We start from the raw sequence: 60,250 nt of genomic DNA, 5'->3' as shown, positions 1-60,250 counted from the left end.
AATGCGTTGTCATGGCAACAGTATTTGATGATGGGTCATGAGTTGCAGAATGTAGCATCACCAAGGTCTTATGTCTCAGCTGAGTCAATTTCAGGTGGAAATACTTAAGATTATGGGAATAATTAATGAACAAATGACGCAAGTGACTTCCTGTTGCCAGTAGGTGGCGCTATGACTGTCACTAAATATGAGACTGTACATGTGTTCAGACCAGGACGCTGAACAAGCATCTGAAATTTGGAAAAGCTGAGACCATGTGGAGTCAAGTTATGAGGGTTTGAAATTTCATGGCGAAGCATCGAAATTCGCCGCGTCACCACGGCAACCAGGAATGACGGGGGAAAAAGCTTTTGATAAATTTTCATCTCCAATGTCTCAAGATTACTCTGTGTGAATTTGAAGTGGATGGGATGAAATCTCTAGGACTAGTTCGCTCAAATATGATGCCAGATTCAGCATTAAAATCAATATTTTGATTCAAAATGGCCGACTTCCTGTTGGTGTTAGGGTATGTGTCCAAGAGACTTTTTGGTGCGTCTTGACATGTTGAACATGTGTACCAAGTTTCGTTTCTCTATGTCAATCTGTCACGAGGGGCTCGCTTTTATTGATTTTGTAGGGGGCGCTAGAGAGCCATTTTGCCACGCCCATTTCTGCAAACCATAAAATATCAAAATTTTCGCCGGGTCTGGCTTGCGTGCAAACTTTGGTGACTTTTAAAGCACGTTCAGGGGGGGAAAAAGGCCGTCATCGGGAGAGAAAAAAAATAATAATAATAATCATGGCAAAAACAATAGGGCTTCGCGCTGGTCAGCGCTCGGGCCCTAATAATCTTGACAGATACAATAGGGCTTCGCGCTGGTCAGCGCTCGGGCCCTAATTAAAAAGTTAGAGGCACAGTATCAACAATCAAAAAAACACCAAGTTCTGGTATTATTAAAAGAGAAGAGACAGAAATTGGATGACCTATTGACCTACAAGGCAGAAGGAGCACTGCGATTTATTAACAGGAAGTACTACGAATTTGGTAACAGAGCAAGCCGCCTACTGGCCTTCCAGCTGCGTAAAGCTCAATCTAACAGAGTAGTGCATAAAATAAAATGCCCAAATAATAACCAGATGTTAACCCAACAAAAAGATATTTCAGAGGCGTTTGCTACTTATTACCAAAAGCTGTATACAGCTGAAGATCAGCCTCATAAAAAAGAAAAGATTGAATCCTTCCTTAATTCAATTAATTTAACCAGATAAACAGTAGAGGAGGCAGATACAATGACACATCCAATTACAGAAGAAGAAATCAAGGAAATTATTCTCAGACTTAAAAATAACAAATCTCCAGGGGTAGATGGCCTTCCTGGAGAATATTATTAAACCCTGATAAATGAGTTAACTCCAGTTTTGTGTAGTCTATAATTATGCTCTAACAGAAGGACATCCCCCTGGGTCATGGTCAGATGCAGTGATAAGTGTTATTCATAAAGACAATAAAGACCCGACTCTATGTACATCTTACCGCCCTATCAGTCTCCTATGTGTAGACCTTAAAATCTTGACTTCCATTATAGTAAATAGAATACAAAAATATATTAGAAAACTTATAAAGCCAGACCAGACAGGTTTTATTAACAATAGACAGGGAACTGATAATGTAAAAAGAGCCTTGAACTTGCAGTCACTTGCAGCCAGGAGGGACACCCCGTCGATGCTTCTCAGGTTAGACACTGAGAAGGCATTCGATAGGGTCGACTGGACCTTCTTAGAACAGACTCTCAGCAAAATGGGCTTCAATGGTATCTTTGTGAGGTGGATCAAAACTTTTTATAAAAACCCAAGATCCAGAGTTAGAGTGAACGGGCACTGCTCGGAATTCTTCCCGCTGGGACGTGGCACACGTCAAGGAGATGCTTTGTCACCCTCTTTGTTTGCTCTCAGCATTGAACCGCTAGCCGAACTGATAAGATCTGATCCTCTCATACAGGGAATACTTGATGAAGGAAATAACCAGCATAAACTGGCACTTTTCGCAGATGATATATTATTATGTTTAGAAAATCCTATTACCTCTATCCTCGCTCTCCTACATGACCTTAATGAATACAGTAAAGTGTCGGGCTATAAAGTCAATACGAACAAATCTGAGGCCATGATGATTGTTGGGGACTGGCCCTCCCAGTTAGATGACCTGGTCTCTTTCAGAAGATCCAATCAGGGATTCAGATATCTTGGTGTTTTTACTCACACCTAAAACCACACAACTATTTTCCTCTAATTACGATAAACTGATCAAAGAAATTAAAAAGGATTTAAATAGATGCAGGGATTAAAGTTTTCCGGCCCCGTGCCGGAATTCCGGCGTGCGGCGCTTGACTGCGGGCACGTCAAAACAAAATAAATAAAATAATATATTTTTTAAATGTGAAAGAGAGTGTAATCGTTCGTCTGCCAATGATATGAGAGAAGCACAACTCTCCCGCTCTGAAACTAACATTATTATCCAATCAGAGGTGAAATAAGGCGGGTCTTGAGGAAACGTGCCTCCACCAAGTTACGTATGAAGCCTAATCGCCAGAGTAGAGAGAGAGACGTTGCATGGAGTGGAAAGATGGCTCAGTTCATGACTCCAGGGGAAAATGCCCTGATAATCGACCAAGGGTTGAAAAATAAATGGCGTTGGGCATGGCTAGATGAGCTAGGGAAGCACGGCAAGCCGTTTAGTAGTTGGTGCAAAAAGATGAGAGAGCCAGGTGCCTGTTTCTGCACGCTGTGCTCCAGAAAGATTAAATGCATCCAGCGGCAATTTTTTTTTTATTATTACTATTTATTTTAAAGAAAGTTCAAAGTTGTTGAAATGGTGAAACCGTTTTAAATCTAACTATCTGATTTAACTACCGTAAATTCCGGACTATAAACTGTACAATGACAGAACGAGGTAGATTACTCCAGTAAAAGTAAGACTTAGTTTAATGACTTAGAAGTCGTCAAATGACTTACTTTAACGAATTTCGTTAGTTTATATAATGCAGATTCATAAAATATTACTTTTATGAGGATCACAGTCACAGACAATAAACTTAGCGTTTGATAATTGTGGTAGCAGCGGTGCAGCAGATGTAATGAAGCAGCACGCTGGATGCAAACTAATATTAACCCTATAGCCTATTCATTATAATGTCCATGGACATACATTGAGTTCTTTTGTCTTAATAATGATAAAATAATACACAATAAATGGTCGGATTGGGAACCCATATGCATAATGTCATATGTGCATAATTGCATTTAGTATTGCTTGAAATGACCAGGGCTCAGCTAGTGTTGCCTTTTAAAACATCGTAGATTTCCCGGGATTCCCGGGAAAATTGCCTCCCTCAAGCAGGGTACACTAGTGCACTCACACTAGCCAAATAATCCGGACTGTAGGGGGCTTGTAGGGGACTGTAGGGTGCTTGGGCATGGTATGATTGCCTTGTGCGCCCCAAATGTCTGTAGTCAGAGGGGGGGGGTTGCGTGATGGCTGTCAGGCATCGCCGATCGGACCAACCCTCGCTAATATCTCATGTTACAACGTGGGACACCTGCGGCTTAAAAACCAGTGCGGCTTGTACAAGTACAAAATTGATTTTCTTTCTAAAATTAGAGCATGCAGCTTTTAATCAGGTGCGCTCTGTAGTCCGGAATTTACGGTAATTGTACCTGATTTGTTACTACTTCATGTAGAAGTTGATATTTTTTATGTTATTTATAGACTTGATTTTCGAACGTCTAGTAATTTCTTAGTATTTAATTTGCCACTATTTATTTTAAAGAAAGTTCAAATATGTTGAAACTGTTGAATTAAAACTCTTTAAAAAGAGAATCATTGTCCTTTTTTGAATACCTTAAATTAAATGGTTGCAAATAAATCTTATTCTTCAAATGCCTGCCTTCCAATTTCACATATCCTTATAACATGTCACCTTGTGATTGTAGGCCATTTTGTAACCTGCCAAAGACAAAGATTAGCAGCGAAACTTGATATCAAAAGAAATCCTAAATGCTACATGTAGCATATTGTAGTGTGTTGGACTACTATTGCCACCTATTGGCCTTTCTTGGTGTTGCAGTTTAGTCAAACCTTAGTCTGCAATCATTTTGACCTTGCGAATGTGTACACGCCACAGATTACCACCAACATCAAAAACAAGGCCTGTGTCGTGTGCAAACACTCCAAAAAGTAAACCGGTTTCCAATCGATCAACCAACGTAGTGGCGTGTAGAGTCAAGTGCACAAGTCTAAAAAAGTTCAGGCTCAGGATTTTTTTTTGCTTTAATCCCTGTAGATGGGATTTGCTCCCTTTGTCACTCTTTGGCAGAATAGAGTCTGTGAGAATGAATATCCTACCATCAATAATTTATGGATTGTACACACATTGAAGGTCTGGAATTTAATTCAAAAACAACTTAAGGGAGCTGTAACACTGTCACGGGCTATGCCTATAGCAGGGAATATAGAGTTTTTACCATCTATGTATGACAGGGCTTATAAAAGATGGGCGGAGACTGGTCTGATAATAATAAATCAACTTCTGGATGGACAGATATTTAAATCTTTTTTACAGCTTAGAGACAAATTTGACTTACCCCCAAGTGATCTATATAGATATTTACAAATCAGACACTATGTCACAAAAAATACAGATTGGGAAAATATACGAAAGGAACCTACAAATATAGAAAGCTATTTCATACATTTGTTTGAACACTGTTCTTAAAAAAAAAAAAAAACTAATATCCCACATGTACAAAAAATTAATGATGGATATGTCAGACAATACACTACACATCCAAGCAACAATGGGAACTGGAGCTGAATGTAGTAATAGATGATGACTCTTGGGAAAACATATGTTCCAGATGCCACAAGGGGATTGGAAGCCAACTATACAAAAAATTTGACTGGAAGGTCAAAACTAGGTTCTTCAGGACACCACTAATAACTTTTGTTTCCAAGAACAATCCCAGCAACAAATGCTGGAGGAACTGTGGTATGGTCGGCGACCATACTCATATATTTTGGGACTGCTCGAAATTACAAACATTTTGGAAAAATATCAAAGAAGAACTGGAAAAAATCTTGACAGTGGACCTTCCTATGGACTCCTTGTTATTTTTATTAGATGTGTTTCCTGGGGCCTGTTTCAGAAAGCAGGTTTAGTAAAAACTCTGAGTTAGTTATCCCTGAGATGAGGGAAACTCTGGTTTTTCGGGTTCACAAAGCCAGTTTAGCTTAACTCTGAGTCAGTTACTCTGGCAACATACTCCGTGAACCTAACCTGCTCGCTGGCAGGTTTTCTTCAACTAACCCTGAGTTTCTCCTCCTTTTTAGTTGAAGCCTGCAGACTGAAAGAGGTGTCAGACATGGTGTGTCCTTTTCTTAAAGAGTCAGTTAATATTGAAGCACAAATTCGAAGCACAAATCTCCGTCAGAGGGTGATCGGACCCTGCTGGGATGTTTTATCATTCTCTGATGATATTCTGTTTGAGTGTTTCCATTTTTATGTACAATCGATAATTTATCTGAACAATATTCTCAGCCCTTGTATCGTCTGTACGACACCACATGGACATACTCTCAGTTCAGAATAAGTTCTCTGTTCAAGTTCATGTTTCCAAGGCAACCGTCTGTCGGGCTGTCACAAATGCAGCATTTAAAGGTGATTGATAGCCAAGTGGTTACTGCTCATGCTTCATAGTGACAGTGTCACTGGTTCGATACCAGTGGGGAATTTTCTCTCTCTCTATACCAGCTACTGTTAAATTAAGGTGAAAGTTCCCAAACATAAAACTAAATTTGACTATTGCACTTAAACATTTACACTTTTGTAGTGTTTTATGTATAAAGGCATAGGTGTTGCTTTCAAATAGACAATATTAAATACTGGCAGTGTTGGGATGGCTGGAAAATTGACTCTTTTTTGCTTAGAAGATTTCATCAACTACTGAAATATATATCACATGTTGAATGTAGCATTTAAATGCTGTTCAATGAGGTAGGGCAGGCTAAACAACACCACAATTGCTTGTAATCAATACCTTACTGGTTTTAGCTATATTTTTATATTTCATATTCAGTTACTGCCAAGTAGGCCTACGTTTTGTATCTGTTGGGGTCTGCATGAATGTTAAATGTGCCACGCACACACATACACAGAATATAAATGTTGAATAAGTCGACCACTTGAGACAAAATGTTTCTCTTTTTTTTCATTAATATTCACTGTTGACTGTCTTTTCTTAAATATATACTCATCATCTGCATGTATTCATTAATATTTCTAACTCCTTTGGGGAGAAGTAGGAGGACTGAGCCCTTTGTTTCTTCTGTTGTCATGGTGAATCATGTTATCCGTGCTCCATTGATGAGGGTTTGGTATCTCCTCATGCAGAAGCTTCACACAGAGTTACTTTGACTCACAGTTGATTGAACTAACTGTTAACACTTGTTCTGAAACCGAAAACTCTGAGTTTGACAGCTCAGAGTTGGTCAACCTAGAGTTAAGGTTTTAACTCAGAGTTTGTTAAACCTGCTTCCTGAAACAGGCCCCTGATCACCTGTTTACCACAGAACAATGTTATTTATTACGTATTTTGTTGATGATTGCAAGAAAAAATGATTACTATCAACTGGATGAAGCCTGACCCTCCCACGATCACCCAGTGGTTACAGAAAGTAAAACATGTCTACATGATGGAATATATGACTGCCCAATTACAGCCAAAAGTACCTGTTTTTACGAGAAGGTGGACCCCAGTTACTGACTATCTGGCTTAGGACTCTTATACACATGTACTCTATTCACTTACTATTATTTATTTTTTATTTATTTTTTTATTATTATATAAAATATACATTTTTTGGAGTACGGAACTAAATATGTGCTATACCCTTTACAGTGCTATCTTTATGTGACAGATGAGACCCAACCTCAAGATGTTTTTTTTTTCTTTTTTCTTTTTGTATTCCTTTGTGATATTGATTGCCTGTTAATGTGCATTTAAGGCAATAAAGTTCAAAAAAAAGAAAAAAGTATGTGTTTCTATGATCTCACCTTTACTTTTAAGTCCTTAAGGCCTAAGGACTCCGCTGCTGCTTTCAGAACAGCAGTTCTGTTGGCACTGTTGTGGAAGTACAGGTGGAGCTGCTGCAGGTGCTCCCTGAAAGTAGCCATGTAAGGAACCTCAGATGAGGCATCTCTACATGCCAGGGCAAGGCGATGGGCAGCACAGGCAACTGGCAGCAACCAGGGAAAAGCATCCTGCAACTGCTTTGCAACACCATGCAACCTTCCTGTTACAAGAAAAGAAAAAATATATATCAAAACTAGTAACAAATTCATGTTCTCTCTAACCTCATGCTCACTAGTTATAATGTAAAACATGCAGTAAAAAAACCTCTGCTTGCAAGTAAGTTCATACCAGTCATCACAGCAGCCCCATCTGTTCCTAATCCATACATTTTTTCGGTTGGGGCTTGTTTTTTGTCCAGCACCTCCTTTATGGCTTCTACAATACTGTCCGCTTTCGCATCAGTAATATGCACAAGGTCAAGAAACTGGCTGTAGAGCTGGCCTTCTTCATTAATATATCTGAATTTTTTTTTTTAGAAAGACATCTTCAACATGTGTATTATTGATTATTAATCATATTGTCATCTCAATTTAATACCTGACATGCAGCTCTAGCTGCCTCCTCACAGAGACATCTGTGCTCTCATCCACTTCCAGTCCGATAGCCACAGAGGACTGGATGTCTCTGAGGATTGGCTCCTCCACCACTGCAGCCAAGATCTCCAACATTTCATCTATTATCATATGAGACCGGTAGTTGGTAGTTTTTCCAATCTAAAAATAAAATATATTAAATATAGTTTAGAGATTAAGGCAAGCTGACTTGCAGTAATGATATGCAAATATAGACAATACACAGTAACATGATAATTATTTACCTTCAGCTTTTTAAAATAGTCACATCCTAGCAATTCTGCTAGCTCAAGAAGAGCTGGATAATTTGTGTGATGGGCTTGTTCTCTTCTCTTCTTCTCTTCTTTTGATTAAATAGTAGAGGCATTTAAACCCCCCGATGATTGCCTCATGCTCCAATACAATGACTGGATCTAAGGCAGCCACAACAGAGGAACCTATGCAAAGCAGGTACAAATATGTTATTGCAAGACGAAGCAGGTCATACTCAAGTTAAGATGATCTCCTCCATCAATTTAAATGACTTGACAATTCACCTTGTGCCAGTAAGGCCTGTGACCTCAAACTCTATTTTTTCAACCCATTTAGGGTCCCAGCCTGATAGCCTGTGCTTCCCTTTTGTTTTTTCTCCTCTACTCTCATCTCTCTCTCCAGCACCATCACTTTGCTCTCCTGCTCCTTCACTTTGTTGCACTGCTCCTCCCTGTCTAATGTTACTTGTCTTATACGATACATAAAACATTAACGTTAGTCATTTATTTTTTTACCTAACTATCATCATTTGAGTCAGTAAACGGCTAATTATACCTGACTAGCGTCATCCTCATCAGGTGTCTTTCTCTTCTTGGAAAAATATTTCAACAAGCTCATCTGAAAAATGCAGTTAGCAGTTACATAATGGCGTGTAGATATTAACATTAGCTTATTAGTTAACTCACGTTAGCGACACTGAGTTGGCACCGGGCCAGATTAACTTAAATTACCTATATGTTACATTAGCTGGCCATCAATATTTTGTGAACGTCTGTTTAACTTATAAAATCTCTGTCGAGTTATCTCAAGCTAATAACTTAAGTCTACCTCTTCTCCGGACGGTAAGTTGCTGCTTTGCACTCCGCTGACTCTCTGAGGGAGCGTACCTATGTTCCCCGGGTCCTATGTTCCCCGATCGCGTCTAACTCGGTTGCTAGCTCGGCGGCTAACTCATATGCTAACTCGGCTGCTAACTCAGATGGGATCATCCCTATGATCCCCGGTCACATACAAAGCGGGGAACATAGGACCCGGGGAACATAGGGATGATCCCCTCTCTGACCTGTTGCCTTGACAACTGCATAACCTCAAAGTTCCTAGTTTACCTTAGTGCTCGCGAGTACCGGACAGGCCTCTGCTGTGAAGGTGGAGAGATGTGGCGGTGAACAGTTAAAACAAAAAAAGAGAGAGAGAAATTTGAAGGAGCGGCGCCTATAATTTGACCAGAAATTGAAGAGTGATTAAGTCACACATAAGGACAATTTATTTTATGTTTAAGGGCCATTTTGTTATTTTTCATATTGGTGTAAATTGTGTTGTTCTGCATTCTGAAGGAAAACTAAAGCAGCAGTTAACTAAACTCATGCCTCGTGTGTTTATGGTGATTGTGCTCTACTACTTAGCTCCTCCCGAATCTAGAGTATAGCGCATCCAAGAGTGGGTTACAGGGTCCAACTTGGTGAGCCAGCCAGGAGATACCAGGAACTCAGATCTAGGATTCCACTGAAACAGTGGAACTACCTTCTCCTTGTGGTAGGATTGTGTCAGTCACCGTGACTGATACAGCTCGAACTCACAGCAGACTTGGAGTGCTCTCTGACGAAACAGACTCTGATAAATCAGGCCTCAGTCTGACTTGGACTTAAACTTGACTTTGAGCGAACAACCTTGACTTTGATCATCAGACATTGACCAGAAATTGAAGAGTGATTAAGTCACACATAAGGACAATTTATTTTATGTTTAAGGGCCATTTTGTTATTTTTCATATTGGTGTAAATTGTGTTGTTCTGCATTCTGAAGGAAAACTAAAGCTGCAGTTAACTAAACTCATGCCTCGTGTGTTTATGGTGATTGTGCTCTACTACTTAGCTCCTCCCGAATCTAGAGTATAGCGCACCCAAGAGTGGGTTACAATTACTAAGGAAATAACTTCTTTTTACAGTAAATTATACTCGTCTGCCTCTTCTGTAACTGATTCAGACTCCTTTTTCAACCATATCAAAGTTTTTATCCCCTGTATAGACGAGGAGTTTACAAAGTTATGTGACGCTGATATTACTATTTTTGAGCTGGACAAAGCTGTAGACAGCTTGTCTTCAAATAAATCTCCTGGCTGTGATGGCCTTACATCAAACTTTTACCGACACTTTTGGGACCTATTAAAAAATCCTTTTTTTTCTCATGTTGAAGGAAGCAACTGATAATCTGTCATTTCCTCCCACTATGAAACAAGGCATAATTACTTTAATCCCCAAACCAGGTAAAGACTCTAAAATATTGGATAATCTTAGACCCATCACATTATTGAATACTGATTATAAGATTGTAACACTAGTTTATGCCAATAGAATAAAGAGTAACCTAGACAAAAACATAACTGATTCCCAATCTGGATTCATGAAAGATAGATCCATTCACAACAACATCCGCTTGGTGATTGATCTCCTAGATTATGAACATTTAATAGAAGATGACGGCTTTATTTTGTTTCTGAACTTTTATAAAGCCTTCGACTCAATTGAATGTGGCGGGGGTAGAGTAAATTTCTATCAGGTGTCAAATATCTTCCAGAAATTTAAAAGGTTGCACGACAACGCCACCCTGGGAATTTCACCCAGAGAGTAGACACAGGTTTGCTCTATTCAATGGGCTTTGAGACGTGGTTCAAGGTATAAAAGTTATTTTTTATTACAATCGTTTAAGACAATAAAATGGTCAAAATCACTCACAAGGAAACTAGTTCAGGTCAGAGGCTTACCGGGTGGATAAGTGTTAGACAGGGAGTAGTTCACCCAAAATAACTATATAGAAAAAAAGGTCACCCACACACACACACTGAAGTATCCATCACCAGGGAGCACAGCACACCAAACGAGGGGGAGACACCACCACCAGTCACCGCCACCACCAGCGGCCTCCGACACTGAAACAAAGATAATATAATTAATGGGGGGTTGCAACTCAAACAAAAAAACAAAATTATTAATGAACAGATTAAATTTAGGAACAGAAATGAACAAATATGACTAAACCCTTAATTAAAGCAATACACTTAATTCAAAGAAAATACACAATTTACAATATAATTGAACACAAAAACAAGAAAATAAGAGAAGAGAGAATAAGATCAAAAGAGTCCAAAGAAAAGAAAAGAAAAAAATAAACCAATACAAATAACCCAAATTAATTACATACAACCTACTCATACAACTAAACCATTAAAAAGGAAGTCACTTAGCCCAAGCATGCGTGGCTATGCCATGCAAAGCTGCTGTGGCAACCAGACTGCAGCAAGAGTCTTATGGTGGAGAGCCAGCAGTCTAATTGTCCGTTGACAGAAGGCCGCAGTCAAAACGCTGCCCTAGCAGGCAACACAGCAGAGCAGCAGCAAAGCAGCGGCCAAGCAGACAGAGCAACAGCAAGCAGGCAAAGCGAAAGGTGAGCTGGCAAAAAGAGCAGAGACAAAGCAGCAGCAGTCCGATCTGTGGTTCCACCTCTCGCAGAAATGGAGGCGCACACACACTCATACAGGCAGGAGGAGGAGCGCGACAGATCCGGACATCAGCATCTCCACGCCAAAGGAGAGCTCATGAGCAACACAGAGCAACAGACCACTGGGGTGCGTTCAAGATCGTGCAATGCATAGGCTCAGCTATGCTGCCACATTCAGATCCCTTTATTTTTCAATGCTTAAAACTTTTAGGTTTTTGGAACTAAATTTCGAACCACTATAGAGTCTCTTTATGATAATGCAAATAGTTCTATTTCGTTACCAGGAGGTACAACACCAAGATTCACTATCAAACGTGGGGTCAAACAAGGCTGCCCTATCTCTCCATTTCTCTTTATAATTGCAACAGAAATGCTGTCTATTTTTAATAAAAATTCAGATATTGTTCCTTAAAACGTTATTGGGATACCTGTTGTCATTAGCCAGCTTGCAGACGATACGACCATCTTTATGAAACAGCTAACTGAGGTCCCCAAGATTATACAAGCAATTGATACATTTTCTAATGCCTCGGGGCTCAAACTTAATTTGAACAAATGTGAGTTAATGCCAATTCATCAATGTGATTTAACAGAAGCATACAACATCCTATAAAATCAGTTGTTAAATACTTAGGAATACATATAACTCAAAACCCAACTGAAAGAAAAAATATGAATGTATGGAGAGTAATAACTGAATGTCAAACTAAACTTAACTCCTGGTTGTTGAGAGACATCAGTTTACTGGGTCGAGTTTTTCTTACTAAGATGGAAAGCATATTGAGATGTATCTATCCAGCATATTCTTTATCCATTCCTAACAGAGCCATTAAGAAGGTTAACCAAATTAATTTTGATTATGTCTGGAAGAAAAAGATGCACTATATCAAGAGAACAGAGATGACCAAAGAATACAAAGATGGAGGCCTGCAGGCTATTGCTTTTGATTTTATGAATGGTACACTGAAAATGAACTGATTAAAAACCTTCCTTAACAATAATAGTTTCTGGTATCATATCCCCAGGGAAATCTTCAATAAACTGGGAGGCATACAGTTTTTATTAAAATGCGATTTCAATATTCGGAGAATCACCGCCATCTAGTGGCGTATCGCGGAAGCAGGAAGTGAGTTTGTATCCGGAGCTAGAGTGCAAGCAAGTTCTCCAAAACCTGTCGTTCCTGTGTTGTGTCTGCTGATTTCCTCACCTGTTGCGCTTGAGAAAGGCATAATCTGTAAGTTCAGTGCAAAGATGCTTGATTATGGATGCTTATTGGTGCTTTCGTTTTGTGTTCTTATGGTGGGAATGTTATTTAATCAGTAAAAAACTATGTGTTATCATATAGCATTTTGATCGCTATTCGATATGTGATCTGTTGCTAATGTTAAGACCGGAGATCGGTTATTTTACACATGGCAATAGTTTTGAATGTGAAATGTATGTTTTTACACTGAAACTGAATGCTCTTTATTCTTTTTTTGTTGTCACAGTTTTACAAGTAAGAAATGGTGCATCAGTAAAGTTCAGAAGAATGCTACAAGTGACTCACGTGTGATTACTGAAGCCATTTATGTTTAGCTCGCTGCATAAGCTAAAGCACTCACTTTTGCTGAGGGCAGAAGACTCACACTTCGTTACATCCTTGCATAACATCTGAGAAGTAAGCCAATAATCTAATCTTGAATAAAATCTTGAATATCGAGTATTATCTGAAGCACTGTTCCACGTATATTTTAAGGAGGTGGGATTAGATATCCTCCAATAGTCAACTGTGTTCGTTATTGTACATAAATTGGTTAGAACATCATCATATTCAGGTTGCTGACCTCTATGAGGTATTCGATCCATCCATGAATTCAGAGCTATATTAAAATCTCCACCAATAATAACTTTTTCTGTCAGATATATAATTTTCCACTCGTTTATGAGTAATCCTAAACTTTCTATCATGGCTCTATTGTTCGTTCTATTATTATATCCATAAACACATGTTAAGATGAACCTTTGGTCATGTATCTCTGCTACCATCAAAATCCAGTGTCCATCCGTATCACTTTTATGTTCAATTATCTTTCCTGGTGTTATGTCTCGTCAAATCTGTTAATTATGGTGATGTCAGATCGTTTAGTTAATTTAGTTCATGTGTGGGTCCTGTATGTTTCTGTTTAGTCAAGTCACTCATGTCCAGTCCTGTCATGCACTTCCTGTTTTATTTTGTACTCCCCTTTTCCCCTCTCATTTCAGATCCTGACTTCCCCCCTTTGTGTGCTTTCCCTCCATTGTGATTGTTAACCCCGCCCCTAATTGGTTCCACCTGTGTTCCCCTACCTCATGTTTAAATAGTCCTTGTCTCCCTTTGCTTGCTGTCAGTTCGTTTTTGTCTGTCTCTAGTTCCAGTCATGCAGCATTAGAAATCCAAGTTTTGAGTTCTGGTTTTTGAGTGTAGCAAGTCAAGTTTTGAGTTTTGTTCTTTGAGTGTTTTTCTCTCCTCCTAGTGAGTGTTTTTTGTTGTTTTTTCATCCTCCTTGGGAGCGTTTTTTGTTCTAATTAAATTCTTTGAGAAGTGCATTTGAGTCCTCTCTGTCTGGGTCAAGTTCATTACAGAACGAACTGACCAACTATGGACTCAGCCGACTCAAAGAACCTCCAAACTGCCCTCTCTGCACAGGGCACAAAGATCCATCAGCACGAAACGCAGCTAAGCTCCGTCAGCCGTGGTGTGCTGGAACTCTCCAAGTGTCAGGAGGAGTTTCAAGCCTCTGTCACTTCCCAAGTGAACCACCTGGCTAGCCAACTCCACCAAGTCCTGTCTCACCTGGGGACGGCACCCCCAGTTACACCACCGACAGAGACTCCAGCTGCTGCACCAGTCCCGGGTCCGGTTGTTCCCATGTCCCTGTGTTTGGCCCCTCCTGAGAAGTTCTCTGGTGACTCAGGTGACTGTAGAACTTTTCTAGCCCAGTGTGACCTGCACTTTAAGCACAACCCGGCAGCTTTCGAGTCGGACCAGGCTAAAGTGGCCTTCATGGTGTCCCATTTAACGGGCAGGGCCGCCGCTTGGGCCACAGCGGAATGGTCCAGAGACTCTGAGATCTGTCAGTCACTCACAATTTTCAAAGACAATCTAAGCCGAATCTTTGATCATTCCTCACCTGCCAGAGAGGCTTCGCGGGTGCTCATGCAGATCAAACAGCGTCAGCACCAAGTAGTTGATTACGCCATTGAGTTCCGCACTGCAGCTGCAGATAGTGGGTGGAATTCGCCCGCTCTAATAGATGCTTTCATGAATGGACTTACTGAGCCCATAAAAGATCATCTAGCCCCCCTAGAGCTCCCCCAGGACCTGGAAGCCATCATCGCCATGGCTATTCGAGTGGACAACAGGCTCCGAGAACGGGAGAGAGAGCGGCGTCGGACTGCAGTTCGTCCTCCCGGTCATGGGGGTTACACGACAGGAGTCCAACCTTCAAGAGCCACTTTTTCTCCCATGCCGGCGGGTTCAGGGAGAATGCAGCCTCCCCAAGAATCGCAGGAGCCGATGCAGTTGGGGAGGACCAAGATTACTACAGAAGAGAGACAGCGTCGTCTGCAAGAGGGGTGCTGCTTCTACTGTGGACAGCTAGGCCATCAACTCGCCACCTGTCCAGGGAAAAGGTCGAGCTCACCAGCCATGAGGAGGGCGTTGGTGAGCAAGCTTACCTCAGCGTTTCCTCCTCGTCAACTGACTCAGGTAAAACTCTCCATACATAATCGGACAGTAACTCATGGGGTTTTAATTGACTCTGGAGCAGATGAAAGCCTCATGGACTGGAGTCTAGCTCGACAGAACCAGGTTAAGACTGTTCCTTTGACCCATCCAGTAACTGCCAGTGCCTTGGATGGTCGCCTACTCTTCAGAGTGACTCATTGCACTGAACCTATTCAGGTGACGTTAAAAGACGACCACACCGAGATTATGCAGTTTCATTTGTTTGACTCAGTGCAGCATCCACTGATTTTGGGGTTTCCATGGCTTAAAAAACACAACCCTCACATTGATTGGCGCTCAGGAGAAATTAAGGGGTGGGGAGGAGACTGTGCACATGCATGCAAAAAGAGTCGGGTGATGCAGACTGACATTCCAGGGAATGAACTCAGCAGGGGCATCGACTCCGACTATCCAGACATATCGAATGTACCTTCATGTTATCATGACTTAAAAGAAGTCTTTAACATGACAAAGGCCATGTCACTCCCTCCTCACCCTTCGACTGTGCCATTGACTTGTTACCTGGCACGCCCATTCCCAAGGGGCGTCTCTACTCCATCTCTGGACCGGAAAGAGCAGCCATGGATGAGTACCTTACCTCATCACTGAAGGCTGGAATAATCCGTCCGTCCTCCTCTCCCGCTGGTGCAGGCTTCTCTTTTGTGGGTAAGAAAGATGGCTCACTCAGGCCATGCATTGACTATAGCCCCCTAAATGACATTACTGTAAAGAACCGTTACCCACTCCCACTGATAACATCTGCTTTTGAACTGCTCCAAAGGGCCACTGTCTTCACCAAGCTAGACCTCAGGAATGCTTATCACCTCATCAGGATAAGGGAAGGAGATGAGTGGAAGACAGGCTTTAACACTCCTAATGGTCATTACGAGTACCTGGTCATGCCTTTTGGACTATGCAATGCGCCAGCTGTTTTCCAAACGTTTGTGAATGATGTTCTGAGAGTTTTTGAACATTTTTGTGTTTGTGTACCTCGACGATATTCTGATTTTCTCACCAGATAAGGAGTCGCATGTGGTTCATGTTCGTCAAGTCCTCCAGAAGCTGTTGGAGAACCACCTCTACGTCAAAGGAGAAAAATGTGACTTTCATGCAGCTACTGTTAGTTTCCTGGGCTACATTGTCACAGCCAATAGGTTGCAGATGGATCCAGCTAAGGTCAGTGCTGTGACCAGTTGGCCAATTCTAGACAGCAGGAAAAAGGTACAGCAGTTCCTGGGATTTGCCAATTTTTACAGAAAGTTTATCCGTAATTTCAGCTCTGTTGCCGCACCTCTGCATGCACTCACCTCTACCAAGATACCTTTTCAGTGGAACCCCTCTGCCGAGAGAGCATTTCAGTGCCTCAAAGAAAGATTCACCACAGCGCCTGTGCTCACAGTTCCGGACTCCCAACGGCAGTTTGTGGTGGAGGTTGATGCGTCCAATGAGGGCATTGGGGCTGTGTTGTCCCAGAGATCCGCCAAGGACAACAGGATGCACCCCTGCGCCTATCTGTCACGTAAGTTGACACCTGCAGAAAGAAATTATGATGTGGGAAACAAGGAACTGTTGGCTGTCAAGGCAGCTCTCGAGGAATGGAGGCACTGGTTGGAAGGGGCCGAACAACCATTTTTAGTATGGACAGACCATAAGAACCTAGAATACATCAGGAAAGCTAAAAGACTCAATTCACGTCAGGCTAGATGGACCTTGTTCTTCAACAGGTTCAATTTCAAGTTATCCTTTCGCCCCGGCTCACAAAATGCTAAACCAGATGCTCTGTCCCGTCTTTATGACCCTGAGCCTGTTGCCAAAGAACCTGAACCTATCCTTCCACTGAACCGTGTGGTTGAAGCGGTGACATGGCAGATAGAATCAGATGTGAAGCAGGCAAATGATGCGAGTCCAGCACCGAGTGAGTGTCCGCAAAACCGGTTGTTTGTCCCTTTGTCATTACGCTCCAAGGTAATCCACTGGGCTCACACATCCCTGCTCACATGCCACCCAGGCGTCAAGCGGACCATATATGTGATCAAGCAGCGGTTCTGGTGGCCCGCCATGGAAAAGGAAGTCTCAGAGTATGTGGCGGCCTGTCCAGTGTGTGCACGGAATAAAACATCACCTCGGGCCCAAATGGGCCTGCTGCACCCGCTGCCAGCCTCCCCTGTTCCCCGCCAGTGAGAAGGAGATTGTGGTCCCCTCGGCTCACGCCAGGGTCAGGCGCTGTCGGCGGATTTGGGCCGGTGCTCGGCGAGTCCTCCTCCGGAGCTCAGCCAAGATGAAAGCGGCAGCTGACAAACGCAGGCAGCCGGCTCCTCTCTACAGGCCCAGCCATAGGGTGTGGTTGGCCACTAAAGACTTGCCCCTCCATGTCCACTCCAGAAAGTTGGCTCCCAGGTTTGTGGGCCCATTTCCCATATCAAAAGTCATTAACCCTGTATCTGTACATCTACGCCTTCCCAGGTCTTTAAGGATCCACTCCACGTTTCATGTCAGCAAGGTCAAGCCAGTCAAAGAAAGTGCTCTGGTGCCGGCTGCCACTCCTCCTCCGCGGTTCGCAACCGTGGCTGTGGGAAACAGTTTTTGGTGGACTGGGAAGGTTATGGTCCGGAGGAGCGTTCCTGGATCCCTTCACGCTTCATTGTGGACAAGGGTCTGATCAGGGACTTTTATGCCCATCACTCAGGGGTTCCTGGGTCGTCAGGGGTCGGCCATAGAGGGGGCGGTACTGTTATGTCTCGTCAAATCTGTTAATTATGGTGATGTCAGATCGTGTCTAGTTTAGTTCATGTGTGGGTCCTGTATGTTTCTGTTTAGTCAAGTCACTCATGTCCAGTCCTGTCATGCACTTCCTGTTTTATTTTGTACTCCCCTTTTCCCCTCTCATTTCAGATCCTGACTTCCCCCCTTTGTGTGCTTTCCCTCCATTGTGATTGTTAACCCCGCCCCTAATTGGTTCCACCTGTGTTCCCCTACCTCATGTTTAAATAGTCCTTGTCTCCCTTTGCTTGCTGTCAGTTTGTTTTTGTCTGTCTCTAGTTCCAGTCATGCAGCATTAGCAATCCAAGTTTTGAGTTCTGGTTTTTGAGTGTAGCAAGTCAAGTTTTGAGTTTTGTTCTTTGAGTGTTTTTCTCTCCTCCTAGTGAGTGTTTTTTGTTGTTTTTTCATCCTCCTTGGGAGTGTTTTTTGTTCTAATTAAATTCTTTGAGAAGTGCATTTGAGTCCTCTCTGTCTGGGTCAAGTTCATTACACCTGGTAATCTATTAAATAACACCATAACACCTGCTGAGTGCGTAGTTCCATGAGAAAACAAAATTTCGTCTCCCCACTGCTGTTTCCATAATTTTTCATCTGCTGATCCTGAGTGAGTCTAACAATATTTTTCAAATCTCTAACATTAATAGAAACAAACAAAATAGACATTTTTACTCTATAAAACTCTTGAATGCGCTGTATAAAATAACTATGCTCAGGAATGAGCATGTTGTCCAAAAATTCCAAGTTTCAAAGCAACCAACCTTAACCTTTTTTTTTTTTTTCCTTTTCTTTAGTTTTGTTTCTTATCTTTTGAATAGGTTTGTTTTATTTCTCTATTCAAGTGGTTATTTCTCTACTCTTTGAATTAACCCTTTACTATAACTGTTCTAACATGTAGAAAATTAGGTTAACCATTTTACCTCACGTATGCTACCATATAATGAAAACCATGTGACTCTTTTGATGTCCACATTTTAAGGCTCAATTCTCCGTCCATCTATCACAGCATATCCCTCCATGGGGAAAGCTTTCCTGCCGCTTTGTCGAGCTTCCTCCACTTTTGGCCATAGCTTTGCCCGAGCTTCTCTGTCCTCTTTAGAGAAGTCCTCCCTGAAGTAGATTTTCAGCTCCTTGCAAACTCTCGCATCTTTTGATTTTTTTCCATATTTCGTTCCGAATAGACCGCGTTACAAACTGTATGATGATGGGTCTCGGCATCTTGTTTTGTGCAGCATTGTTCTTCCTGCCAAGTCGATGGACCGTGTCTACCGTCTCCCTGAGTTTGTCCACTGCCACAGGAATCACCCTTGTGAGGATGCCGATGACGACCTCTTTTGTATCCTCGTTTTCGCCTTCTTTTAATCCCAGTAATCTGAGATCCCACCTTCTCTTGTACCTTGCATTTGCTTTGCTTCAATTTGTTTCTGCATTTTTACAATTTCCTTCTTGTTCTCTTTGACAGCTTTAGTGTTTGCCTCTATGCGGAATTCAAAAGTCTTTAGCTGCTCATCTTGCTCGTCAAACTTTTTGAGTAGCCTACTGTTTGAACGGCTTCAAATATGCTTTTGTTGCTGACCTCTTTTTCTTTTTCTTGCTCTCTGTCATCCCTTTTCTTGAGTTTCTTGGGGTTGGGGCTTGGCAGTGGTGTGTGATTGTTATTACAAGTTGTTTTACTTTCTTCCATCTCCTCCAACACGTCTTCATCACATGCCTCCTGTAGGGCTGTGAGGTCATAATCTTGATCCAACATGCTAGCGTTTTTAGCATTAGACATTTTGTCAAATCTTGATAAAAACAGTCAAACAACTCGAGGTAGCCGTAACTAGACTGTCCAAAAGTTATTTCTCTGTGTCGGATTTCGTTTTTCTATATTGTGATTGGGTGCTGGTCTTGAATGTAAGGTTTTATGGACTCAATTTGTTGTTTTCTTGCCGACCCCGCTGAAAGTGCAGCTGCTCACTCCGCCATCTTGGGTCCCTCTCGACGATCGTTTTTCTATCGCTTATTCGCTCATGTCTTCTTTTGTCACGTGTGGATCATTAACCTTGTTGCAGCTTCTACCTGCTGAGAAGATCTCAGTCAGAAGTATGCAATGAGGAGAGGAGCAGGTTAACCTCAGGTCTCTACACTCACTGAGAGCCTGAAGTAGGAGGAGCGGAGGAATCTAGCGCAGCTATGGAAGCTTAATGATGCCAAAAGTAAAATGAGTTACACTACCAAATTATAACACAATTTATATGTTGTTCTGCTTGTGTATTTATGTGATACAGGATTTGTGCAATTTACTTTTAGTTCTGTTTTTTTATTAGCAATATGTTATAATTTGTGATAATTGGATTCTTTATTTAATTTATATTTATATATTAGAATTGTTTCTACTCTTTATAATTTACTATTTAGCATTTGTGATTGTATCTAACCTTTGTATTTATGGTTGTTATTTCCATAAATACCAAAATTATCCATCTATAAAATATCTAGATGGAGAAGCCTTTTACAGTGCTGCATACTGCATGATAATTATATATTTAGAAAGAAGAACTAAAGTGATTCATTACAAGATGATTAGTTAAAACATTTCAATTCAATTTCCATTTTGTGAAATTCAAGTAAAGGAACAGTCATATATTTCCTCATTGAAGTTTTCTTAAAAATATAAAGTCTCGTCTCAATCTCAAAAATAATAATTCTCCAGTTATCAGATTTTTGTTTCAAAAACTTCGCACAGTATATAAAACGATTGATGTGCAACAGCAACACCTTCCTCTCCTTCTTCTTCGTTGTCTTCTAACAGGGATATTTCCTGCACGCACCTGCAGGCCTACTAAATTTGAGACACAAACAGTTTTTACTAGAGCCAGCATAAGTTTGTCTTTTCAGCACTACTGTAGGCCACCATGGCGGTGCAGCATGACAGCCTCCGTGAAACGGCGACCTGCTCCTATGTAGATTAAAATGCTATTTCTCAAATAATACAAACACAACGGCCTGTATCTTCATTTGATAAAATATGACTTAAAATATACTTATGAATATACTATTCAATTTTTACCAAGTCCTTTCTGCTAGATATCACTATATTTTACACACTGCACCTTTAATAAATGGGTGGCATCTCATCCAGACTTGAGGGCTCTGCAGTGCTACAGGCAAATGTTCAGCACTGTAAACAAAGGCCAGCTGCTCTACTGCTGCATCAGAATGCCTGGAAGATTTCAGTGATAGAAAGCTGCTTGTCTCCACAGTGACATGGTGGAGCTAATTTCATGACGCCTATTCACGCATCATATAAATGGTAAATGGACTGTACTTATAACACTTTTTTAGTCTTTTGAACACTCAAAGCGCTTTTATGCTACATGTCACATTCAGCTATTCACACACACATTCATACATTGATTGAAGGGGCTACCATGCAGGGTGCCAACCTGCTCATTAGGAGGAAACTAATATTCACTCACACATTCATATACCGTTGATCCAGCCATTGGGAGCATTTTAGGGTTAAGTATCTTGACCAAGGATACATCGACATGTGGACTGCAGGAGCCAGGAACTGAACCTCTGATTGCTGGACCCCCACTCTACCTCCTGTGCTACAGCCACCCCTTGCGGACATCAACCTTTGTAGAGCATCAATTGAATGTATGAACAACAGGAAATACCAGTTATTTAAAGAATATTGGCCCATTATGAAGCTTTTTACAGTCGCACTGAACATTCTGAAGGGTGAGAAGACATGTTTTTATAGAACCAAAACCCTGCCAATGAACCATGGCCTATTGCAAATGACCACTGGACAGCCTGAAGACATTGTGGGAGCAATCAAAAGTTTCAACTTTCGACTCCAAGGATGTGTTACTTGCCACTGTCTTGCTGCCCAAGTTAAAGCGAGTGTTTGTGTTTTTGGCTATGCTTAGCATGCATATTATTATTAAAGACTATGTGTGTGTTTAATATAGCCGACTTTAAAGTATTAGAGTATTTTTCTGCAATCAGGACCACGCCTGCAATCAGGTCAGTTCATGAGGGGTTTTTTGCCTTGTGTTGATTGGGATATTTTTTCTAAAACACGGCTGGTGTGGCCTTTTTTTTTTTTAAATGAAGGGGTCAAGCATGCATTTTCAGAAATATCTGTGTGGTTCTTTGTCTCCATATGCCATATTTTGTAATGATGATGCCTAATCCTCAGAGTACTTTTATTTTCATTCTTGAAAAATATTAATGATAATTAGGCAAATGCTTGTGTTACAACAGTAATTGTAATTGTATTGCACAGTGAGCCTGTACCGCACCTGTTACATTAAGCTTGTAGCAGAGTTTTTCCAATAGATGTAAAAGGCCCAAATGACTCGTGACCTGTGTTTAACCTGTGGAAGAGATGGCACCAGAATGCAATATGGAAAAAAGGCAAACTGGTGGAGGCAATGTGATACTAAGGAGTATACAAAAATAATTACTAGTGCTTTTATAAATGACAGTGACATTTGACACAATTGAGAGTATAGGAAATACAACAGCAGCTAATGAACAAAAGATATATAATATAACATTTCAATATGGTAGTTTGCCATTCAGTCATGAGTTCATGTGCTGTAAAAATGAAGTGAAAGGCCAAAGCCTGTGAAGGTGCTGGCTTAAGGGCATGTATGACTGTAAGAGTCACCCTGTTCCTTTGCAGGTCAGCCTGAATACGCTAACATGAATACGCCAACCATCTGCCCAACAACACCATTCCTTGTGTACATGGGAGGGTGTTTGAACATGCAGTAAAATCATATGGAGCACCAGTGTCCAGTCATCACTGCAACTTTGATAAAGTGTCTATTAACTAAGATCCCAAATAAAGGGTGCTAAATTGCGTATAGTGCGTTTTTAGTAGTGTGCGTTTTGCTGGTGATCTACTAAGAATAACAGGTGCAACAGGTGCAGACAACAGTATTTAAATGAGGGTTTTGTGTCTTAGTGGAGAGTTTGGATGAGCAGAAAGCTGCAAGAACATAATGAAATGTGATCAGGTTCTAGTGGAAGAGGTTAATATATTGAGTTATAACAAAAACTAATATTACCAGAAAAAACGAAAAACAGGAGAGTATTAGTGACAAAGTCAATGTTGTTAGTAAAACTAAACAAAATGGACAGCTCATACTATCTTGCACAATTGAATGACGCAAGTCTCAGTGCACTGCGTTAGTAGATCAGCTTGCACATTTTTTGCGGGTGGTGTCAAGTTTGCACACATTTTTACACACGCAGACCTTTAGTCAATCAGCCCCTCTGTGTGTTGCTGCTACTGCACCTATATAATAATACATTTTATTTGCATTGCACTTTTTATATATATACATATACTGAGAAAGACAGAGAGAGAGAGAAATATACACATATATATTTATGTGTGTGGATAGATGACATTCTTGAACTGCTAGCTCATATAAACCTCTCATATAGAGCACTCTAAGTGACCTTTTCATTGTTTCTTAACCTGGGGGGCTGTGTTACTGGGGATGTCTGCTGAGTAAACCTAATGTGTAAACAACCAAAATGTGTTGACCAGACAGGACATGACACATTGCTGTAATGACGTCCTAGGCTGATGATGTCATTGCTCTTGCAGACCACCTTAGGTTACTTCAGAATATCTCCTTTACTCGCCAAAAAAACAAACAAACCCCCACACACACCATGACAAATGCATGATTGAGTCATAAAAGATGAGGTAAGATTACAGTCAGAATAAGGGAAATCTGCCTCAGGCAGCTGGGGTTGAGAGGGAGACTGGGGAAGGAGGAGGGGGGGTCCAGGATAAGCCTGGCTGGCCCTAACGATAAGCTTTATCAAAAAGGAAAGTTTTAAACCTACTCTTAAACATAGAGAGTGTGTCTGCCCTCCGGACCAAATCTGGAAGATGGGAGCACAGTGTTTGAGTAGGTTCACAAGGTACCATGAGCTCTTAAGATATGATGAAGCCTGACCATTAAAAGGTTTGAAAGTGAGGTGAAGGATTTTGATTTCTATTCCGGGTTTTACAGGAAGCTAAAATGGGAGTAATATGATCTCTCTTTCTAGTTTATGTCAGAACGTGTGCAGCTGCATTCTGGACCAGCTGGAGAGTCTTTAACGACTTGTTATGGCATCCTGATAATAATGAATCACAATAATCCAGCCTAGAAGTCATTTTGAGACAGTATGTGCCTGATTTTTGCAATATTTCGTAGATGAACTGTTGCCAAGTGCTTGATCATGTGGGAATGTTGGGTCTCTTTAAAATTAAACCTGATGAGTAGCCTGATGTTAAGTGCCTTGAGATGACTTTTGTTGTGATTTGGCGTTATTTAAAAAAGATTGATTGATTTGTACATCATGTCTTATTTTTATAAAGTCACTGAGGTTAAAAGTAACAAGCCTGTTTTGACAATGTAAGAAGTAGAAAGTATAGATATTTGTGTTAAAATATAGGGATGAAAGGTAAAAAGTAATCAGAAAAATAAATACTCAAGTACAGATACTTGGAAAATCTTCTTAAGTAAAATAATGAATTACATACTTCGTTACTTCCCATCTCTGCTGATTTTTTGGCAAATATTACAGTTTGAAAACGAGGGGCAGCTGCAACTGATAATCTGATATTGTACTGGAGTCGCCGAAAACGCATTGCACATCACTTCAGGAAAAAATCTAAATGAAAAATAAACTATATGAAATGAAATATATAATTGTATTATTGTATAATTCCCTTGGTGGCATGTTATCAACATCCGGGGTCTGTAGGTTGACCTACTAACCTCTGATCTGGATGATGTCATTTCCAAACGTCTCTACCACAGCCCGGTTTATCATTGACTATTAACTATTAACTATCATTAACTATTAAATGTTCAATTTCAATATCATATGTCACAACAAGGTCGAGGGTGTGGTTATGATAGTGAGTGGGTTCATTCACATTTTGAGAGAAGTCAATTGAATCTAATAATGAAATAAATGTGGTACTAAAGCTATCATTATCAGCGTCCACATGAATTTTAAAGTCACCTACTATAATTACTTCATCTGTACTGAGGACTAATTTGATAAAACTCTGAGAAGTCAGACAAAAATTGGGCATGGGGCCAGGAGGACAGTACACTATAACAAATAAAACTGGCTGTAAAGTTTTCCAGGTTGGGTGAGAAAGACTGAGAACAAGACTTTCAAATGGTCTGGGGTTGATTATTAGGTTAAAAATATAGTTTTAAATACAATGTTTTATATCAATTGCTTTGAACAAAAACGTTTTTCTTGACTTATGAACTTTGGAACATTGAAGTAGGCATCAATATCCATTTTTGATAACCCCAAAGTTAATTCACATTGATGGTCTTACTCCTGACTCACAGGAAAGTAGTTAATAGTCATAGTAAATGCTTTTCTGCCCCCCTCCCCTCTCTGTTTGATATTTAAGTGTATGAGGGAAGTGGTCAGTGAGGGACTCTCACATAAAGCTGCAGGGGTCTTTGAATACAAAAGCCTCTGCACCCTCTCCTCTGAGACAGGAGCTCCTCCACACCCTGCAGGATGCCTGGAAACATCAGATCAGGTAGCTATTTCAGCAACAGAACTTTGCATGAATGGTCTGAAAGAAGCACTGTCTGTCCCCTTTCTGCGTGTCATACTGTTTTCTTCCTATTCACTAGTCCATTATGATTTTATCTCTTCAATTATTATTCAAAACAAACTTTTTTTGAGGGCATGACCTCAGTTTTATCAGTTTCTTTAGAACACAATGTGCTTCAGAGACTTGTGTTTTATATATGTTTTTGTCAATGCAGCAATGTAGTTTTGTTTGTTTCTCTGTTATTTCCTTTGTCTTTGGTCTCTCCTAGTGCCTGTCGTGTGGGTGCTGTTGGTCTGTCTGTTGTTCTGCAGCAGACTAACCAGTGTAGATGCAGCTCCAATCTGTACCAATGCCCAACCTGTGTGCCATGTCCTCTCCCTGGCCAACCTATTTGACCGGGTCATCCAACACTCAGCCAGGATGCATGGCATTTCAAATGACCTTCACTCCGAATTTGTAAGTCTATTTATGCAATTTGTATGGCAATGCTTTTCTAAATGATGTTTAGAGAAAATACATTGGATTTCATTTTGTTAAAACTTACCACTAAATGTGTTACATGGACTATTGCAGCTATTATATCCAACAGATCTATCTATCTATCTATCTATCTATGTGTGTGGGCCTGTAGTATATATATATACATATACATATGTATACACACACATATATATTCAGATTCAGCAATCTGTTGGTGTTGTTGGTGGTCACCGGATTAGCAGTAAATGCAGAGGCTAGCTGAGTAGTTTATTATAAAAATGCTTCTTTTCTAATAAATTCAATATAGAGCAGACCTATCCATTTGCTATTATTTCAAACAGCAGGCAATTCTATTTCATTCATCACCTTTGTACTCTATCCTCCATTGACATTTAGATGACACCTGACCTCTGATATTCTTTCTTCTTGTTTGTCATATCAGGAGCAGTACTTCCTGCCCAGTAAGAATCAAATCGGCCGGGTCAGTCGCAACTGTCACACCTCCAGCATCCTTACTCCAAATGGCAAGGAGAATGCTCAGAGAATGGCGGTGAATTAACCTTTATAAAGCTATTTCCTGTCATTGATGCACTGTCTACAGTAAGAATGTAGTGTTTTCTCATTCTTTTAAATTTCTCTAACATGTTTTTTATAATGGTTCAACTACTTCATATTGTTACATTCTGTATACATAGGTGTTTTTCTGATTATTTACGCACTATTTACATTATCTTTCTGTTGTGGCTTTTACATCCCACATTTACCAAACTATCAATGGCACATTTCAGCCATACCACACATTTTTGCATCAACCTGCCCTGTGTTCACTGTAGAGAGAGGAGCTGACTGAGGTGATTCTGAGGCTTCTGTTGGCTTGGAGGGATCCTCTTTGGCATTTCCACCAGAGCATGACTCACCACCATGATTTCAACAACTTCAGCTCCAATAAAGCTCTTGAGATGAGTGACATGGTGCATGAACTACGAAAAGGCGTAGAGAAAGTGGCTGAGAAGGTAGTGTGTGTCTCATATGAATGCCAAAATGAAATTAGGAGGGATGTATTTTACTTGAGCCCTGTAGCTCAACAAGACTATTGAGACCTAAGTTGCAACATAATTCTATAACACCGCACTTTTGTACACGCTGTGTAATTTAGCTTTCAGGGATGCAGTTTCTTGACAGGCTTCATATTCATAGTAAATGAGAATGAAACATTGTCCTTATATCACAGTACACATTTTTTAGAGCAGAACAGAAAACTACAAAAATACAAACATGAGACAACAACAATAGAACTTAACATAAAACAAATTTACCTGAAGTTACCAGAGAATTGTGTACTAATTACAATAAATGTTCATATCCATTTTCAACATGTCTTACAATAAATCTAATGAGTAGTGCACAGTCAACTAGCTATCATTGAGAGTGTGAGTGGCGCTATGCTAGAGGATAGTCATGGGACATGTGCCAATTACCCAAATTATAGTGTATAATTTGTGTTAACTGTGGCTTGGAATTGTACACTACTGACATGGATTAAATAATAATACAAAAGCAAAAATATCTCTTCAAAACATTTGTCTTTTAGAAATGGATAGGGTGAGCCATATGGGATTACAGGTTGTATGTACCCATTCAGGATCTGTGTATACTCAAAATACACAGTTATAAATGGGTTTGTTGTAATTGTGTAAAGCTGATATGTGTGTGTGACCTCTGATCCAGATGCAGATGCTGGGAATAAGTAACTCTGTCAGCAGCCTGGCTTCTCCTGAGGCTTTATTGCCATCTGACAGTGCTGAGTGGCGGCAGATGAAAGACTATGACCTCCTCTACTGCTTTCGCAGAGACTCCAACAAGGTCCAGAACTACCTGAAGATTCTTAAGTGTCGTATTGTTCCAGAGCATGGATGCTAAAGGGAGCCTGTCTTGAGCTTCCAGAAATAAATACATTGGAGTGGAGATGGTTTAGTTAGAAACAACATGGATAAAGCTGTAGTTTCTGTTGTGTTTTCTATCTGCAGGGTATGGGATGGTTAACTGATAAGCACGCATGTTCACTTCTATCACGAATGAAGTGCTACTGGAACCCAAAGACTCAGTCCGCCTTCATGCCTGATATTATATAGTGTGGACACTGTGTTGCCTTTAAAGACAAACAAAAAATGAGTTCAGTATAAACAGGATGGAATGAGTGTACTACATGCTATGACAGACTCATGTTTAATGTATTTCCTGTTTAATTATAGTAATACCATATAAAACATTTTAAGGACCATGGATGCAATGGTTTTTTTGTGTCATTTCTACAGATAAGAAATAACTAGTCAACTGGTCATTATGTGAGCATCATGATCAATGAAACAATCACCCATGATGCTCTGCTGATGCCCTGAGGACCAGTTGTTTCCAGGTAGATTTACATTTTTCCAGTCTGTCATAATACAGTACTCACTTGTCCATATGCACATTGAAATAGTTACAGAGATCAAAGTCTCATGTTTTTATTGTAGTCTTGTGATCAAAGATCACCTCATGGCCAATATGGACAAGAGGAACAATCAAAACCACTGATTACTCTTTCAATATAAATATGGACATGTGAATATTGTATTGGCTATACTATGCAGTTTAATGCAACATAAATGAATATGAGAAATCTCCTATTAATAATCACTCCCCTTCTGCAACTGCTATGCAGACTTGACATTGCAGTTATCTTGAATTCTAGACTTACAGACAAGATCCTTGAAGTACATAATGTGTAGAAATCTGCATTTATTTAAATGGTACATTTTACTTGAAATACTTGGGGCATGTGTCCATATGTGTATATTTCTTTTAAAGGTTTTTTTGGCATAGACGCCTTTATTTATCTGTAGATAGACAGGAAACATGGGAGAGAGAGGGGGGTGTGACATGCAGCAAAGGACCTCCGATCGGGATTCGAACCGGGGTCGACTGCGTATATGGTATGCGCTCTAACCACTCGACCACCTGCGCGCCCCATGTGTATATTTCTACTACCTAACACGCAGCTCCATTGACAGTCCAATAGAAAATTAGCAAAGCCTCAAAATTCTTCTTCTTTTTTCAACAGTCATACTCCTCCAGATCCAATTTACAAGATGACAAATCAATATCTATTCATTACAAGGTCAACATGAAAGCCTTTAATGTGTTTCTGCTAAACAACAATTTGACTGAACTTCTGTGTAAATGCTAAAATACAGACAATTTAATAATCCTGTGTGATTCGGAGCAGCATTAAAACTGCTGGCAAATTAGAGGACTCAGTTTTTAGAGGTTCATAAATTGGTTCTTAAAATAGTTATCAAAGTATTCTCCTTTAATCCAGTTTTTTACAGAATATATGCAGTGAGGCTGAGCACATATCTATTACATTTGATGATGTTTATTGAGTGAAAAGTATAAAAACCAACATAAAAACCGAATGTGTGCTGGTGTGTGATTTGAACTTCAGATCAGTGGTTTCATGATGTAGCTGCTATGGTGATGACCTGTGACGTTCCGGTGCTCTGATCTACACAGGAAACATGGACCGTGCCATCCCTGCAACATACAGAAATAATGGTAAAAAAGCTGTCACATCAGGTCACCCATGAAATGATCGCAGAAGGGCTGATACCTTTTCATGGTCACCACGGTGTCAATGTCATGATTCTCCTCTTTGGGCTGCAGGTCTCGCAAGATAATCTGTACATTGCACACATACACACAAACGAAGATAAATGTTTATTTAACTGCACCATTTCCCCAGTGACTGAATAGTTTAAAGGGCCATATCATGCAGATTTACAGCACAGATCATGCCAATAAAATTATCTGTTTTGGTCTAGGGGATTCACACCATGTTTTTTAACAGGCCATTGTGCATACAATACTTGCCTTAAGTCCACAAGAAGAAAAAGATTAAGAAAGCAAACTCCAGTGAACCTTTCACTGTTACATGGTGTAAAGTACAAAGAAAAGTCCAAGAAACAAAATACACAGTAAAGTAAAACATTGCATCATATGTGAAAATATGCTAAATCTGTCAAATGAAATCCTTGTTTGGAGGACAAATACTACTTAGGAAGAATGATATGCATGCTTAATCTGTTTTACACTGGAGAGTTTCTAACATGTAAACACAGTGAGCAGGCTGGTACCATGTACAGATCATGTTCAGCCTGGAATACCTGGTATCAGTTTTTTTCTTTACACTGTACAATTTGTCCAACAAGCTAAAATTCAATTTTAAACAACTTTTTATACATCTTTCTTTACAGTAAAAAATAATGTAAACATGTCTTTTAAATATACTGGTAATGCATAAATGGATTTGCTGAAATATCAAATATTCAGTTTTTTTTTGTCTCAGCCAGCTGGAGGGGAGTGTAATAAAATGTATGTTGATGGGTGTTTAACATCCGATGGAGTGTTCATGTTTTTCTGTACCTTTGCTAGCTTTTCTGGCTGCGCAGAAACAAATCTCTGGTAAATCTCCAGACAGAGGGAAGATAATTTCCCTAATCCATTTAAAATGTGATGTCTGCGAGCAGGGAGGGGCGTTCCAGATGGGAGGACAACAGTGAACACCTCAGCTCCAGATTCATCAACCTCCTGGAACATCCACACATCACACATTAGGAGATATTAATAACTCTTTAGATCTGTAAATAGAATCAAACTATTGATATTCAAGTACATGCTGAAAGTGTACCTTCACTAGTATGTCAGAGGCAGAAACATCCACTGTGACTGCCTCTTCCTCAGGTGCAATGCCATCTCTGCCAACCAATAAGCCAGCCTCAAGGGCTGCTCCCACAGCAATGACCTCATCAGGAGGTGCTGAGCTGAGAAGTTCCACATCAGGAAACATTTCACGGACCATCTGCTGCAGACGAGGGATCCTGGCTGAACCTCCACAAAGGACCACCTGAAAGGCATTAATCAAATGAAATGCTGCTATATGTTAAGGTTCATGCTGTGTTCACTGCTCATCCCCATTATTACAACAACTGTAATTGCAGTTGGATAATTTCAATTCAAAGTAAGGACATGTGGGTTTAAAAATATCTCATATGCCATACCTTGTTAATGTCACTGGTGGAGAGTCCTGCCTTGTCCAGCAACAGTCTGATTGGCTGAATGTTCTTGTTGAAGAGTGAGGAGCAGAGCAGCTCAAATCGAGCTCTAAGAAAATACCACAATGAAGCTGTCATGTTGGTTATAACCATTTACCCATCCTGACTTTGTCCACGAATTAGCCTCAAATATATGGATGAAAGAAGATTAATGCACATCAAGATGTATGCACACACAGCAATCTCCTAACACTATTCCTTGAGCACTTAATTTCTGCCTTTCCTATTATGCTAGTTTAGTTTTATTAGTTCTGTGTCACATATACATGAATGGAAAGTAAAATGGGGGGCAGTCTACAGTGTAGGAAGAGCAGTAAAGGAGACAAAGGGACAATGGGAAGGCAGTGGAACTACAATTCCAGAAGGGCAATCCCCAAAAATGGTAAACTATCAGTCCTGTTTGGAATTATTCTTTTTGAAAATACATTTTTTTTAAATATTTTCTAATCTGTTGAAAAGAACTGATTAGAGTGTTGATAAAGAACTGAGCCGATAAGGAGTATCAACACGAGTAGTAGTAAATAAAAAATGCTTTTAAAAATCCTAATGATAAGCCATCCCAAGAGATTTCATTTGAAAAATCCTAAAAGTACTGATGCTGTCAAAATAGACATAAAGCATTTGTGTAGCTAAGTACAAGAGCACAATGAGTAAATGTCTGAAAACACGGTCATGTAACATTCCGTGGAAATAAAAGAATTTCAGGGTGAGTATGGAGAATAGAAATTGTCACATGATAAGCCACATACATGTGGACCTTTTAAATTCATACCTTGAAAGCCAATCTCTTGGCTCTTCCTCCGCTCTCACCAGCATGTCATTTGCAACATCTACTTCATTTTGGAGACCCACTTCTGTGTTCCACAGCTAATACGTTTTTTTGTTTTGTTTTTTTAAGAAAAAAATTGTGATCTTCTTACTTTGATCCCTGTTATCTATGGTTTCTGAATTACAAGTTCTGATAAGTTTTAACACCAATTGTAACAAAACTCAGATGTATGCTTCAATTCCATGCAGCAGCCTGTTCTGAACACATTTAGTACTTTCAATATCTCATCATATTCTTACTTCTTGTGCCTTACATGTACTTGTCTTTTAGTTTTTTGTCTTCTTTTGTGAGCTTACCTTGAGACATTGCATTCGAAGTCAATGCCGTCATGCAGGGAATCAACAAAGCAGTTGGCTGATCCCAATGAGGACAGGGAGTGCTTGGCCATGTCTGCACCGTTCATCAGCTTCAGCATTGCCCGAGCATTACAGCTTACATCATGTTTAAAAGTGCTGCACCACAAACATAAAGAATAAACATGAGGATGCTAACACAGCAAACACTGGGTGTACACATTACTAGTAGATTACTGTGTAAAGCAAACAGCATGTTGTTAAAAAAAGCAAAACAAAAAAAAATTACTTACAATTAAATTCAAATTCATGGAAGTTCTGAAACCTATCTTCGTGAGTCATAGTTAATTTGTAGCAAAGTGTAATAAGTGCAAAAGCAGCCCAGAAGCAGTGACATCATATGCTCAGCAACAAACAGAGGCATGCAAAGAAAAGGATGTGCTCTGTAATGAAGGCGAATAAATGAGGTAGCCAGCTAAATTTCGACCTTAATGATTTAGTCATACAACATTTTGATGTTATCTAATTGGCTATGTTAATTTGTTACTTTTTAAACAAATTGACTTTTAGATCTACTGGATATAACTAATACGACATAAATGTATAGCTACTGTACTATGCAGAACACTGCACTCCCAGCATACAGGCCTACTTGTGGTTCCTAGTATCTCTAGTAGAATGGGAGGCAGAGCCTTCAGTTATCAGGCTCCTCTCCTGTGGAACCATCTTCCAGATTCGGTCCGGGGGGCAGAACCCTCTCTACATTTTTTTTTTTTTTTTTAAAGTATATTTTTTTGGGCTTTTTTGCCTTTAATGTACAGGACAGTGGAGATAGACAGGAAACAGGAGGCAGAGAGAGGGGGAATGACATGCAGGATAAGACCGCTCGGCTCAGGATTTGAACCGGGATCGCCTGCAACGAGGACTATAGCCTCAACACATGGGGCGGGCGCTCTACCAGTTGAGCTATGCTCAACCCCCCTCTCTACATTTAAGAGTAGGCTTAAAACTTTCCTTTTTGATAAAGCGTATAGTTAGGGCCAGCCAGACTTGTCCTGGACCAGCTTCTAGTTTATGCTGCTATAGGCTTAGACTGCTAGGGGACTCCCACTCCCATGATGCACTGAGCTCCTCTCGCCTTCTCTCTCTATCCATCTATATCCATTAACATTCACGTACCACTAATGCACTCAATAACCTAAACTTCTTCCCCCGAGTTGTCTGTGCTTTCTTGTCTCACAGGTAATCTGGGCCTGTAGACGTCCGGATGACAGATTCCAGTCCTGGACCTACTAGCTTCAATGTTGATTTTCAATGTTCTTCTCTCCTCTATCCTTCCTTTCTCTCCTCTCTACCCCAACCAGTCGAGGCAGATGGCTGCCCACTTTGAGTCGCCAAGTGCTTGCATGTGGGAATGCTGGGTCCCTAAAATTAAAACCTTAAGAGTACGGTTTAGACCTGCTCTATGTGTAAAGTGCCTTGAGATGACTTTGTTGTGATTTGGCGCTATATAAGTAAAGTTTGATTGATTGATAACAATTGATTGATTTAGGTTTCTTGTTAACTGAACTTTTTACCAATGAATAAAAACTATTCATCCTCACTTTACTTTTAATGCCCTTTGCACAGTACTGTGTATCATAGTGAAGTCATTCCTAAGTTTAACAGTGCACCATTTGAACATGGAGTTACTAAATGTAAGGAGATCTTTGAGGAGCAGCAGTGAGCTACTGAGGAGCTACCGTTTGAACTCAGCAGCAAGGTGCTGGGCCAAGGCCTGTGTGAAGCTCTCTCCTCCAAAGCTGTGGTCAGTGTGGGTGTTGAGAACCCGGAACATTCCTCCATTGACCTGCAGCACTGTCACACTCAGAGATGTCCCACCCAGTTTATACACCAGGACATGGCTGTCAACACATACATAAGCATGATTAATAGATGTCAACATCAGTCAATTAAAAAAAAGGTGGAAATAATATAAATAAGTATACCAAAAACACAAAATCATACAGCTAATCATATGATGGGATGATAGTAGGGCACATCACACTCTTTACGGCATTTTTCATGTGGTTTACATTGTTAAATTACTCTTCTTTGTAAAGAGTTGTTTTAAAAAAGCTTAATAAGAGACCTTCTTTATGGCAATGATGTGGGATTTCTGTATGAAAGAGCCTTGTGGTTCACAGTGTTTATGCTGCACACAGAGAGAGAGTCAACCAGGCAAAGAACTCAAGGTGAGTATAATAAAAGCTATCACAGTACATCAACAATAAGAGGAATTTTATTTAATCTGGTCTCATGCAAGAACATTTTCACATTTTTATCCTTAAACTCTGTCTTTTGTTCTGTGAGGTCTGGCACTTCACTAACAATATTTGTAAATCATATTTCAGCCTGCTGAATGTCACCTATTTCAGAGTAGGTGCTCGGTCATGAAATCCTATCATTAGCATAAAAAATGCCAATAAAATTAATGGTAAAGATTATTACATTGACACAGTGTGACAGAAGTAAAAAAGGAACGCTTTTACATAAATTTACATGCTAACAAACTTTCTAAAGCAAAGCACTCCATGACTAATATTAGTCGCGCCCACGTTACTGTCACAGACATATTAGAGAGAATATTATAGCCTACATGTGATGTTAACATTGTCAGCTGCAACACAACATAATACTGGAGAGAGACCTGCAGAGACACAGAGGCAGCTTACAGAATGAGTAGATTTCCTAGCAACTACTGCAATGTAGAAGTTGCTGCACCATGATGATGATTACGTGGTGAACAGGATTTTGGTTAAAGGGTTTTTCTCCTTATCTTTTTGTGACTCTTTAAAACAGTTCTAGACCACTTGTAAATCCCATTCGTATAGAAATTTTAAGTACAACAAAAATGATGAATACTTATTTTTACACCTTGATATGTTCCCTTTAATGAGATGAGTGAGAATGAGCTGAGTAAAAGCACATCTATCCCTCAATTATATCAGGACACGTTGCTCTTCATTTTCTGCATGCAGCATCATTGTTAAAGGTTCTGATGAGGATTGGTGCTGTACCTCTTTCCAGAAGAACAGTCCTGTCCAATGTTATAGGCCAATAGAGCAGCAGCAGGCTCATGGATCAGCCTCAGGACATGGAACCCTGCAGCTTCAGCTGCTGCCCTGCATAAAAAAGCAGAGGTAGACTTAATTAAAAGGTGTAACTGGATAGATTTCCTTGTCTCACAAGAAAATAGTAATTGTAGTAATAGTAAGTAGTGTACCTCAGAGCACGCTTCTGAGCATTTGCAAACTCAAAAGGGACGGTGATGACAGCATCAGTGACATCAGATCCCAGAGCAGACTGAGCAGTTTCTGTGAAAACAAGAATGATCACTCAACTTACTGTTTACTTATGCAGTATGAATCAGTATGTGTGTTTTTGACAGACTACCTTTCATTTTGTTGAAGATGAGTTTTGCAACATCCTCTGGAGCAACATATTCTGGTTGTTCTCCTGCTGTAATCTCATAATAGATCTTCTCTCCTCTGTTTACCACCTGAACATAGCACTCACTGCTCAGATATAGGATTCATTGTTTTTACCAGTAGAGATGGTTGCTTTAGGTTCAGACAAAACTTGTAAGTCATCAAGAAAACTCTACAATTATATCAACAGCATGAGAAAAACTAATGTAAATGAAGGAAAACAAAGGGCAGATTTTGAATGTTAAAAGAAATACAGACAACAAAGTTTTGGATTTGTTAACAAAAGAAATTCACCTGACACTTGGTCTCTGTTTTGTGAGTTTGTGTCTCTGGATCACCAAAGCTGCCCATTAAAAAAAACAGAAACAGAAAATATGAGTCCCTCTGAATAGCTCATTTTGTTTTGTTTTTTTGTTGCTATACCGAAATTGTACCGAACCATGACCCAAAAAACCGAGGTGCACACCAAACCTTGAATCTTGTGTGCCATTACTCTCCTACAACAAAGTAGTACTCCCCAATTTCATCAGGTGCATTATTATCTTATTTTGTTTGTGAACACTATTTGCTCCATACTGACAAATTACTTTGTTTTGTAATATTCAACAAGTGGGCTAAGATAACAAGAAAAATGGTTTTAAAATATGCAAGTAAGACAGTATGAAATATGTCACCTTCTTCCCAGCACTTGTTTCACTTTGACAACTGTGTTGGCAGCATTGCGAACCCGTCCTTGCTTTGCTGCAATACCTACAATCTGCAGAAGATAAAAATCAGTCAATAGCAGACTGGCAATAAACAGATATACACACAGCTCTGTAAAAGAGCTGTGTGTTTATGCTCTACACACAGAGCAGAGCAGAAGACAGTGAACATGGTGAAGTGCTTAAGTTGACAACAACTACACTCATTATTATTAAACAACTAGAGTAATTTATTAATACTATCTGTTTAAAAGAACAACACACCTCCAAAAACAACCAAATAGAGATCTAAGACATTGTCATTTTTAACAAGCTGTTTAATATTTAATTAATGAGCTAGTCAGCTGACTGATGTTGCAGAAGTTTGGTGGCTTGTTCAACAAGCTAAGGTGTATGACAAGATGCGTGTTCATGTGCTTAAGTTAAATAAAAAGGAGACATTTGTAGTCTATGGTTGTTATGTTGATGGCTGTTTTCAGGTTCCATATGATTGTCGACTCTTCCTAAGATAGAAACTATCTTACCACTGTACTCAACATTTGATTTACTGAATTGAAATAAGAATACGTACACAACATGAGCAGATCATGGGGCAAAATAACACAAAACTAAGGGGAATTTATAATGACTATTTATTATATAGTCATTATTTTCAAATATAAATGTTTTCTCCTTTGATTTTTTCCCCCTGAAATAAGAAAACAAGTATTTGTTCCACATTTTTTCCATTCTTTGGTATGTGTGCTTCACACCGTTCTTTCTATACTGATGAAACCCTATAAAATTAAAGCTTAGACTTTCCACTTTAATCTACTATCCACTATTTCATTTCAAATTGAATATATTGAGGCAAAGAGCCTCAAGAAAATCTGAATCTGAACTTACTGTATGTACTGTATGTGCACGTATGTGGGTATGAATAAAAAAGGATAGGTTTTACACAAACTTTCTCCAAATAAAGGAAATGGCCTACCTGGTATGATTTTTTCTGTACTATAGCTGGAGAACTGCATTTTTCTCATTTGGATAAAGTATGTTATGCTCTGTTTTTCTACATGTCTATTTTATGTACTGTTGCAGCCAGCCCAGTTGAGGTCGATAAAAAGGAAATTAACAGTGTACAGTAAATGGGGAAACTCAGGGTTTTTGTTTGGTATACTGTTGTTCCTAGCTACCGAGCAAGCCTTTTCGAGCCAGTTGTCAACCATCTATTTTGTCTTCTTGGTGTACATGGATGCTTTCTCCTCAGATATAACCCTGAAAGACTGGCTGGTTTAGTATTGCTTATTAGATGGTTCTGTTTAGGATTCATGTTGATGTTTCTTGGGTAAATTACCAATGTGAAGCAAGCAGGCTATAGAACAACTAAGTCCATCAACAGAAGAGAAGTGAAGCATATGTTGCACCTGTTCAGTGTCTCTGTACGCCACCACAGCTGGAGTCACCCTGTCTCCTGCATCATTAGCCACCACATCAGCCCGGCCATCCTGCACAAAACACACATTTCAGTTTCAAAAGATCACATGGTTTTGGCTGTATGTGAAGATGACGTGGATTGTCAAAGAACATTGTATTAGAAAGACATCAGTCCTGGGCTACATACTACATTGCTATTGATAAGTCTGCAACTGAAGCGTACCAAAAATAGTGAATTCTATGAATAAGTGTGGACCTCTTACACAGGTGTCACTACTGGTTTATCCTATCAGGAAGTAGAAACCACTCAATATAAAGCACTAGTGCATCCACTTCCATTTAAAGCTATGCAACAGAAAATAAAAACAGCCAGCCTGTGGTTAGAGAACTTCGCACATACTCATTGAAATTAGAGAGTTCTATGATAACTACTTATTCTATTGTGTACCTGCTACAACCTCTTTCTCGACCTACATCAATTAAGGGGAAGGAGGTTGGAGCAATGGGAACATGCAGGTGGGGTGCACAGACACTCCAGAAAGGCACAGCTCCCTTAGCAGGGGAGGAAAAAGTAGCCCCATTGTCATCAATACAAGATTCAGGTTGCCTGTTGGACCACCCACAGTCGTCTGGAGAACCCATTGTAGAACACAGCAATACATGGGCAGTCAAAGCTGTTGTGCGGCAGTCGAAGCTATCATGGCAAGTTGTGATCAGCAATGCAACCCCCCCCCCCCCCCGATAAGGGAATCAATAAAGAATTGGACCAACAGGCAGAATCAATCATGGCATTGGTATCAATATCCATCCCTACCCAAACTCAATTGAGATGGTTTGGGAGGAGCTGGACCATAGAGTCCATGAAGGAACTCCTTCAAGACTGTTGGAAAAGCATTCAAGGCAACTATCTAATAAGGTTGGTTAAGATATTATCAAGAGTGTACAAAGCTGTCACCAAAGCAAACTAAAACATGAAAAATGTTTGTTTAACACTTTTGTGTTCCCTTCATGATTCCATATGCCTTATTTCATAGATAAGATGACTTGAGTTCTACAGTGTAGGCTACAGTTCTACAGTAAAGAAAACACATTTAATGAATAGGTGTATCTAAACCTTTTACTGGCCCCCACAGCGTAAACCAGTGTACAGCATCACCTAGCAAAAGTATAGTGCAGTGTGACTGTGCAGTCCTACTAGAGTCAGTCATGGAAATGAAATGCCAGCCATAACGTTTGCTGACGATGTTCAGATGTCATCTTCCTGTCAATAATGAAAAAAGCAGTAATCCTCACTTCAGAGAAGCTGCAAAAGGCAAACCTTTAACATTTTTTAATTATGTTTAACTTAAATGATTCACTTTCATTAAAACTGTTTGGCGATTAATGTTCTGTTGATTAAACACTAGTGAATAATAAGGAATGGAAAATCTCAAGCCGTTTCAATTAATAGCAAGCATCAATATTTACACTGTAATATTAATAGCAAGCATCTGCAGCATTTTGTGCGGCTTAGCGGCTATAATTCATCATGCTGTCATGCTGATTGACAACAGGCTGTCCAACTTCTCTCCTAGGGAAATTCACACTGACCCGTGGAACACTATGGAACAATATAGAAAAGATTACAAGTCAATCATCCAAGCAAACCTTTGCTGCAGGTTCCATTATAAATTGCTTTGAAACATTGAATATATGCCTACTTTTCGTTAAGAACGTTACCAGCTAGTGCTTTGCTTGCAATTTTAAGTATCCAAATAGAAATCTACAACTGTATTTAGACTTTGGGGGGGTGGTCATATATCAACCGACTTCACGCTTAGGCTATTCACCATAAGGAGGTTGTCGCTTGTTAGCAGCTAACAACCGATGCTATTTCCGCTGGATTTGGGAATTAAAATCCACCACTCTCGTAGAAATCAGACAACTGAACTGTGGCCGACTCACCTTGTATATTGCCACACAGGCGCATGTATGACCGAAATGAACTCCGATCGCAGCCATGCTGAAAAATCAATGGACAACACAGGGTGCCGCACCACGCGGCTCGTCTTCCGCTCAGGATCCACTAGTTCCGTTTTTAGCGACATTTCCTGTAGTATTTTCAGAACAAAAGCATATTCTATGACTACAGACTGTATAATATAAAAGCATATTCTTTCAATATTCTATGAATATGCTTTATCAGGACTCTGAATCGGATTAACATCGTTTAATGATAACATGTATATTAGAAGTACAAGTAAAAATAATGCATATTACAGTGAAAATTGTCCTTTGTGAGTAAAAGTGCTGCTTTCAAATTTCTACTTGAGTTATTATAGCCTATAGTACGGTGGCCGGGAGGTGCAAACCAAGATTACAATATGTGAAACACTTTTACAAAGCTTGAGACAAATTTACATTTCGGAACATTTTTACATATCATAAAACAAAATTACATTACAATAACACATTTACAAGTCTCAAAACAAATGTACATTTTAGAAAACAAATTAACAAGACACAAAACGTTTTTACAAGCGGCGAAACACTTTTACAAGTCCCGAAACAAATTTACAAATATCAACCATCAACCAGAAAGGGAGTGCTAAATGTGTGAGAGCAAAGCCTCCTTATAACTCTGTGTTGCCGCAGATTACACCGATCGTACGCTGAAGGAGCAGGCTCTTCAGACTTCCTGTTTTAGTAATTTTGAGTATAATAGTGTATGTGAGAGAGTATGATAGTAAGTGTGTGTGACTATAGTAGTGTATGTGAGAGAGTATGATAGTAAGTGTGTGTGACTATAGTAGTGTATGTGAGAGAGTATGATAGTATGTGTGTGTGACTATAGTAGTGTATGTGAGAGAGTATGATAGTAAGTGTGTGTGACTATAGTAGTGTATGTGAGAGAGTATGATAGTAAGTGTGTGTGATTATAGTAGTGTATGTGAGAGAGTATGATAGTAAGTGTGTGTGTGTGTGTAACTATAGTAGTAAGTGTGTGTGACTATAGTAGTGTTTGTAAGAGAATATGATAGTATGTGTGCGTGACTATACTAGTGTTTGTAAGAGAGTATGATGTAACATGTGAGAGCAAGTATGAATTATTTCCTAAACGGCCCCTCATAAGATGTAGTGTAAAAATGCTTTGAGTGGTCATAACAACCAGAAAAGCGCTATATAAGTACAGTCCATTTACCATAATATTGTATTAACCATTCTGTGACTCAAATTCTGGAAAAGTTACTTTGTTGACATGTGGCATTGGACCACTTTGAAATCAGTTTATATTTTTCCGCATATGGATCCAGACCTCTGAAACAGCTACATGTGTTAGCAATTGGAATACAATTTTCTACCTTGAGAGCACACAGACAATGACATGCAGATAGTGTGAGCCTCAATGCAATGTTCTTCATGACAGCGTCTGAGGTTGCTTCAGTTTACCTTACATACAAACCACAATAAATGCCATATATACAAAGTGTCATAATCAACTCTTCAAAATGACTATATACAAAATATCATACTCCTCATTTATACAAAAGTGTAATGATAATGATTTTCATAAATCCAAAACATATTATCTTTCTCAATTCTTCTTAACCTATCATTGAGTAAAAATATGAATATCTAAACGAAATAATGTTTTTTAATAACCCTGTGCAAAAATGCTGTCCTAAGAAGTCCTATTAATACAGCCACATTTTCCTTACTTTGATCAGACATTATCTAGAGATGTTTCAAATATGCTTCTGTTATTATAAACTGTAAGCAGTAAACTGAGGAGTGGAATAAGTGTCCTCCGGAAGACACATTGTTAATTTCAGTCAGATCTAGAGATTCAAGTTGTTGCTCTGCTTCATTTTCCTTGTCAGTGTTAAATTCTGTTCTTTTCCATACACGAGGACTACAGAATTTCTTAAAACCCAACTGGGTCATAGTTTATTGATAAACTCTGGCAGACAGGTTATCAAGGTTACAGCAACCGCGCTAGTATAAGGTGTATTCCTAAATTAGTGTGTGCTGCATGGGGATGCTCTAGTCTCTCAGAGAAATGGATAGTACAAATTTAGGTATTATTTATTTAGCAGGAGGACTCTTTATAAAAAGAGAGAGAGAGAGGGAGAAAAAGGTAGGAGAAAGAGTGGGATTGCCTTGGTAGATGACATGTGGTCTTTGTTCGTCCAACTTAAGTTATGGAACATCATTAGTTGTGATCATCAAGTTTTACTATTGATGTTTTAACAAAGTACACTATGACTTCATACATATTGACTTTAACTGCAATAGCTTTACTGTACTTTTATCATTATGTGACAACACAATTTAACAGCAAGCCAAATTCCATACAATAAGTAGTTTCATGAATCAAGAGTGAAACTGAAAAAATAACAAAACACAACAAAATATATAAACAATGCAAACGTTTTAGAGTTAGAGCTATGACAAAGTAACTATGGCTTACGGCATCATCATACACATTTTTAATTAACCACAATGTAAGAATTTATACTATAAATGTCAATTGAATTACAATAATGATGCACATGCACTTTACATTTGACCTGACATACATACATATAACCTGCACAACATATATCTGACAAAGTTTATGAAAGCATCCTCATCACAAATATCATTTATAATTCAAACAAAATGGTACACAACATAGAAAGCCACAGATGATGCTGTCACAAGCTCAAACGATGGGATGGCAGTAGATGAGATGTGTCTGCTCCTTGATCTGCTTGATGTCTGCTATTTTAGCTATTTTAGCAGACTGAGTTGGTCAGGCTCAGATAATTGGTTTCTAATGGCAGAGACAGAATCTGTAAAATAGTTCTGGTTTTAAGTGATGGTTGTCCTCTGAGGGGATCTAAACTGAAAATGTAACATTAAAGCCAATATAATATCTATGTTTTGTATCAAAGGTAACACCGGTGTTGTCACAAGTAAATAAATACATTCTCTGCTGTAAACTGTAGAAAAAGTGTAGCAAGGAGCACAAGCAGGGAGGTGGCAGCATAAAGTCTGACCAGCAAGAGAAAAGCAGATAAAACTGTGAACAAAATAATATATTATCAGAAAGGTAAAAGACTAATATTTCACACAATTACACAGATAATTTGGTTGTAAGTCATACATTTTACCTTTGAGATGACATTGTTTTATTCTCTCTCAAATTCTTATTTTTGTTTGATGATAAAGACACAAATCTGATTTCATATACACGTTAGCTATTTTAACAGCTGTGGTTGACAAAATGCATCAAACGCATCAGGAGCTGTGAGGACATCACTTTCCTTGTTTCCTTTAGACTGGAAATCACAACCTAAAACAGCATAGTTGCTTCTTGAACCATTTTACGTCATCAACCCAGAGTTCATTGTGCACATATGGCTTGATTTACTAAGATCCCAAAAAAAGGGTACTAAATTGCATGTGCAGTGCAACAGATAGCACAAAAGTGCAATCTCTTAGAATGCATTTTGCCAGTGATCTATGAAGAGTAACTGTGCAAATGACAACAGGGTGCACAGAGCAATATTTAAATTGTGTCTTCATGGAGAGTTTGGACAAGCAGAAATCTCACAAGCACAAAATGAAATGTGATCCCATGTAATTAGAAGTTCTAGTGGAGAGGTTAACAAATGTATTGAGTTATAGCAAAGAAATATTACCAGAAAACACTGTATGGGTGTATTTATGACACCAAAAATATTCCACTCTGTCCTCCTGTGTGTATTCTGTCATTGTGCCTGTCTCCTCCTCTCCACAGTAACAGATGTCATCAATTCACAGTGTGTAGCCAGTTAATACCTGACCTTCAAACTTATTATTTATAGACAGTTACCATCAAGGTTTGTTAAATCACAATGCGTGTGCTAAATAACATATTTGCATTTTCTCCCCCCTGTATTTTGCAAAATGTCACACAATGAACAGACAGTCAGGACTCCTCAGCTCTGGAAGGTCTGCAGAATCGAGTCTTTTAAGTTATTTCATAAACTTTTTTTTTTTTTTTTTTAAATGCCTTAATCTTGATGTAAGCCACAGTTTTATGTTTCAAATTCCACTATGTTTCATTTATTTTACTGCGTTTATAATCATTTTATTTTTATTTTTTTGTGTTTTATTTTATGGTATTCTCCAAACCTGTAATGTGGTGATTTGTTGTAATTTTGTTTTTCCTATATGGAAGGCACTTTGTAACACAATTTAAGTTGTGTAGTGCTATATACTGTAAATAAGCTTTATTACATTCTTAAAATAACACCAATGATATTAGTCATATTATATTACTGTTCATGCTTAATATTCACTTCATGCAGTTTGCATGAAATTAAGATTTCACAAGGCAGCTACAGAATCAGCATTAGACTACCTAGTGATATGTATGTATGGGAGTTCTTTATCTACCTGAAATGGATCCCTGAAGTAGTGTTGTCAGTCTTTGCCTGAAGAGGGTTGTATTTTAAAAATGAAACATTGAGCAATTATTAAGAGGTATTTATTTTGTAGAAGTCAATTATACATTCAAATACAAGTCAACATTTTAAAACATGCTTCCACCTCATCAATAAAAACACCCCATACATATATTTATCTAATCAAATATCATGTAGTTAGAAAAAACAGTTTAAGTCATTAAAATAACTTTATAGGCAAGTAATCTAAGCAACACACGGCTATATTAAAAACAGCTAAACACCCTGCAGCCCAAGTATTTTCTCAAATGAAATGAAAATGTACATCCTCCTAAATGTGATATTGCTAGTTGTTTCTGTTAAAAGAAAAGTGAGAATCTCCTGTAGAGCCTGTCATTTTGTTGATTAAAGGTGTGAAGAGTAAGTGCTGCTGTAGCTGAGGCCATCACTGTGGACAGAGAAAATGACATGAAAGCACAATGCAACAGAAAACAAATCAGCTTCTGCTGTGACAATCAAATGTGACATTACTGGTGGAGAGTGATGGAGTAGTTTCAGTTAAAGTAATGAAGAGGTAAACTCACCAAGTTTGGGCTCCGCTGAAAATTACATGTTTGGCTCTGTTAAGAAAAGGAAATAGCATAGAGCAGTTTTTACACACAAACTGGTGAAGAAAGATCTGCATTGACCTCATTAATATGCTCCTTGTTGTACTTGTGTGGGGGTACATGCAATGAGTGGCGTGTGCATTATGTGGATGTTCTATGTGTTTGAGGTCATTTATTTATGTATCAGCTTGAGTCCAAGACAAATTTCCCTGAGTGGACAATAAAGTATATCGTATCAATTTAAGATGGTTTCAATTTATGACAGCCATTCCTTCTCCACCCACATTTCTCTTAAGTTTGTTCCTGCCTTTTGCCAGGCACGGGTTATGTGAGCATTACACACACATTTTGGCATCTCATAACTCACCCCAGGCATAGTGTTTCATGAGGTTCGACCCATGAGTGACCTGGCAGCTGTACTTCTCTCCACTCATGGGTTTGAAGGACACACTCTTGGTCAGATGGAAGTGCCAGTCCTGTTTGAAGGCCAGGTCAGTCTGCTTGGCACCAGATATTTCCTCTCCATTCTTCATCAGCTGGATGTTGATGTCAGGTGGGTGGAAGCCACTAACATGGCAGATCAGGGTGTTGTCCTGCCCAAACTCTCCTGGACTGCTGCTGTACACCTGAACCTTGGGTGGAGCTATACGCAACATGGAGAAGGTAATGATATCAATCTACCATGAATTACAGTGTGCCTGATAAAACTTTACAAACAACAGTATTTGTATGAGCAGCAGCCTGAAATGGGCACTTCAATGAGCTTCAATAAGTAAGCTTCAAAATGTTCTATATGATATAGAGAGGTAACTGAATTCGGTTTGATGAGTAGGAAAATAATATGAATAATCTGCTATGGCCTTCACTACATTTTGCTCTTCAATGTCACTATCAAACCACCAAACGGATATGTTTTCAAAGAATTCTGGTCATACATGCTTCGAGAATATAAGACAAGAAGCAAGAAGTGGTTCTGTAGGCTAGTTGTGGCCTTTTATGCACTTGTCATCCTCATCCATTTATGCAAATACAAGTCAAGTGAACTTCAAAAAGAAAATGGGAAAATAATAATATTAACATTAGCTGACTGAACAATGAAGAAAAGTCTTACTGTCTCTCACAATTAGATGTTATTACTTTATTTTACTGAAGAATTTATTTTACTGATGATTTAGAAATTCACCCTCTGAATGACAACTAGAGGGAGCTCTCACTATAGAGTGGGCATGACAGGAAATCGAAACAAAATCTACATTGTTGAGGGGAATTCCACTGAATTCAAAACACGACAGACATGTTTTATAAGTTTCCTCCTTTACATTTGACTTGTAAATTTGCCTCTTGGGCTTTTTAACAGATTACCTTTTTTATTGCCTGCCTTTGTTTCTATATGTTAAATATATTATCCATGTTGGATATTAAAAACAGCAGACATCCAATTAATCTGTGATTTAGTTTACTTGTAATCATAATAAATAAAGGACATTTCACTCGATATGCAGTTTGTGGTATTCTTGAATGAAATGGCATTAGTTAAATTATACCAGGTAGATCAAAAACATGACTTACAGTATTTGGAGTCCACTGCACAGTAGACAGCCATCAGAGATGCAAGACACAAAATGGTCTTCATGTTTGTTCAGTTCTTTTGTATTTTAGTTTTGTAATGTAGGAGGTTGAAGGATGCGTCCGTCCACTTTGTTCAGAGATCTAAAATGAAGTGAAAGTGTAGAGCAGAGCCAGATAAACCAGTGCTCTAAGACTGCCCACTACATCACACCAGCCAATCATTAATTTATATCACACTGTTGCTGGGTAAAATAAGACTAAACAGGTTTGGTTTATTATGGACAGAGAATGTTTGTGGAAACTCCCTGAAAACCCACATTCACCACTCTCATGAGACTAATTAAATGCTTGATCATAAGATATAACTTGCCCCCAATGTCATGTCATATGTACATATGTTGTACATAAGTCAAGTCATGGCATTCTTGACACCAGCAATGGTATTCTGATCCTTTACTCAAATATGACAATGAAAAAGAAACCCACTACAGCTGTTTTCACTGTCCTTCTGCTTGTGTCTAATGTAAAACTGTTAAAATAGAATAATAAAACAACTGTCACAAAACAGTCTAAAACATTTGATAACAACAATATAGCAATCCTAAATGCAGTATGACTAACCTACTCTGTGGAACAAGTCAACACAAATCAGCAGTCTTCCCCACTTAAAACCCCATTGGTACATTAATTGGTGAGACCGCCACCCATTGCAAGATGGAGTCTATAGTTTCATCTGCCCGATCACAAATCATGTATGTATGTGTTTGTCCAGACAAACGTGAAAAAGCCCTAATATCTGGTTAGAAAATAAGGGAGAGAGAGTGGGGGAGCTTTAAAACAAAACTGAAACCAAACATTGTTGTATTTGCTCTGTATTTTATTATCATGACTTACTAAGTTAAAGAAGACAGAAACAACTCTCCACAACAATTTTCATCTAATATTAAAGCAAAGACTCTGTCTGTCTGTGAATATGCAGTAAAAGGCTAAAAAGTGTTTGGTTGCAGTGTTTTATAGAGGTGATTTGACTTTCGTGGGGCATTCTGCATCCTAAAATAAGATTAGATCAAATACAATAAGAAAAGAGGTACTTTATTAATCCCCTAGAGGTGAAACTGAACATCACCCTTACACAAAGACAGACGACATACAGGAAAGAAACATATAAGACTCAGGCAGTGCAAGATAAGTACAAGGCACCACATCAACATCAAATCATTCAACAACAGCGTTCATTAAAAAAGGTAACTGCATCAGGTATAAAGGACCTTCTAAATCTTTCTGAAGAGCACCTTGGAATTACAAGTCTGTCTCTAAAGGAGCTCTTCAGCTCACTAAAAACACTGTACAATGGACGGGCCTCATTAACCCTAACCCTGCTCCTGAGTTTCCTACCTATGCTCTTTTCTCCATGACCACCTCTAGTCAGGAGGCAGGTGATTAGTTGCCAAACAAGGCTGGTACCATCCTCTTCCTCATCCTCATCCTCTCCTTTATTAATTTACCTGTCAACAGATGCATTCATTGAGTAAAGCTCCACCTAACTCATCTGAGAAAGGAGGGGATGTAGTTCTGTGCCGAATAGTGCATTCACATTGTAACTTCATTTCTGGTGATTTATGAATCAAATATACTTAATTCAAGCTATAATGCACATAACTATACAGAAACTATACAGAAAGCAGTCTATCAGAGAGTGTTATATACTCACAACATGACATCTTAAAATAATTATTCAATGCTCTAGGTTTTCAATGTAAAAGTCCAAATTACCTCATGTTGCCTCAAACATGTCTCTATATCGCCATCTCTTGGCACTGGTTTTATTTTTTCAATGTCACAAAACCTGAAAGTAGCAATGCCATGTTTTTGTCATTAAAATGCACTGCCAAAGTGTACTCCAAATGACTAAATTATGTGTGTGTGTGTGTGTGGGGGGGGGGGGGGGGGTCAAATAACAAAAAAGCAATTGAAAACAATTAATATGACCATTCCCTTAAGGGAAAATAAAGTTTTAAACTTTATTTCTATTGAGAAGAGTAAATAGTAAGCCATGAGCCCACATAATGCAAAACAGAATAAGCACCACCTAGTGGCTGCAGAATGAACTAAAAGTATTTTGGCTTTCCCCAGAACAGAACACCCAATCCCACTACTAATACTGAGGCTGTCTTTCCAAGGAACATTGCACACTTGTAAGGAATTTATATATTTTGTAGATTTATATAATTTCAGATTATTTTAGGGATTCTTTATTGTATATAGATTTTTTAAATCACTTCGCCATTACAAGGCTACTGTGGTGTCAATTTTAGGGACATCAATAAAATTGACCTCACCTTACCTTACCTTAACAAGTTGTGCAAGAGGCTGGAGCGAGGATGGGATTTGAAAGAAATACCAGGAACAAATGGAAATAAAATGTGAGAAACATAAAGAGGGGTAATAGATTTCTTATTAAACACTGTATTGTCTAATAGAATACAGCAATTTTTGTAAGTTATTTTAGACTAATGTAAAGTTGATCCTGTTCTGTGTACTCCGGTACAGTGGGTGGTGCTACACACAAAAAATAAAAAGAAGTAGAAGAAGTCAGAATGCCCAGTGGTTAATGCATACAGTCTGCCATGCCTACAAAATGCTACAAACAATTGAGTGCCATAAAAAATAATACAGAGTAAGAAAATGAGCATGGAAATATACAGAGAAATAAATAAAATAATGAATAAATGTGGGGATAAAGACAAGACAATGAGACAAATAACTAATTAATATATATATTAATTATAAGAGTTAGATACCTATGAAAATAAATTAATTTAAAAAAATGTAACCCCCCAAAAAATACAGTGAATTATATGCAATGAATAGATAATATAAGCTATAAATAAATACATAGAGATAAATGTAAAAATATATGAAAATGCTTATAATTAATCTTTTATATTTTGTTATTTGTCTTAATATTTTCACATTTTTGTACTCTTGTATTTATTTTCTTTATATTTCCACATTTATCTTCTCATTCTTTCACATATTCTTTATTTACTCCTATAACTGTACAGATTGCAGAATAAAGGTCTGGCAGTATGCTGTGTTTGGTTTCCTGCCTAGAAGAATGAGGATGTGGATTTATTGTGCAAACAATCACTCAAATGGAAAACAGTAAATGTTAAGTACAATCTATACAATCATATCAAATATGGGGGGGGGGTATGTTGTGCCATTCTTTTGCAGTCTAGCCAGTTCACATATGGTGCTTCCATCAATTGAACAAGTCAGGACAGAGTGAGGATGAGCTAGAGGGCACTGATGAATGGTAAATGGACTGTACTTATATAGCGCCTTTCTAGTCTGTGCGACCACTCAAAGCGCTTTACATGACAAGTCATTCACCCTTTCACACACATTCATACACTGATGGCAGGGGCTACCACGCAGGGTGCCAACCTGCTCATCAGGTTAGATTCATCAGCCCAAAGACACATCGACACGTGGACTGGAGGAGCCGGGAATCGAACCACCAATCTTCCAATTGGAGGACGACCGCTCTACCTCCTGCCCACAGCCGCCGATGAGGAGAACCATGTTGTCTGAACCAAGATGAGAGCAGTTGTTTCAAGTGTACCCTGTTCCTGTTCCTCTGCTTCATCTGAGACAGGGACCAGCCTGCATGTAGTTTGACAGGGTGGAACTGATTCACAATGGAGAACTTAATGTGAATTTGTTTGAGAAACATGTTGATGATCACTAATTTAAATTGATATATTGAATAAGAATTATTCAAAGAAATTAATTTGGAAAGAAAAGTTTTGGAAAAAGAAAATTATATCCCTAGGTTTTATTACAGGTGTATATAAACTTAATTATAATAATCTTATTACATACATTTAGCTGTGTTAGTATTGTATGATACATTCCACTAAGTATAAGTTGGATTTTTGTAGTTTTAGTTTCAATAAAATAATGTTTTTAGAGAAAAATTTGATTTGTGCATTGTTGCCATTTTTTTTTTTTTAATTTGTGCATTGTTGCCATATGGCAGAAGAAGAAGAAGCTATGACGTCATACAGAATACACTTCCGTATTTTCAGGAATCTCCGGTGTAGTGACTACATTTCTGAATCTAGCAAAGAAAACGTTACAGTAACACGATGAGTAGTGAAAAATACCCCAGGTCTTCCATTGAGGACGACTTTAACTATGGCACAAATGTTGCTACAGCCAGTATCCAGATACGTATGGGTATGTATAGTGATTTATTTGACGTGTGGATCGTACTGTTGACAGCTTGTAGCACGTCAGCTAGTTAGCGTTAACAAGTCAGTTTAGAAATATAAATGATTGCGCCTGTTCTGTCGATAATATAGCAATCATTGCGGTCTCCCAAAAAAAGAGTACAACGTTAGCTGGATATTAGCTCTGGCTCTACAACAAACTTACAGTTAAATCAAAGCTATACAATGCTAATGTTGTTAGCATTGGTGTGTGGTTTAAACGTGACAGCTGAAAAGCTTTACCTGACGCTGGCTAGAAGCACCATATCCTTTCTCCTCTCAATGATATAGTTAAGTTAATTAAGCTAGGTAAATAATACTGGTCCAATTTCAGTATAACCATTATTGAAACATATCCAGCTGTTAGTGTTCATATACAGTATAACGTCGAGTGATGGTCCTGATTAAAGTAACGCAAGCAGATGGTATTTTGTCACACATAAACAAGTTGCATCTGGTCCAGTGTAACCTATACATTCAGCTGAGGGTTCAGCTACTGTAACGCTCTGTCTCCACCACTGTCTATGTTAATCAGACTTTCTGAAGAAGGTGTATACCCTCCTGAGCTTGCAGATCATTCTGACAACAGCAATCTCAGCCCTTTTTATGTTCTGTCAAACCATCAAGGAGTTTGTCCATGCCAGGTGAGCACGGTCTGATTATCACTTATTCTAATTCTTATAATAATGTGTACATGAATGTGTCCCTGGCCATATTAAAGGTCTATTTCATGGATTTATTATAATGCTTGGTCCACACTGGATACCTCTACCTCAGCAGTGTGTGCACGTCACTGAACTGCTGCAACTTGCATGCTTGTACAGGTAGTGTTGCTGCAGCTGCCAGCCTTTCTTCTACATAGAGTTTGAATTTGATAATGGCCATCATTAATATTTGAATATTTTGTATAATTTCATTATAAATTTCATTAATAGTTAGTTGAGACAGATTAAGGTTAAGCAGTGTGGGTTCAGTTGTGAAAAACAATGTATGAGGTGAAAGTAGCATTCTTTCTGAGGGGGGTGTACTTCTATGTCAGCCACACACACCTTTCACACAGGAAGGGTTTTTCTGATTATGTTGATTAAGCTTATATCTGCTAGTTAAACACCTGGTGTCACCATTCCAAATGAAGAATATCCCTCCAGTTGAATTCAAGTTCCTCAAATGAGCCAAGCACACAATAAACCTCCAAGCCAGATGTCTGTGTGGAAGCAGGTAAAACAACAGGTACAAGTCCTGGTTTGAACTAATATCACAGAACAAGGAGGAGTCATGAAAAGAAAGCTCCATGTGGCACCGACTCTCCGTGCTGGAGTTCCTTGCTAGAGAGGTTCCCTGCCCCAGCATGCACCTTGCAGGCTACTGATGTAAACATTGAAACTAGTGAAAATGTAATATTGCAGGTATTATTTCAATATGATATGATTTTCACTGTCCATTTTGTTGTGAACGAAACCTTTCTTGTATCATGATGTCTGACTGTAGTCTGGTTTCCTCCGTAGTCCTGCTGTGGTCTTGGTCTCTGCTCTGGGCTCACTGGTTCTGCTGCTGGCTCTGGCCATGTATAGACACCAACATCCAGTCAACCTCTACCTGCTGCTTGTATTTGTAAGCCTTCCATGTTTCCAGTCTGTTAAATAGTTAATATCACTGGCCCAACATGCACAGTGCTCAACTCAAGAGTATACTAAAAACCTAACATTTACATAAGTTGGCTGGTGAATGTGACATGTGTTAAGCGTGAGCTGCAATACAATAAACTGCTGTGAATTTGCTTCCATATTCACAAATTTTATGTTTTTATTTTTTGTGGTTCTAGATTAGCTACACAGTAGCAGTAAGCTTTACAGTAGCTGGTTACTTAATTAAGGCTCCTAGCCTCCTAGCTGTTTAGTGTGTATGTATTAATGACTGTTTGTTGTTTGCAGACTGTGCTGGAGGCAGTGTCTGTGGCCACAGCTTGTAAGTCATTTTAAAGGTGTCTGTCAGGTTCCTGTCTTTGAGCTTGTCAGCAGATTGTTCTGACTGTGTTTTTTCTCTCCACAGTGACCTTCTATGAATATTTCACTGTGCTGCAAGCCTTGTTCCTGACCTGTGCTGTATTTGTTGGACTAACAGCCTATACCTTCCAGTCCAAGAGAGACTTCAGCAAAATGGGAGCAGGGTGAGTGCGTGCGTCATGGCTGCCACTCACTGCTGATAGTCTGCAAACTGCTGTACCCCTCCTCTAGAGGGAGCCACTGTCTTACTTATAGAACCTGATCTGTTTTTCTTCCAGCCTATTTGCCTGCCTGTGGATACTCATCATTGCAAGCTTCATGAGGGTGAGTGGAACTGCTTGACTCCTACTGTAATAACTTTTGATACATATTTTTTACATTTAAAAGTGGTAGGGGTATGTCTTATACACTAGTGCGTCCTATACACCAGTAAAATGCAGAAAGGAGTTGAATCTGTATTTGGCTATACGTCTGTAAAAGGCAGTCCACACTAACAATAACTATAACCAGTGTTGGGCACATTACTTTGAAAAAGTAATTAATTATAGTTACTCATTACTTCCCTCAAAAAGTAACTGAGTTAGTAGCTGAGTTACATCAGTGTCAAAGTAATTAATCAATCGAGGATGCACAATTGGTCTAATAAGCAGCAACACAGAGCTATCAGGACACTTGCTCACACGCGCTGCATTGATAGTCACACAAACACACACACGCGGTCACCCTCTACAGCACACTCTTGCTCCCTCGCTCCAGATTCCGGGAGATTGTATCTCATTTTCATCCTACTCTGTCTTTGGTTGCAGTCGCTCTTTGGCAGGGAGACATAGAGAGAGAGAAGCGCCTGTTCAGGCAAAAACCGCTTCAGTGAGGTCTGAAGAAGTAACGCCACATTTGTTTCGGCGGTAACGGCGTTGTAACGGGGGAAACAGTAATTAATTTGATTACTTGTTACTGAAAAAAGTAACGCTGTTTATTTATAACAGCGTTATTCCCATCACTGACTATAACTATAACAATGTCTGTGCACGCTCCAGCTGTGTCAGCAGCTAATGATAATAGATATTGATGACCTGTTACTGCTGTATGTTGTATGGAGAAGTAGGGTTCACAGGTGGGTGCTGATTCAGTGTGTTGATCAGAAGTATTTCAGGACACTAGCTGCTGTGATGCTTCAGTATTTACAGACCAAACTGATGTTGAAGCATGATGTGTGCACAGATGAGCAGCTTTTATTGCACACTGGCAGGGAGCACAGATCTGAAGAAAAAAGATTCACTAGATTTGTTGTTTGTCCACTGGATGGAACAGAGGATGATGCTTTATTTGACTCTGGGACTGACACAGAGTCCAGGGACACAGTGTTTGGTAAGCTTTATAGCAACATGGACACAATATTTGCGCACATTGACAGCTCTGATGAAGAGATTTTGGGACTCAGTAAGCACACAGCTACACACTGTATCAAATATGTGAAGTTACTGTGTTCTTTTAAAAAGTTTAATTGAAACTCAGCCTAACTTGAACCTGGTCTGAGTTCATATACCGATCCAGTTCAGTTAAACAAATAATTACCAGACCATTAACCATTAACTTGACACACTGTTTCAGGTGTAATAGGTGTTTTGGATTGTGTTTCAAATAAAAGTAAATTGAGAAAAGTTTTGGAATAACTTGCATAAACATATGTCTTTATAAATGAAATGCTACTGGTGCATTCAGATAAACCAGTCCTTAATAGAAAAGCATTTTTCCCTGCATGACACCCCCAAAGTATACTGTGTCTTATACACCAGTGCAACTTATACACTGGTTTGAGTACAGTATGTGTCAGACAGACAGACAGACAGACTGACTTTGTTTGTATACTTGAGCAGGATAACACAATATTCCTTTTTCTATTTTCTGCAAAATATCTGATCTTGCAGTGTAATATCCACTGGTAGTACCTGTATCATTGTTCATCTTTTTTTAAGTTATAGGCACTCTCAGCACAAACTACGTCAACTCAATTTGCCCAAAATTTCACATGCTGGTTAAGAGTCAAGGCCTTAACACCTCTACATGTCAATATTGAGTCATAGACCCGCCTACTGACAACAGTAAGTCAGTTCTATCTGTCTTGCTATTACAGTCATGTCTAAAGTAAACATGAACCCTTGACTCACCCACGATCTTGGCACATACTGTCAAGCTGTGATATTCAAAGGCCACAAAAAATAGAAGTATTGAATTAACAATGTTAGATTGCTTTTTAAATTGGTGACCACTTTTGTTGGAGTTTCCTCCAAATTGCATGATGCGTCTTCATAAATGTGTAGATACTGATAGGAGAAGACCGTAGACACATACAGTCACAGCAAACACAATCATTATGTGTTATAGAAATTGTTCACATTGTCAGTCTGCAAACTCAATCTATTGGCTGTTTGTGTCTAAAACAGAGGATACTGTGACAACAAAAGCAGGATAGTGAATAAAGTGAGTTTAAAGCTTGCTTCATCTGTCTGATATGGCTGTGCTCATGGGATGGAATGTTGGTTATACACTATGGTTAAAAGTATGTGCACACTAAACATTAATCATATATGTCATAGTTGAACATGCCATTCCAAAACCATGTGTAGTCATCTGCAGCAGATGAAGTCCCATTCAGCCACCAGAGCACTAGTGAGGTCCAGCCTGATGATGTCTGTTTCACAGTCAGTGTTTTAGTTCATCCCAAAGGCGTTAGGTGTGTAGCTCAGTCAAGATCTTACACATCAAACTTGGAAGATGGACAATTATGGAGCTGGATGGAGAGTCTTGATGAAATCACACTGTGGTCTAAAATGTCGGCCTGATCCCTGCTTCCTGTTAACTCTGTTCTTTCTGCAGTTCTTTTTCAACAGTGACAGTACAGAGCTAGTCCTGGCTGGTGTCGGAGCTTTAGTTTTCTGTGGCTTCATCATCTATGACACCAGCCTGCTGATGAAACAGCTATCCCCTGAGGAGCACATCTTGGCTTCCATTAACCTCTACCTGGACATTGTCAATCTCTTCCTGCACATCCTGCGTGTCCTTGACTCAATGAAGAAGCACTGAAAGCTTCAGCACTACTGCAAACTGCACAACTGTAAAAGTCTGTCCTCACTGAGCTGTCTTTATGGGCAGCTTCACTACTTGCTCTCTTTTTCTCAGCAGACATTTAACTTGTCATAGATGGAAAAGCACAGGTGTAGCTTATTTAAATGTTACAGTAAGAACTGAAGTCAACATGTGCAACATGAGTATCCCAAAACCCAAGTAGCCAAATGTAATTCAGCCATCATTAAATTAATTTAATCACACCAATGCTTTCCCTACTGTAACATTACTAAATGTCTTCTGTAACAAAGGCCTGTTTCTGTTTTTCACCCAACCAACTCTGTAGATGATTGTGCTTTTGTAAAGTGTTATCAGTGCTGTTTTTGTTCTGAATGCCAAAATGTAAAAGTCATATTATGTACCAGTTTAGTAATTTATAGGTGCAATACGTAATTTGATATTAAAGCCTGTAAGTGATACTGTGTATACTATGTAGATGCTATCACTAGCCATCACCATCTTAAACCACTAGCTTGGTATTTCAGTGTGTAAAGAGGAAACTGAGCTTTTGCAAATTGATGACATAGATGTTCCAGTGGACTGTGTGGCAGTGAGGTTAAGAGTGACTGTTTGTTGCCTCTATCTAACTTCTTTCTGAAATTGTGTTAAATGGCACTTTAGTTGAAACCACAGCAGAACTGTTGTCAATAACCCATTTTCATGTTAATTTTATTACACAAAGTAATGATCATAATCAGTGATCTTGCTTACTGCGGAGCAATAGTCTAACTGTCTAACAGAAACAGGAAAAACAACTTAATGGTGAATTAAGCCACCAGTCAGCTGTCTGGCACTAAAGTGAAAATGGCATCTCTTAACTTTCTGTGTGACAACATTTAAAATGATATAGATGATAACCTGTATATGTTTATTTTGTATATGAGTACATTGTGATCATAAAATTGTTATTTACTCAGCCAGTCCGTCTCACGCCTTACAAGATGTTAGTTGTTATTCAGACTTGTTTGCCAAATGAACATAGAGTGAAGAAGAAGATTTTAGCCGACACAAGTGGTTTTCTCACAAAAACAATGTTTAAAAAAGTGGTTGGTGTAGTGTTGACATTGTCTCAGTCAGAGAGAGCTCATTCTGTTGAAGAGAGGTGTTTACTGCCAAAGCCACTTTACATACACACACAGGGTGCTTTTTAAAAGACAGTTGAGATTCATTCCCAGAGAGCTCAGAGGACTTTTTGTTATATCAGGGACTAGTGGATGCTATATTAAATTCAAAGAATGCATATTTTTTATGTATATTTTCCCATCATTGTCTCTCAGCAGTTTTAGGTTCTGCTCTCTATCATTTCCCTCATTTAATCTCATGCTGAATTTGTCATTGAATCTTTTCTTTTTTTGTTGTTACAAACACTAAACACTAAATAACATTTTAGTAAGGTTTAAGAACTTATCTTGTTTTCTTAATGTGTGATTGTACACATTTTTATCATGTAAATGTAACTGAGCTGAAACTTTGAAATATGTGAAAATGAAACAATCCCAATGTTTATGTACATCTTATTAAACATACACATTATATATATACCCATACTCTCATTCGAGCAAGATTCTACTTCGCTCTGAAAGTTTGCATGGCCACCCAGACAAAATCTTTGCCTGAGATAGGGAACTGTCAGGGATCGAGCAGTGAGAAATGAGGACACAGGAATATAAATTCAAAAGAATAGGGTTTTATTTACACCCAAAAATGAAATCTTGTACAAAAACCAAGGCAAACTATAAAAGAGGTCAACAAAAGATAACTTAACTCAATATAACAACAAAAAAACTGAGGTGTTAACTCAACAGAACAGACCTCCCAAAACAACATAAAGGAACACATATATAGTGGCTTAGCCAAACCAAATAATACAAAAAAGGGGAAATCAAAATGGAGGCCAACTGCAACTAAATACAAAGCAACCTAACCAAACCCCAAATCCCCCCATGGCACAGCAGGAAGTAGTCCAGCCTAATTAGCTTGGCCACCCTTGAGCACACCCCTTAGCTCCGCCTTCTGGTCCACCAGGAAGAGGCCTCACAGCCACAGTAACTCAAACAAAAGAAAGAAAGTATTAATACAAAATAAACAAACTTCTAAATCAAAACAACTGTGTGATGTGATATTATGTAATGTTAGTTTGATGTAGTTGGCTGCAAATTAAATGAACCTACTTCCTGCTTTGCTTGAGTGCAGACGCTTCGCTCTTTGCTCTCCGCTTTACTTTTCTTTTTTCCATTGAAATCCTGTCCTTTTGCTACAAAATTTATGGAAAGCGGGTCCTGGATACTTCTATATCACTGGGAACTTAATTTATGAAAGTATCTCAAGGCTACCATTATTATTTAAACTCTTTTACTTCGTGAGTGTGGCCTATCAGCAGCACAACCCTGCACTATAGTGACTGGGATTGAGGAGCTCAGCTAAGCTAAGCTAATTAGCAGCAAGATGCCTCCCTTTTCCACGGATGATTACCACAAACTTCTCCAGAAGATAGTGGTACTGGAGACGAAAATTCAGCGACTTGAAGTCAACGTGGAGGTAAATGGACAATATGGGAATGAAACCACTCTACCGATGACCCAAATCAGTGGACAGGAACAGGCTAACAGACAGCTAATTAGCACCACCAAGAAGCAGGAGGCTGGTGGTTACGGCAGTAAATCAACCAGTAGTCCTCCCTGGAACTCTCTTGGTGCAAAGCCAAAGAATAAATCATCCCTTCCCTTAGATATGGGAAGATGGTTAACAGGCAGAACCCAGCACCCGGAGGCTCGTGATGAAACTGAGTGGCCTGCACTGCCATCGCACAGGAGGGTCTCTTCAACCCCAGTACCAAGGAGAAAACAGCCGTGGACTGTGGCAAAAACAAAAAGTAAGAGCAAACCGACCCAAGACACAGGGATTCCACTAGAGAACAGATTTGCTCCACTCTTACAAGACCCTGACTCCCCAAAAGAAAGGTCATCTTCCAGCACCAGAGAAAGGTATGTGGCTAAATCAAAAACTAAAAGGCCGCAGAAAGAGCTAACCACTGGGCCTCAGATGCTGATAGTGGGTGACGGAGCTGTGAATATGATAAAACACTTTTTCAACAAAAACACCAAAGTACTCTGTTTTACCAACGACATGGTGTCCGATATCTCAGAGAAAATTCTGGAAATCACTGCTGAGCATCCGACAGTGAAATCTCTCGTCATACACACAGGAGCGCTTGATGTTATCAAGCAACAATCAGAGGTATTGAAACAGGATTTCAATGATCTGCTGAACAAAGTTCGATGTCTGAATACTGAGGTGTTTATCAGTGGACCTCTACCGACAGTTCGGCGAGGAGACGAGAGATTCAGCAGGCTGATGATGCTCAACAGATGGCTCAAAGATACGTGTGCCGCTCAATCAGTGAATTTTATTGACAATTTCAACATTTTTTGGGAACGCAGACACCTCTTTAAGGCAGATGGATTTTGCCTTAACAAGTCAGGAGTACAGCTGTTAAGCTACAACATTTTTGATTTTGTGCGTCAGTCACCAGCAGTCCCTGCCAAGGACAAGACAAGACAAGACAATCCAAAACAACAGATAAGACAGCGTTCTGGAGAAGAATTGTTACCGCCTGAGATAAGGACTGACCGTGAAAGTCAGCACACCCAGAGAGAGGATTTAATGTCATCATCCTTGCCCCAACACAAGGAGTCTCCCCCAGCCCCAACAGCCCAACAGGAGGAGTCTCCCCCAGCCCCAACAACCCAACAGGAGGAGTCTCCCCCAGCCCCAACAACCCGACAAGTGGGGTCTCCCCTAGCCCCACCTGGAGACTCTCAACTTTCACCCACCAGGACCCAATCCAGCCTTTCATTCTCTCCACTCAGTCAGGACTCCCCATTTCTGGATTTCACCGACAGGATGAATGAGCTTGTCAATGCTGGAATCCAACTCACACCACGCCCAAATCCCATTTTTTCTCCCCTCAACTTCCCCCATCGTCGAGCCCCTCCCATTCCACCACGCTCGAAACAACCATCACCCAAGAGTCACAGAGCCCCCCCACCTCCCTTGACTCAGATCATCTGTGAGTCTGACTGATATGTGCTGGGTCCAGGCTGCAATACTGATACCAATTATGTTCTCCCCCAGGAAAAGTCAGGGCCCTATGGAGTTCAGGTAGTTTTCTCGATCCCTGTGATGACAGGTAACAGAAGAATGGTTAAACTGGTGAGAACTAACAAGAGTTCAATTAAATCTGCTAATTTACTAAGTATAGCATGTCAACCTCAAAATATACCAGTGTCTCCTGTTATCTCCACAAGGTTAGCTCTAC

At 39.4% G+C, this 60,250-nt stretch overlaps 4 protein-coding genes across 4 annotated transcripts; 2 read left to right on the top strand and 2 right to left on the bottom strand.

Moving 5' to 3' along the window:
• Positions 1-25,551: 25,551 nt before the first annotated feature.
• Positions 25,552-28,103, top strand: prl2 (prolactin 2). The gene is made up of 5 exons (XM_053313893.1): positions 25,552-25,573; positions 25,860-26,047; positions 26,514-26,621; positions 26,905-27,084; positions 27,800-28,103. Exons 1-5 carry the CDS (start codon positions 25,552-25,554, stop codon positions 27,989-27,991), a joined length of 690 nt encoding a protein of 229 aa, XP_053169868.1. The 3' UTR covers positions 27,992-28,103.
• A 729-nt stretch (positions 28,104-28,832) lies between these two features.
• Positions 28,833-39,988, bottom strand: hspa14 (heat shock protein 14). The gene is made up of 14 exons (XM_053313890.1): positions 39,881-39,988; positions 37,927-38,007; positions 36,491-36,573; positions 36,111-36,159; positions 35,782-35,887; positions 35,612-35,702; positions 35,406-35,510; positions 34,089-34,250; positions 32,350-32,505; positions 31,171-31,273; positions 30,801-31,016; positions 30,536-30,700; positions 29,724-29,791; positions 28,833-29,647 (listed from the first exon to the last, which is right to left on the bottom strand). Exons 1-14 carry the CDS (start codon positions 39,935-39,937, stop codon positions 29,569-29,571), a joined length of 1,521 nt encoding a protein of 506 aa, XP_053169865.1. The 5' UTR covers positions 39,938-39,988; the 3' UTR covers positions 28,833-29,568.
• Positions 39,989-44,416: 4,428 nt separating this feature from the next.
• On the bottom strand, positions 44,417-46,684 carry b2m (beta-2-microglobulin). The gene is made up of 4 exons (XM_053313900.1): positions 46,527-46,684; positions 45,325-45,600; positions 44,934-44,969; positions 44,417-44,797 (listed from the first exon to the last, which is right to left on the bottom strand). Exons 1-3 carry the CDS (start codon positions 46,588-46,590, stop codon positions 44,956-44,958), a joined length of 354 nt encoding a protein of 117 aa, XP_053169875.1. The 5' UTR covers positions 46,591-46,684; the 3' UTR covers positions 44,417-44,797; positions 44,934-44,955.
• A 3,936-nt stretch (positions 46,685-50,620) lies between these two features.
• tmbim4 (transmembrane BAX inhibitor motif containing 4) lies at positions 50,621-56,351 on the top strand. Its single transcript, XM_053313892.1, has 7 exons — positions 50,621-50,771; positions 51,339-51,447; positions 52,309-52,414; positions 52,735-52,768; positions 52,853-52,970; positions 53,085-53,130; positions 55,684-56,351. The coding sequence occupies exons 1-7, from the start codon at positions 50,681-50,683 to the stop codon at positions 55,888-55,890; spliced, it is 711 nt and encodes a 236-aa protein (XP_053169867.1). The 5' UTR covers positions 50,621-50,680; the 3' UTR covers positions 55,891-56,351.
• The last annotated feature ends 3,899 nt before the right edge of the window (positions 56,352-60,250 follow it).

This window comes from Scomber japonicus, chromosome 23 (assembly GCF_027409825.1).
Source record: "Scomber japonicus isolate fScoJap1 chromosome 23, fScoJap1.pri, whole genome shotgun sequence".
NCBI classification, from domain to species: Eukaryota; Metazoa; Chordata; class Actinopteri; order Scombriformes; family Scombridae; genus Scomber; species Scomber japonicus.
This window is presented reverse-complemented; position numbering and strand designations above follow the sequence as displayed.

Bases quoted from the DNA above. Each gene is read 5' to 3' on its own strand.
- prl2 (XM_053313893.1), top strand. From the start codon at position 25,552: ATGCCTGGAAACATCAGATCAG. The intron at 26,048-26,513 runs GTAAGTCTATTT...TTGTCATATCAG, and splicing joins ATGACCTTCACTCCGAATTT to GAGCAGTACTTCCTGCCCAG. The intron at 27,085-27,799 runs GTAGTGTGTGTC...CCTCTGATCCAG, and splicing joins TAGAGAAAGTGGCTGAGAAG to ATGCAGATGCTGGGAATAAG.
- hspa14 (XM_053313890.1), bottom strand. From the start codon at position 39,937: ATGGCTGCGATCGGAGTTCATTTCGGTCATACATGCGCCTGTGTGGCA. The intron at 36,574-37,926 runs GTGCAACATATG...TATCTTCTGCAG, and splicing joins CGTACAGAGACACTGAACAG to ATTGTAGGTATTGCAGCAAA. The intron at 35,703-35,781 runs GTAGTCTGTCAA...TTGTTTTCACAG, and splicing joins CATCTTCAACAAAATGAAAG to AAACTGCTCAGTCTGCTCTG.
- b2m (XM_053313900.1), bottom strand. From the start codon at position 46,590: ATGAAGACCATTTTGTGTCTTGCATCTCTGATGGCTGTCTACTGTGCA. The intron at 45,601-46,526 runs GTAAGTCATGTT...TGTTGCGTATAG, and splicing joins TGCAGTGGACTCCAAATACT to CTCCACCCAAGGTTCAGGTG.
- tmbim4 (XM_053313892.1), top strand. From the start codon at position 50,681: ATGAGTAGTGAAAAATACCCCAGGTCTTCCATTGAGGACGACTTTAAC. The intron at 52,971-53,084 runs GTGAGTGCGTGC...TTTTTCTTCCAG, and splicing joins TTCAGCAAAATGGGAGCAGG to CCTATTTGCCTGCCTGTGGA. The intron at 53,131-55,683 runs GTGAGTGGAACT...TTCTTTCTGCAG, and splicing joins TCATTGCAAGCTTCATGAGG to TTCTTTTTCAACAGTGACAG.